The sequence below is a fragment of the Sciurus vulgaris genome (assembly GCF_902686455.1).
Source record: "Sciurus vulgaris genome assembly, chromosome: X".
Lineage (NCBI taxonomy): Eukaryota > Metazoa > Chordata > Mammalia > Rodentia > Sciuridae > Sciurus > Sciurus vulgaris.
Window position 1 is genome coordinate 32706703 of NC_136471.1, and position 72089 is coordinate 32778791.

Here is a 72089-nt window from a genome sequence, read left to right on the forward strand (position 1 = left end):
TGTGTGTGTGTGTGTGTGTGGGTGTGTGTGTGGTGCTGGGGATTGAACCCAGGACCTTGTGCTTGCAAGGCAAGCACTCTACCAACTGAGCTACATCCCCAGCCCCAGCTGTTCACTTTTTATGAGATTTTTGTTTTTGCATCTCAGATACATCAAGTATAACCTCACCTATAACAACACAGATGAATATTGATAGTTAAACACCTCCAGTTAAATGATGTTGAGGATGATTAGGTTGTTTACAGTGTCTCAAAACTTTTAGCACTGTGCTTGACATGTAATTGACCTATAATAAACAGTAATTTCCTTTTGAGTTTTTTGCACTAAGAGACTTCAGTTAAATGACTGTTATCAAATATAAATTAGACTTTACACCTAGATCTAACTTGTAGGCACCTACCATGACTAACACAGTATGTGATATTTGCTTTTCCACTGTCTTCCTTTTCTAATGTTGGTAGGAGAAATGAGGTGTGCATTTTATTTTGGTATTTAATATTTTAACAATGTCAAAGGGAACTAAGCTAAAAATCTTTACAGATTTTACCTCCAAGATTCATGCCAACCTTGGAAAACTAGTTCAGTTAGTAAGTTAGAAAACCCTCTGTTCAATTCTCTGAGTGAGAGAAGCTTTGTAAATTACAAGATGTGAAAACTTGACTTCTCTTTTCACTTTTCTTCTTCCCAGAATGATTTTTTTTTAGAAGAAAAAGGTAGGGAAATGTTACATATAAGTCAAATTTCTTTAGATGAACCTTAACAGATCAGAAGATTAATGCAGTTACAGTTAAGTAATGGGGTCAAATATTTATGAATTTCATGCCTGATTTAGAGAGGCCAGCTTTCCTAACTTTGAGATCAGCTTTGGTGCTGATGCAGAAGTAGAACAAAGTTACTTAATTGCGCTTGAGAATAAAGTAATGTTGAGAAATGGGGTTGGCAGGAATGGGCAGCTGACAAGCTTGCTGTTCCATTTTGTCCCTTTAGTTAGTACCCTTATTTTCTCTTCCTTTGAAATAGCAGTCATTTTTAACCCACTCACCTTGAAATAAAACACGTACAGTACATGAGCAGTTTTATTTTGGATAGCTTAGATATGTTGTACTGAAGAACTAACTAGTTTCGGTTTTATACATTTAGCACTGAGTCTCACATCTACTTTTTTGGGTCCCCCCCACCTCTGACTGCAGAATGAGTGGAAATACCATTCATTTCATTGGGGTTCTTTTTTCAGTAGTATACAATGTATTCACTACCATGAGTAACCCCTGAAGCTCAAAATGAGTCCTAAATGACTCTAATTACAACTTTGGTTCTTCATTATACTTACTTCCCCATATCAGCAGGTGCAGAATGGAAGACAAGTTCAAATCTGACTGCAATTTGATAAGGGACCTCACATGTCTGTCTTAGTTAACCTTGTTATAATATTACATACAGGCAGCCTCTAGTGCTAACAATTGAAAAGAGGAAAAAAGGCAATTAGCATTAATGTTCAAATGAGTAGTAATGATGCCTTTGACCACAGATATGATGTTTTGGGAGGTCAGGTTGTTGGCTCTGTTGTAAGGTTCCAAAAGGATTATTATCTCATGAAAGAGATTGAGAATAGTGTTTCTCTGATGTACAAAATAAATTGTTACCAAATCTGCCCATTCCGTCTCATACTAAATTTTTTCCAGTATGATTAACTGTAGTATTTAAGGTACCCAGCCACAGCAGGCTGCCAAAGTTAATTAAATGTTGAACTGTCCACCAAATAAAAGTCTAATTGGGGGGGGGGAATTAGACATCAGAAATGAACCTGAGGGAAAATATTAAGCACATATAAGGACATTGCTCCTAGATGAACTAGTCCAATTAGTGTGTTCAGTGCAGATGGAACTGCCCCATATTAAGGCTTTAAGTATGCATGTCTTAAGTGATGAATGGGGTACATACATCATAAAGACTTAATTTCATTTACCTCTCTAAGAAGTACTAAGACATGGTATTTTCAGGAAGTCATTGTCTCTTTAAAATGAAATGGGTTGCTCAGACAAGCATTTACGTTAAAACATGACGACAGAGGACACGTAACACAAGTTTGAAAACACCATTTTAAATAACAGTTTGGTACTATTTATTTTTAAGCTAGGGCTTTTTAAGAGGTGGAATGTCAAAATCAACAAGTTAGATCTTAGTCTCTTGAGGACACTAGTAAATGCCCAGGTTTATGTATTCTTTTCCCTTATGACAATTATGTTCCCTTGGTTGGCCATAATATACACTGAAGAAACTTTCTGAATAATTTTCTATTCTATGAAAATGTTTTTAAAAAGCATTAATATGACTGAAAAAAGGTTTTCTCCAATGGTGTCTACTGTCTTTTTCCCACTCCCAGAAATAATATACTGTAATACCATAATATTTATTTTAAAGGGGGAAATGAGTATATATGAGATCCCAAAAGAAATTAATACCAGAAGTTCATACTAAGCTAAAATACACCTCAACAACAAAATTTTAAGATTATTTTTATTTACAACTTTTGAAAAATGTACATTTTTTTACATGGGTTACTTGTGCAACATTAGACTTCAAAGAGCAATAAATTCATAAAAGGTAACAATGAAACATTAGATAAATCACTTATAAGCTTTGTATATCTAAAAGTGTAAATATCCAAAGAAAGATTGTAGACATAGGCTTTCAGGTTCCCGTAACACTGAAAGAGAAGAAACTAAAGCATGCAGCAATAACTCAAGATTTGAGTGGAAAATAGTTTGCCACAGATATATGTGCCCTTGAATTAAAACTAAAAAACAAGATGGAGGATTGTAAGTTTGTTTTTCTAGGGCAATGCTTCTCCTTTAAAAAGATGAAAGGATTTTCAACTTTCCCTAGCTCAAAAACTGTTGATTGTTTCCATTCCTTTGCTCCTACACCTCTAAAAAAAATACCAAAACAAACCTTAGAAGACCAATATTCTGCAACCTAACCTGTCAGTATCTTGCTAGGAGTAGATGTGTCAGTTCCTGCAATTGCTGCACTCCCTTGGCTGAGTCCTTCCAACATTTTCTTTCCTACCAGTAAATACTGTCTTGTAATTCTTATTACAAGATATTAGTATCAAATAATTTGTAGCTTCTGTTCCCCTTTCAAAACTGTTTACATGGATTTGTTTCCCCGTTTTCTACAGGCCATATTCTAAACACATTGACATCTGAGTTCAACACAAGGGAAGGACCAGCCAGTATGAAACACTTTGGCAATCATTCTGTTAAAAATAACATCCTGGCCTTCAAACTATTCATAAGAACCATTTGTATAACAATGCATCTTAAAAGCTTAGTGTAAAGTACAGTAACACAAATAACTGCCCGAAGGCTGGAGATGAGATACAACAACAACAAAAAAAAGAAGCATTAGTAATTTTTGCAAGTAACCCAGGTACAGTACATTTGATTTCATAGAGGGTGTTTTCTGATGTTTTAACAAGAGAGTAGAAGGGGTAGGAAAAGCTTGGCAAGGGAAGATGGAAACAGCAGAACAGCTATTTTGCTTTTATAAAGTAAATGTAATGACATTGAGGAATAAGAAGGTGATAAACACATCAATATATATTTTTCTTATGCCCAGCCTCCTCTTTTACTCCATCTGCAGTCAACAGTCGCGCCAGCTCTGTTCTACTATGGCAGAAACACGCTTTTCATATTCCCGCTTGTTCTCCTGGTACAGCTGAGCAGCCTGGCTGTTTGCAGGACTATTGGGATTCGGTTCATCCAATAGAGACTATGGAGAAAAGAAATTTAAATGTCAGTTCCTTAATGCAAACAGTTATGTGTTCAGGACAAACAGCTATTTTATCAAGTAATAACGCTGGAACTGTCCTAAATTTGCTTTTCTTTTTAACATAACCATACTAACCTAGAGTTAAACATTAATTGTGAATAGTTAAGCAAATACATGAGTAGCTAGGCAAATACATGCATGCGTGTGTGCGCATGGGTGGTTTCTGGTGGTTTGGGGTCTTAAAAAGCCTTTTATGTACAAAATAAACTTTGACCAAATATAAGTAAAAAGGTCTTAAGTTACGACTTTCAAAAAACAACTTGTAGTGTAAACACATCGAAGGTCACAGTCATATTAAGAAAAAAATTCACCTGTATGGATGTTAAAATGGAAGACACATCATAGGTTGGACTCCAGCGGTTCTGAAGTATATCCAGACATATACTGCCATCTGCATAGACTAGGCACAGAAAAAGGAATGGTAAACATAAGACCACTAAAGTTTTAACATTATTATCATGACAAAAATAGTCAAGAATACTTTGCTTTTGAAGCTTAAAAAAGATTTCTAGGTTTCTTCCCAACGAACTGCCTAAAAAGATGGATGGTCAGGGGATGTCAAAAGTGATTGGTACAAAACTGAAAGAAACTTCATGTTTCTTCTTCTGGAGACTGCCCTATTATCCAGGAAATCATACGTATTTTCTAAAAGGGTCCCTATATAGCCAGCCATACAACTGCAGGAAATTCATTCTATTCATTCATTCCTCAAAGGCCTATTTAAGTCAGCTGCCATCTTTAACTTTCCAGTGAGAGTAAACTACATCTCCTGTGTGAATGGTAAAAGATAAGAGTTCACAAGATTTCATCTTGTCTTAAAGATAAAAAACATCTGATACCATGAAAAATATTTTATTAGTCTGAATTAAAAGGCAAGCTATTCTAAACTTACTACTAGGGGAAAAAAGCAAAAGTTGGAATCCTATAGCACTGTAGTACTTTTCCAACAATATTTCAACAATAGGATCTAACATTCAGTAGGTCTGGAGGGGGACTGGAGAATTTGTATTTTTAAAATCCATGGTAAAAAAAAAAATCCATGGTAATTCTGACATGCATCCAAAGTTGAAAATTAATGTTCTACCTGCTAGTAATGATAATTAAAACACATGGTTACCTCAATCTGGCCTAGCATTAAAAGGTAACCTCAATAGCATCCTTATTTTTTTTAATAAGTAAATGACAAAAGAGCATCCAAATCAGGAGGTGCTTAGCCTCTAAACAAGGGAAAGTGCCTTTACTGCTCCAATTCTATGACTACAGGTCAAGATGGCAAGGGACCAAGTTCAAATTTCAGAAAACAGCAAGATGCCTAAGCAAATACCCAAGTACCATAGATAAATAAACAGGAAATGTAGAATACCACCATAATAAACATTGCAGCAATTTAAAACACTATCAAAAGCAATACTTGCCATTTGGATGAAACATCTTAGAGACAAATCTAACAGTAGGTGGTTTATTCGGATACTCTTCAGTGAATTCTATTGTAAGTTTAAATGTTCCTGTAGTTAGAAAAGAAAGGGTTAAGAAAAATGTATCACTTTGTTCAATAGTACTTTATTTAATACTGTGTGAGTTTTTTTAAGTATTAATTGAAATGATGCAAAGATGTAAAGAGGAAGGACAGATCAGGTAGGAAATACATCTCTAGTAATTGCTCTACAGAAGGACAGATATTCTAAAAACCACCACCCAAAGGTGGTTAGTTTTTTGTTTTGCCATTATTCTCTCCCAAACTAAAACACATCCATCATGAATTCAAAATTACTGCCTGCAGGATAATTTTGGTCACCACATTTTGAAAATATGCCTAAATTAAATGATAAAAAAAAAAAAAAACTGGCCCTCAAATTTTGCCTTTTTCCTTTAGAAATTCAGCTGCCATCTTTAATTCTCCAGTGATTTCAAATGTACTTGGAAGAATAAAAGCAGAAAGAGTCAAAAACTAATGCTAGCGATGCAAAACAAGGTGATTTTAAAATTAAAGGGAATAAGTATAAAATGTTCACTGGTCCCCTTTTCATGTAATAGTGACTATATAATGAAACTTTAATTGAATCTAGTCAGAACAGACTTCATAGCCCCTCTCAAAAACTCTTCAGTAAGACTCAAAGTACTTCACTATAAAATCAGCTCAACTATTCACACTAATGTAGGGAATTAATGGAAGAAACCATTTAAAAATCACATTTGCTTTATATCACATTCATAACTTCTACAAACCTATTTTTCTTGTGATGTTTGTTTACTAAATTGAAAATAAATTTCTTTTCTTGAATATGTGTCACCCTAAGGTTCTAAAGCATACTAAGTTATAGACAAACTGGATCTCATTCAAGAATTGTATGATGTTTTGATCTGGGGAGATCATGTCCTTCAAAATGTTAAATTGTGTTTGTTAAATAAATTCAAGAACACAATTGGACAACCCAACTAAAATCTCTTCAAGTATACTTACAAAAAGAATCAAGTTATTATCTGGTATAAGGGAATTCATATTCTACTATGTCACTCTGGTCCATTTAATAAATTATTTATTGTAATACAATGGACCTACTTTAGACAGCATAATTTATTACTAGTTTCTTCAGAGTTAGCAATTTATTTTCTCCTTGCTCCCATTAATAAGTGTTTACTGCTTAAGAAAAAATAAAGAATATTACCATCATTCTACTGCTGTATCTATTACATAACAATCCCAAAAAATTTGTTTTCCATTACTTAGTTCATAAGGAAACAATTTGCTAACAAAGTTACACTTGATATGAACACCTTTCCCAAAATTCAGAATACTTCAAACTGCAACTTAGTGTTGGGGGTGTAGCTCAGTGGAACAGTGCTTGCCTAGCATGTCTGCGCAAGGCCCTGAGTTCCACCCTCAGCACTGCAAATAAAGTAAAATACAATATATAGAGACATGTTATATTCCCCAAACTGTTATCATTTCAAAAAATATTTGAGTTTGGAAGCCAGATCTGAAGACACTATGTACTATAACTAAGGCTAGAAAGTAAAATATTATGAAATGGACAAACATACCATAGTCCATCAGAATATATATACTCCACCTTTATCACCACCTGGTCATAAATCTTCTTCCTTTTGAGGAAGAAAACAATCCTTCCTTTTCAGTGGTATTGAAAATATAACAAGCAGGAAAAAGTGGGAGTGGCAGAGAGTTCAAAACTTTCAGCTTCCTTTTGTACCTCAAGTGTAAACACATCAGGATCAATGCTGAAATCTGATTAAAGTATAGGTAAGTGACTGATCACCATGAAATTGCTCTAAAACTGGACAGACTTCACAGCATACCTTAAATCCAGACCATCATTCAATATAATCTCTAAAGGTGGTAAAATAATACATTAGAAAGTAAAAGCAAAATCAATAGAACAGCACAGTTGGATAAGTGTACAAAATGTGTGGTCAGACAGTCCTGGGCACAAATCCTTGCCTTGTTACTAACTTGCTGTGAAACCTCAGGGAAGGTACTCAACTTGACTAAACCTCAAGTTTCTTGGACTGGGGATGGAACTCAGAGGTAGAGTGCTTGCCTAGCATGTACAAGGCCCTGGGTTCAATCTCCAGTACCACCAAAGTAAATAAGAATAAACTGGAAAAAAAAAAAGAATAAACTGGAAGTTCTTCATATATAAAGTGAGGTTAATAGTAGTACTCACTACTCACCACAGCATTATTGAGGTTTACTTTAAATAAGGCAAATATGCATAGTTCCACAAAATTAAGTGCTCCATAAATATGGGAAATTAGTTTAACTAGAATTCTAAAGTCTTAACATCTCTAGACCTTACTAAAGGAGACAAAAGTAAAAAATGCAAACTTAACTGTCAGTAAGAAATATACAGCTAATGAATTTAGATATCAAATGGTGCTTGCTTTCTGGCAGGTATCAAACACAGTTAAATTCGAGTTGAGTATATATGTTGTTGGCTCACAAATTCCTTGACTTGAGCTTTCTGCCTAACACTTGCCCAGAAGTTCAACAAGATGATTACCTAGCTACCAAAGTTAATCAAACACCTTTTAAAGCAGCTTTTAATATTGAGAAGTAAAGCAACCTGTTTATGTCTACCTGGATATAAATTAAGACCAAACTTTTATTCAGTGTACACATTAAAGGGGGGTATTTCATATTCTTAGTCACATTATTTAATGTCATAACCTTTTTAGTACAACCCTCAATGCAATTCCTAAGATCTAAACAAATGTCATAAAAATTAAGACTCACAGAATTAATAGCATACAATTTGAGACTAGAGCTTACCCTCAGAATATTTAGAAGATTAGGCTTTAAAATAACTGAAAACTTAGCCCTTGCCACTGTTGTACCCAATTTCTACTGGTTTTGTTCATCTCCCTGAGGAAGTCAAAACGTTTTAAGGAAAGTAACAATCCATGTATACATAAAGACCAGGAAAACTGTATAAATGTGCTAAATGACTGGTGTACGGCAATAAGGACTGAGAGGATCGAACTGGAGAATGTATGTTTTGCACAAAGACATACACAAATTCAAATTTTTGAAAATACCATGTTTGGCCAAAGAAAACCCCTCTGCAGGTATTTCCTGCCATTTGGCTAATACTTTGTGACCTCTAAGGAGAAAGTAAAGCACATGTAATTTAAAATTTTTTTGATGACTGAAAATTGTGATTTTCAAGATAATACCCCAAAATCTTTCATTATAAGATTTGTTTAAAGAATACCCTGAGTGGACTCTCCATAAAAAATAAAGATTTATACTTAACTTCTTAAGAACACATCTATTATGAAAGCAAATCCAGTACCTTACCATGTCTATTAACAATTTTTAGATGATATGATGAATATTATATTCTGAGATTTGTATTCATTAATATATACCAAGATGTTTTGACAAGGAAGTATTTCAACTCAATGTTTTGGCTGTATAAGTTCTTCAGAACATATTCATCTTACTTTAATTATGTGAAGTCAAGTCAAATTACCTTTAAGAATTCCTTAAAATTTCCTCTATTTAGGGCCTGGCTGTCCTAGAAACTTCTACCATGAATGATTTACAAGGAAGAAGCAAAAGTAGTTTGAGAGTTCTTAATATGTATAACACATTGGAAATAGTAAAGTCAACTATGTCACTTATCCCTAATCAGTCTTTTCCCTAACTATAAATTCCCCAACTATTAATACAGGTCAAACATTTTTTGTACCAAGTTCTAGGCATCTGTGGAGATCAGACACTTTGACAGAATGAATCTGAGAAGGGTACTGTCATTTAGTCTGAGTAATTCCTTTCAGTAATGCCATAATGGAGATACACAACATCAAAAATAGAGTCAGTAATGTCAAAAGGGGCAGTCCAGGTAGATAATGGATTCCATAAGTACCTTTTCAATTCATACCACTTAAAACAAGAGAAGCACCCTTGAAATTTTAAGTACCCAACATCCAGCAAAGTGATGTACAATTAATAAAGCTGTGCCTATCGTAAAACAGTCTGAATAAAATGAGGAAAAAAGACAATGAAAACACAGCCTACTAGACCTGAAGCAAATACACAGTTAATCTTCACGCAAAGCTTAGGTGTAAAAAATTAGCACCACCCGGGAGTGGTGGTGCATGCCTATAATCCCAATGACTCCAGAGGCTAAGGCAGGAGAATCACAACTTCAAGGCCAGCTTCAGCAACTCAAGTGAGGTTCTAAACCTCACCTGTCTCACCTGCAAGACCCTGTCTCAAAATTTAAAAAAAGCGGGGGATGTAGTTCAGTGATTAAGTGCCCCTGGGTTCAATCCTCAGCACAAAATTGAACAAAACAAGCACTAATCTAGTAAAGAAAAATTAAATCTAGCTAGTTCTTGCACCAATCAGTTCAAATGATTAGCTTCACCAAAGTAATATGTCCTTAGGCTCACCCTCTCCTGTCATATCTTTTTATCATTCTACTTTAGAACAGTGCAATTTACCCTGGGGGTAAGGTAGAACAGAAGCTAAAAGTATTCAGATGACTGTCCACAGTTTCCTAAGGAAATCTCAGTATTTGAGACAAATTATCAAACTGTTGATCTCTACTTACCTCACAGCATTCTGGAGATTGGCAGCATCAAAAAGCAATCCGACTCCACAACATAAGTTTATATTACGTACTGTTTGCAGAAATGTTTTTGTTCCCACTTTCAAAGTGAAGGGTGTGTGTCTGTGTTTGCATGTGCATGCACAATGCTATGTGGCCAAAGGAAGATAAGGCATTGAGGAAAAAATAATAAAAGATTCTTCTCTTTTTAAAAATATGTAAGATATTAAAGAATTGCATGAGCTCAAATATTTTTAATCTTACCCATCTTTTAAATGTATTAAACTTTCAAAAACAACAACACACAAACACACATACACAATTGAGCACAAGTATAATCATCACTATTTCCTGATTGTGATATTGTGTATAGTCATTCAAGATGTTACCAAACAAGTTTGTTTGGGGGGATAAGTGAAGGATATACAGGGTCTGTATGGAATATTTCTTCCAACTGCATATGAATCTATCTCAAAATAGAAAGTTTTAAATTTTTTGCATTGCTGAGGATTGAACCCAGGGTCTCACATATAACAGGCAAGCAATCTACCACTGAGCCACATCCCCAGTCCTCAAAGAGTTTTTAAAGAGCAATTAACATTTGTGTTTTTGAAGATTAAACCTAAACAACTTTAAAAAATATGTACCTATTGGTATATGTAGAACCTTCAAATAGGTTGGACACTGGTCGAAAGGGTACAATTAAGGCTAACCACAATTCTGAAGCTGGCTTGAGTAGTGATCATAAAGTCTTGATGAAAAGAACACACCACAAATTCATTTAAAAATCAAGAGAAAATATTATACTGAAATTAGGCATTTAAGACGATCATAGAGTAGTGAGGTTGACAGGCATTCAATATCAGATTGCAGAGAACAGATTATTATGTGCAAGGGATTTTTGCATCCAGTCAGCATCCAACAAATACATTTTAAGCACCTGCTGAACACAACTCCTGTTCTTGGGATAGAATTCTGAACCAGATGACCTCTGGGGTCTCTGCTGATTGTCAGTAACTGGTTGGTTTCATATTAACTCAGTATTTCTAATGTGAAGGGCTGAATTTGTCAGGATCACGGCCCAAACCTCAAAATTCTTAGTACCAGGGATATGATGCTCCTTTTAACAAGTGATCACCTTACCCAGATTATTCTTAAAAGAAGAAAGCAAGAGAAAAGGTGCAATTCTAGTTAAGCGGACAAGTTCCAGAACAACCTGCCACCCACTGGATTCCACTCAAGCCTTTAGTAGACAGAGGCTAGGCAGAAGCAGGTTCCTAAGTAGGAGGCACTTGCAGGACGATTGGGAACCCCTTCCCCAGCTGATCAGGCTCCTGAAAGGTGGGTAAAGAAACTCTCTCTTACCATCCTCAAATGGGGTCCCTTCAGGCCTGCAACACAGAGAAAACCAGTCAGTTCCCGCTTAAAGGGTTCCCTTCTCCGGTTCATTTTAAGGGGTTGGCCATCCAAGGTCTGCCACCCCTACCTCTGGCCAACCGCCGCTGCCTAGGTTGAAAAACCACTACAAGTACACATTTGGGGCTCAGAAACACAGTACAGGCCGCCGCGCCTAACCACCACCTGCCCACCCCGCCCCCCTAGAACTCCAAACGGTTCCCCCGGCAGCGGGAACCAAACTAATCGAGGCACAGGCTCCGGGGAGGCGCCTAGGCCCGACCAAACCCAAACATTTTCCCTTTCACCCCCGCCTTCTTAAGGGGCCTGACCCAGAGAGCACACTGAGGCGGTCGGTGTCCCCCCATCCCTCGCCAGCGCCGGGAACGCAGACTCACCCAAAAATGACCGCGTTCCAAACCATTATGTTGTTCTCGGACGGAGCCCCACTGACTCCAGCCGGAGGATCCTCCTGCAACCTTTAGAGAGACAGGGCCCCCGAGTCCGGCACTCGCATCCGCCCTCCGCTACCTTCACTCCACCCCACCCGGTCCGCCTCAGGACCCGCCCTGTGCCCCGGCGGGCAGCCCCCGGCCTCCGCTGTCCCTGACGGTTTACCTCTTGAAGTCCCGCATGAGGCGCCGCCGAGCCGGTGTAGACATATCTCTAGCAGGGTCAGGGGTGGGGCATACACCAGAGTCTCGGGTCCCCGCGGACGGTAAGGAGGCCGAGGAGGCTGAAGAAGCCGAAGAAGGCGAAGAGGAAGCACCCAGCGGAACAGCACTGCCTCTCCGAAGTCGAGGGTCGGTCTGGCGCCGGCTAAGCACCACCCCGGAGTAGACGGGGGCTGAACCAACCTGAAAGGAAAGGGGGGGGGACGCCTTACGCCGGACAGGCCATACCAAGACGAGCGGGGGGGGGGAGCGAAAGTTGCTTATGTCATGAAACCCCAGCTAGGAAGCAGGGAGTGGTTCCCGGATGGTCAAGGGTGAGAGGCAAGCTTCGGGGCAAATGAAAGCCTACAGTTCACAAGGATTTAGTGGTGGAACGGGTCTGTCTCCACTGGCCAACTCGAAGACCAACCCTGGGAAGTTTTCAGCTTTTTTCTTTCTCTCTTTTTCTTTTAAGACCATATTATTTATTAAAGTGCACACTATCGCTGGGGTGGGGAAAGGAGGCGAGGGGAGGAGATTACCAAGTCCCAAGCTAGTGGAAGTAGGAGTGGGCGGAGGCAAAACCGGTTCTCAGAAAGCGGGAACTCTAGAGTACAATCCCCGGCGGACACAGAAGACCCGGATGGGGGGTGCGGGGGTGGGGTGGGGGAATTAAGATCGTGGAAAAGCAAAAGAATAAATCAGTCTAGACTATGAAAGGAGGCCCTGGGTCCCTTTTATATAGAATGAATGTGCAGGATTCTGATCCTAACATTTAGGGGTCAGTGATTACCCCAAAGCTGAATAAAATGGTGTTGGGTGTCCTCAGGGAGAAAAAGGGAGCTTAAGGCAAGCACAATATGTTTGTGTTTGTTTGGTTCGTTTGTTTTAGTTCTGGGCACTCACAATTTGGCTCTGGAACCACATTTCCCCCTTGGCAGTTCAACAAGCCAAGCAGCTAGAATATATTCAGAAGAGTCCAAAGTATCCGACTGCAGAGAATTGGAAGGACAGTGGATCTGGAGTAAAAATAACAGTAAGATGTGCGTGGAAAAGCTGCAGGTTTCAGGGAGGAGTCACAGTTAGTACGTGGACCTGCAAAAGCAATAACATTTTTAAAGAAGAATTTTTAAAGGTCAATTCAAAATAATTTAGAAGGTAGGAAAATGCTCACTTAAGAATTATAGAAAATATGAGAAAGGTGGGCTTAAGTCACGGACAGTTTTGAATGTCAAGCTAATGGATTCCTTGGAAGGTGGTTGAGCAGGAAAGTGACATCATTAGAGCTGTGCTAATAAAAGTTTGACCCCAGGAGAGCAGCTAGTCCACTCTTGCAGTATTCTAGGTGAGAGATACTGATCTAGGCAATGCCCATAAAGGAGAGGACGGGATGAATGGAGAGAATTTGACAACAGATTGAATGTGGGTCAAGAGAGTAACAGGAGTCAATAATAGTTGAAGCTCTAAGTCCCAAGGTAAGTGGGGATTTGAAGGTGCCATTATCAGGATTAGCATATAGAGGGGAAGGGTTCAAGTTTGGGAGAGGAAATTTTGAGTGGGATTTATTGAGTTCATGGGACTGATGAGACATCCACATGAAGATGTCCAGGAGGAATCAGATGTGCATGAATTTGTTTTTAACATGGGAGGCAGGACCACTTGACAATGGTAGTGATTCTAGCTGCTGCTTAACAACAGGTACCTTCCTGCTCAAGGATTTGTATCTCCCATTAACTCCAACTTATCAGTTAAGGCAAGTCTCCTTAATAGCATCATATGGCTGTGGTGGGAAGTAGGTGCCAAAATAAATTTAAAAACGCTATCCCTTGCATGTAGGACTAAACATACACACATGGAATCAACAAGAACAAGATGTGCAAAAGCGAATAAACTTATTTTCTATCAGAGTTGTAGGTCAATTCCAGTTTCTTGTGGTTATAGGACTGACGTCCCTATTTCCTTACTATCTCACAAATGGAGACCACTCTCAACTCCTAGAAGCTACCTACAGCCTGGACCACGTGTCCTACTGTTTGGAAGATGGGTGAGCAAGGAAGTGAAATCATTAGAGCTGTGCTAATCTGCCAGCAACAGAGAATTTCTCTTCCATGAAACCCTTCTCACACTTTGAATCTCCTTCTCCAGGGAGAACCTAGTCCACTTTAAGGGCTTATCTGATTAGGCCAGGCCCACCCTGCATAATCTCCCTATCTTAAAATTATCTAATTTGGGACCTTAATTAAATCTTCTAAATAGCTAAGTGGTAAAGCACTTGCCTAGCATGTGCAAGGTCCTGGGTTCCATCCCAGCACTGCCAAACAAACAAACAACTAAATAAAAATCCATTAAATTTTTTCAGAGTAGAAAATATATTAGTGTTTGGTTTAATAACTGGGAGAAGGTGGATGTATACATCAGGACCCAGGAATCTTAGGGGAGGGTAGCATCTTAGAATTCCATCAACCACAGCAATAGCAGGATAGGAGAAGTATGTGAGTCCCCAAATGGTGAGGGATTGTGCAATACAAGAATCATCGATCTGGTGTAGTCAGGACAAGCTTCCTGATATGGATCTATTTCAATTTTGCTTCAAGAGATGAAAATCAGCTTGAGAGAGGAGAACTCAAGCAGTCTATATAAGGGCAGCAGCATGAACCAGGGCATGGAGCTAAACCGTGTTCTAGGGAAGCAGGCAAGTTAGCATGGCTAACGGACAGGTTCTTCACTGGGGAAGGATGAGATCTCAGCCTGGAAAAAGGAGGCTGATGGAAGTTGACTAAATACCCTCAAATGCATGGATGGGTAATTTAGGTTTTAATGGCATTTAGAATTTTTTAAATACCTTTATTTTATTTATTTTTATGTAGTGCTGAGGATTGAACCCAATGCTTCACATGTGCGAGGCAAGCATCCTGCCACTGAGCTACAACCCCAGCCCAGTAGTTTAGGTTTGCTGGGCAGCATTTATAAGAGTTGAGCATGAGATAGATTGAATATATCCTACTGAGAAGCAGCACACATTGTCCTGGATAGTATGAAAGGGACTAGGAAGCTCTGCTACTGAATATAAATGTTTGAAATTCATTGCAAGACATGGATGTATTTAGGGGCTGAGGATGTAGCTCAGTGGTAGAGCACTTGCCTAGCATTTGTGAGGCCCTGGGTGCGATTCCCAGCACTGTGGGAAAAAAATGTATTTACATTTGATGTGGGCTTCTCCTTTTTCTGAAACCCCCTTTCCCTTCCTTCCTTGGAATGTATAATCAAGACAACTAAAGAATGAACCACAGCAGTTTGGAAACCCCATGGCACCTGCCTGAGAATAGCATTTTCTGACTGTAGAATGGAAGCGCATCACAGGAACACTGTGCCCCCACATTCCTCATCAGAAGCAGGGTTGTCATAGCAAGCAGTAACACAGAAGATTGTTTCCCAGCACAGACGATTATCAGGCTAGAACATACTAACTATAGCACCGTTGGCCAAGCATTCCTTCCACCTCCGTCTCACCTTGACATCTTGAAGATATACCCTCTTCAGAGCTAAGCCCCAACCCCACCTCCACTCGAGAAAATGGGCCAAGAAACAAGTCTTTTCAATTTAAAGAGAAGTGTATTGGCGATTAATCTGTGCATTTTCATGGGTATTTCAACCCTAGAGAAGATAAAAGATTCCAAATTATTCACAGGCAAGGATGGAAATTTTTCCTGAAAGGGAGGACTGAATTATGGAACTATATGACTAGGGAAATTGTGGAGTTTCATTCATGAAGATTTCATCATGTAGAATGGATTCTGACTTTCCTGAACTATTTTGGGTCAGGGAAGATATGGAATAACTATCATTTCTTGAATTATAAGACTGAATTTCGATTTCTATTATTTAGTGAAGCCAATTTACTTTTATTTTCCTATGACTGTCACTTTTTTTTTTTTTTTTTTTGTACCAGGGTTTGAACCCGGGGCACTTGAGCCACATCCCCAGCCCTTTTTATTTTTTCTTTTGAAACAGGGTCTCACTAAGTTACTTAGAGCCTTGCTAAATTGCTGAGGCTAGCTTCGAACTTGCTATCCTTTTGCCTCAGCCTCCTGAGTTGCTGGAATTACAGGCATGCACCACTATGCCTAGCTGACTTCCACTTCTAATGATAATATTTGGTATAAATAGCAACTAAGAAACAACTGAGCCTGATATGGTGGCAATGCCTAATCCCAGTAACTCAGGAGGCTGAGGAGAAGGATCACAAGTTCAAGGCCAGCCTCAGGAATTTAGCAAGGCACTGTATCAAAATTTTAAATTTTAAAAAGGACTGAGGATATAGTTCAGTAGAAAGACCCCCTAGTTTCAACCGCCAGTACCAAGAAAAAGAAAGAATGAAGCAATGAAACAGAAAAAATAAAATAAAATCAAAAGTTCTTTCTTGACTCCAGTGATATTACAAGATAAGTCCAGAGAACCACTTATAAAAAGCAACAGTTATCACAGTGTGTCTCTTGGCAAGTAGTAGTTTATATTCTACCTACAGCCCCTAGGGATATCAGAATTTAGAGAACGGGGTAAATTAGGGCTTTGAATGTAGGATTCCCTAACTTCTGAATTACTGAATCAAGAGAACAAAAGTATGGTGTGGTAGTCTGAATAAATTGCCCCCCCCCAATCTCCATGTTTGAATCAATTTCTGGAACCTGTGAAATGTAACCTTATGTGGCAAAAGGGACTTTTCAGATGTGGGTAAATTAAGAATCAGGAAATAGGGAAAATATCCCAGATTAAGTGGGTGGGCCTGATGCAGCAACAGTGGTCCTTGTGAGAGGGATGAAGTAGGAGTCAGAGTTCAGAGAGAAAGCCATGTGATGAAGCAGAGGCTGGAGTGATGCAGTCACCAGCCAAGGACATAATAAATTATGACAGTAGAAGTTGGGAGTGTCAAAATATAAATAAAGAAAAAGAAATTGAAAGAGGCAAAAAATAGATTTTCTTTTGGAGCCTCCAGAATCAATGAGTTTGGTTTTAAACTTCTGAGGTCCCAAACTCCAAGAGAATAAATTCTGTTCTCTTAAACCACTAAGTTTGTGATAATTTGTTACAGCACTGTAACAAATATGAAGCTATATCAACAGAAGCTACAATGTTGTGGGTTGGAATTCAGTCAAACCAGCCACAGACCATAGAACTACAACCAACCAAATTCACCTTTTTACTATGGCCTGCAAGATAAGAAATGGTTGAAAAAAAACAAATGAAGAATAATATTTAATGATATTTCATGACAAATGAAAATTACATAAAATTCAAATCTCAGTGTCCATAAGGAAAGTTTCACTGGGATGCAACCATGTCATTGATTGATATACTGTCTGAGGCTGCTTTTGTGCTATGATAGCAGAGCTGAGTAGTTGTGACAAGAGACCGTGTGTTGCTCAATGCACTACACATTGCAGCATTGCAGCAAAACTTGACATCCTTTTGAGCATTACATTTATTGTCACGTCATTGCATTTTTAAAAATTACAAATGAATGCATAGCCCATTAAAACAAGAAGATTAAGCTAGATGCAGTGGTGCACACTTATAATCCTAGCAACTTGGAAGGCTAAGGCAGGAGGATCTCAAGTTCAAAGCCAGCCTTAGCAATTTAGCCAAACCCTGTCTCAAAATAAAAAGGGATGGGGATGTATCTCAGTGGTAAAGTGTCCCATGTTCAATCCCCAGTGCTGCAAAAAATAATTAATTAATTGATTAAGAAAACAAAAAGATAAAAGTGAACTTTGAATGTCACACTTTTGAGTCACACTGGGATGTAGAATACTTGGTTATGGAATTAGATGTTGAAGCACTGCGTCCAATATACAACGACACTGTAGCATTGCTAAAACCATCACAATGTGCCTTGATAGTACCAGACTACACACTTGTTACAATATTCCCAATTCATAGCAGAGCAATGGTTAGGAAAACTACAAATTAAGAAAAAAGGAAAAGAAAGAAAAGACTAAAAAAATCAGAAATTTAAAAACAATTATCTTATAACTGACTCTGATAGTTGTAGTTCTTGGGTCTGTGGCTGGTTTGATTGAATTCCAACCCACAACACTGTAGCTTCTGTTGATACAGTTTCATATTTGTTACAGTGCTGTAACAAATTATCACAAACTTAGTAGCTTAAGAGAACACAACGTGAGTTCAGTCTCTTGGAGTTTGGACATCAGAAGTTTAAGACCAAACTCATTGACTGGAGTGGTTATTTCTGTAGGCTCAGAGGAAAATTAATTTTTTGCCTCTTCCAACTTCTACTATCATAATCCATTATGTCCTTGGCTGGTGACTGCATCACTCCAGTCTCTGCTTCTGTCATCACATGGCTTTCTCTCTGAACTCTGACTCCTACTTCATCCCTCTTGCGAGGACCACTGTTGCTGCATCAGGCCCACCCACTTAATCTGGGATATTTTCCCTATCTCCTGATTCTTAATTTACCCAAATGTAGAACTTGAAAACTTAAATATTTCTCTCTCTCTCTCTCTCTCTCACTGAGGATTGAGCCCAGAGGCACTTAACCACTGAGTGACACAACACCCTAACCCTTTTATATTTTCTTTTGAGACAGGGTCTTGCTAAGTTGCTTAGGATCTTGGTAAATTGCTGAGGCTGGCTTCGAACTTGTGATCCTCCTGCCTCTGAACTTGTGATCCTCCTGCCTCAACCTCCTGAGTTGCTGGGATTACAGGCATGCGACACCATGCCTGGTTAGAAGTTGAATATTTCTGATTTGCCCTCCCCATAGCAGTTCAGTAGCTTAACAGTGGTAAAGTTTTATTGAGATTTATAGGAACTCAGACCTCAATTAAAATTTTTCAGGATGAGAAGAACCACCCCTGACAACTATTATTGAACAGGGTTTTTTGAAATTAGCTTTTGTTATAGACTTAATGATGTTTCTTAAAGGATTTAACCTAAAATTACAAGGAAAATCAGTGCTTATATGTGACACTTATATTGCAGTAGTCATTCAATGACAACTAACACTGAATCACAAGAAACATCACTTGCTTTAATTGATTCTTGTGCTGTCAAAAGTTAAAAACAACAATCAAGATTTTTTTATTCCTACAGAAATTTGCAGTAAGTATATTTCCTGAGCTCAATTAAATTCCAACAGTGTTTTTCAGGCTTTGTTGCAAGTGCAAAGGAGATTCTATATTTCAAAATCAATTTAACTTCAACTGAGGATCTTCCACCTAAACTTCAATTGTGATTAATCTGAGATATAAGGACAAGTTAAAAGGCAATTATCAAGAGAATACTCTAGAAGAATTCTATAAATGCCTTCTTTGAGATGAATATGCTAAAAAACATAGGCTTGGGAACTGATACCAGTACAAAGCAGTATTTTTCTGTGTGAAAAAAAATTGAAAGATGAAATACAGAAATGTCATTACAAATAAGTTTTAACAGATGAACATTTGCAACTGAGATTAATGATTGAGAACACTCACTTTGAACAGTAAGTGAAATATTATTCCCTTCCATAAAAATATTATATTACCAAACACACACACACATATTAATATTATATTTTGAATTCTGTCAATAAAACACTTTCTCTCTTGTTATACAAGTACCTACACAATGTTCTTGATTTTGCTTTTTGGCCCTCATACCAAGGGTGGGCCCTTTCCGTTACAGGAAAGACTAAACCACATGAGGAGTGAGACCATATGTTATTTATCACTTGCAACCAGTATAAAGCCCAGTACCTGATACATAGTAGATCAATAATATTCAATAACATAATCATAGCGATGAAATGGGGTTAAAACCTAGGGAGAAAACAGTGTGATTCTCTAAGGCTTAAATGGATCTCTCTTATGTTCACTCAAGAGCTTTAAATTTCCATTGGTTTACATCTTCTGTTTTTCTAGTCATAAACTCCTGCTGTCTTCATTGATGTCTTTCTTAAAAATCCACTATTCTGGTGCCATCACTTGGATTATTGAAGTTATCCAACATAGATTGCCCCGATTTACTTATACTGGAATACCCCTAGGTTCCTGTCATCCACAAAGAGAATTCAGGGGGAGTTTCTGGGTTGGAGAAGAAAGGGTGGAAAATGTTCCCTTTTACCTGGGGGCAAATAGGACAATTAAGATTCCTCTACTTTTAAATAATTTACATACTTAGGGTCTAGTATCCAGAATATATAAATAACTCCTACAACTCAATAATAAACTGACAACCCAATTAAAAATGGGCCAAGAGGGCTGGGGATATAGCTCAGTTGGTAGAGTGCTTGCCTCATAAGCACAAGGCCCTGGGTTCAATCCCCAGCACCGCCAAAAAAAAAAAAAAAGGGCCAAAAAGGGCCAAGGATTTTGAATGGATATTCTCCTAAAGAAGATATATAGATGCTTGCTCAATAAGCCCATGAAAAGATGCTCAACATCATTAGCCATCAGGGAAGTGAAAATCAAAAGAAATACCAAGATAGCTGTAATAAAAAAGACAGTAAAAATTATTAGCAAAGATGTGGAGAAATTAGAACTCTCATACCTTGCTAGTAAGAAAGTAAATTGTGCAACTACTTTTAAAAACCCTCTGGTAGTTTCTCAAAAATGTACATGTGGCAGGGCATGGTGGCACATGCCTGTAATCCCAGTGGTTCAGGAGGCTGAGACCAGAGGATTGCAGGTTCAAAGCCAGTCTCAGACACTTAGCAAGGCCCTAAACAACTTAGCAAGACTGTCTCTAAATAAAAATATTTTAAAAGGGGCTAGGGATGTGACTCAGTGTTTAAGTGCCACTGGGTTCAATCCCTGGTACCCCCCAAAAAATTTACATGCAGACTTACCATCTGACCCAGTAATTTCACTCTTATGTATACACCCAAAAGAATGGAAAACAGTAGTCCTCACAAAAATTTGTATATGAATATTCATAGCAGCATTATCTATATTAGCCAAAAATGGAAACAAGGTACATATTCATTGGCTAATGAATATATGAACAAAATATGGTATATCCATGTGATGAAATACTATTCGACCATGAAAAGACATGAAGTCATACAATATGGATGAACCTTGACAACATGCCAAGTGAAAGAAGGCAGACAAATGATGACATATTATTGTATAATTCCATTTATATGAAATGCCAGAATAAGTAATTAAGGGATAGGAAGTAAAGTAGTGGTTGCCAGGGGCTGGGAAGGAGGCAGGCAGTGACTGTTAATAGGTATGGTGTTAGTTTGAGATGATGAAAATGTTCTGGAATTAATTAATTATGATGGTTGAACAACTGTGAATATAAAGAATGAATTTCATGTGCATCGTGTCTAACAGTGACAAGATGCTTCATTGGGTACTCATCCTGAACACTGCCATTAAAGAAAAAATCATGTTTAGAGACACACCTAAAATCTGTATTATGCATATACAATGTGTAATGTATAGACCTTTGTTATATCAGGTTTTATATATACATGCACGTGTATGTACAACTTAAATATTCATGGGCATATAGAAATTTAATAAATAATTTAAATAATATTAAGGATGTCACAACTAAAGTAGTTCCAGCTGACTTTAGCCAAGGCGAAGAAAGTTCTAGGAGTCTCAGGGCGGGCCCCCATGCATCTTAGCCTGATGGGACCGCCCGGAAGTTCTTGAGAATACTCCTGACACGTGACCCAACGTTGCTTGGAGAGAAGAGGTGCGGCGCGCTTGTGACGTCATTTCTGCGCTATTTTCTTCGCTGGCTTTGAGGCATCTAATCGCCACTGGGAACTATGCCTAAAGTAGTGTCCAGGTCGGTTGTCTGCTCTGACACTCGGGACCGCGAGGAATATGATGATGGCGAGAAGCCCCTGCATGTCTACTACTGTTTGTGCGGCCAGATGGTCCTGGTGCTGGGTGAGTAGTCGGGAACTGGAAGGCATCTGCAAGGAGCGAGTCTGTGGGTTCCTTTTGAGCGCAGCCGGTGGGTACTGGGGATCGAACCTATGGGCGCTTACACTGAGTTACATCTCCAGGGCTTTTTATTTTAAGAGATGGTCTCGCCAAGTTGCCGAGGCTGACCTAGAATTTGCGATCCTCCTGCCTCTACCTCCCCAGTCGCTGGGATTACAGGCGGTAGCAACCGCACCCAACTCAGTCTGCGGGTTCTTGAGGGTGAATTTCCTCTGGCTGTGAGTGGGAGCCACCTCTCACTGAAGTTTAGTGGCTTTTCCCTTACCGTCAAAATCCTCCCTACGCATTCCTTCTCCACTCCGGCCGCTTCTTTGTTTCGTTTTCTGCTTAACCTTGTGACAGTTTCTACAGGCCTCCCTCAAAACTAAACTCCTCGTTTAAAACACACACACACACACACACACACGTACATACATACATATATAATACACTGTATCTCCCCACTCAGTTCGCTCCAAATACTTTGTAACTTTTCCGCTGGATACAAAGATAAAATAAAAATAAAGCCCTCCCTTGATTCTCCATTTCCCCCCACCTATAATCCCATCCCTATACTTTTATAGCAAAACTTATCAAAAGAGTTGCCTATATTGGTTGTCTCGACCTACTTCTGGTAGACTTTTCTTCCCACCTCTCACCTTCAAAACGATGTTGGTTAAGGTTACTAACTAAACTCCCGTGATAACTGTTCCAGTGGCTAATTATCTTAGTGTTAATTAATCACCTTTTCAGTAGCATCTGAAAGAGATGATCACGCCATTTGACTTGTGACACGTCCTTCATTTACTTCCAAGATTACGCACGCCTGATTTTTCTGCTACCTCAAAATTTTGTTTTTTCTCAATGTCTAGCTCCTTCTTCCTTCTCAGACTTTTGGACATTTCAAGGCCTTAGAGCTCGGTATTTTCACTTATATTCAGTCTGTACTCACTCCCTTGGTGATCTCAACCAGACCCCAGCTTTAAATATCACCGATTTGCTGATAATTCACACATGTTTATCTTTAACCCGAACCTCTCCTTAAACTCCACTTACCTATTCAATATCTCCGCCTGGATGTCTAATGGACCTCTCAAATATATCATGTTTAGAATTGAATTCATGATCTCCTGCCCGCTGCTCTCCAATTGCTCTGATTATAGTCTTCCCTGTTGCAATGTTGCGGTACTGCAATTCATTCAATATCTGGCTTTGAGGAGTGAACAACCTAATGTGTAAACTGCCTAGTGTTCTCTAACTCCCCTCATTTCTATTAATCTCAAATCACTTTGACACTTGACTTCTTCATCTGTGAACCTTTAGATACTTAATTTGCATTATATCAGTTTTCTATCTGCTTTATTACTGTGTCTGTTTTATTTCATGTGTGTTTTCATTGTTTTCAGACCAAACTCCTCCAACTAGGATGGGTCATTTGCATACCATATATATCACTTTCTCCCTTTCTTAACAGTTACCCACTTTTCCCATTGCCCTCCTCGTAGGCTTTCTAGGATAATAAGTTGTCTCTTCTGACTCTTAATAAATTAGAGCACAAAGCAAATGTACTGTGATTACAGAAATATTCATAGGAACTTGAGTTGCAGTGCTGGAAGGTTTTTTTGAAAGGGTGCTGGGGATTGAATCCAGGGGCACTTAACCACTAAGACACATCCCCAGCACTTTTTATTTTTTTAAATTTTGAGACAAGGTCTCATCAAGTTGCTGAGGCTGGCCTAGAATTTGCAATCCTGCTGCCTCTACCTCCCCAGTCCCTGGGATTATAGGCATGTACCATCACACCTGGTAGGGTTTTTTTTTTGGTCTGTCTCACAGTTTATTTAACAATAGGTAATAAGTCAAATTTAACAGTCTGTGTGGTGATCCAAAGTTCATATTTATAAATCATCAGCTTTAATTGCATGATTTACAACAGTAGAGGGTTTTTGCTTTCTATTTACAAGTTTTACAGAAAGTGTATATGTGTGTGTGGGGAGTGGGGAGCAGGTTAAGGAGGAAGAAAGCAAGCAAAGAAAAAACCCCTTGGACATTTCACATGTTAAAAATCATCCCACTGGAATTGTTTCTTACCCTCTTTTTTAATTGTTTTTCCTTTGTTAGATGTAGAATTAATGAAAAATTCTTTCAAGAAACAGAAACCACAATATATAATACATCGATTTGGCAGCTGCCCCTGTATGTTTTGAAAAAGTCATTTTTCTCTCTACAGGTACAAATTATTTTAATACTTAAGGTATTATGCTCAGACTTATCTTATGGAATAGAAAATTTTCTGGAGCACAAAAGTTGACTTGAGGGGAGGAAAGGGGGATTTTTTAAAGAACATTTTTAAAATAATGAGCATCTTTGCACCCAGAGGGGAAAAAGTTGATGTGTGTGTGTGTATAAATTTTAAAGTAACAACCCCTTTTGTCCTCTGGTTTTAGAAATGTTCTTTTATTTAATTCTTCCATAAAGTAAGGAAAATAAGGAAGAATGTCAACCATCTGCACCAGTAAATAATTATTAATATTACATATTTTCATTAATTAAAAAAATAAAACCTGTTGGAGGTGCAAGGCAGAAAGGTTGGCATCAGACCTCAGCCTCTTCCCAGTGCACTGATCTTTCAAATGAGGAAAAAGTTCCTGAAGTGGGAAGTGATTTGCCAAAGATGACCAGGGTGATAACAGAGCTGGGACCAAAACCATGGTTCTCCTGACACCAAGTCATATTTAGTTGGAAAACTCAAAATCAACTTCCATTAGCAGAGTGATTATAGTAAAGACCATAGTGCTAAGGCTGCCACTGAAAACTTCTGATCGGATCAAGACATTTTTCAGTGACTACTGACCAAATCTTTCTCCATTCCTTCAGATTGTCAGTTAGAGAAATTGCCCATGAGGCCCCGGGACCGATCCCGTGTGATTGATGCTGCCAAACATGCTCACAAATTTTGTAATACAGAAGATGAGGAGACTATGTATCTTCGGAGGTAAGGGGTTGATGTTCTGTTTAGGATTTTGCTGTTGTATCAGGGTCGTCTTCTGAAGAACATAAATATCCATCTAATGTTGAACAGCTCATCCATTTGAGCCCAATTCTATGACATTTGTGGTAGTTCTCTAAATTCTGTTAATGCAGCAAAATCTTATTGTGCTTTGTTGAAATGGTGCTCAGATGTGATTCTATTGCCGTTTGGTAACTGAAATTTGACAGGTTTGGGTGAATTCATTCAACCTGTAATCTTTTGGAGCATACCACATGCCTGGCACTGAGATAGGTACTGGATCTGTGAATGAATAAAGCACCAGCTGTAACATCAAAGAGGTTATGGCTCAGTGAATGGTTTCTTCCTATCGTGATAGGAAGAAATACTTGTGTTGTAAACAAAAGGTTATGGGAAAAACTCCAAAAGAGTGGCATTTGTGATTGGCCTGAACTAGGACATGAGGTAGATGAGGGGGATTAGGAACATTCCAGGTGGAGGGAATCTAGAAGCATTGAAAGTATTAAACATGGTGAACTTGGGAAATCTGAATAGTCCTTTGTGGCCAGAGCAAAGGTTATTTTACAGAAAGGGGTTCATGCATACTGGGGTGAGAACAGAGTGCCATGCTAAAGTTTGTACCCCAAAGCAGAGTAGTGACCTGGTTAGATCCATTTTAGATTTGGGAATTCTGATATATATTGGGAATTAAAACCTGTGAAGGGATAAAGTTGCATGAAAAGAATGTGGAGCAAGAAGAAAGTAATGAAGATTTACACAGAACACAAAAGAATTGGAACTATTCAAGCATAGTGGTGCACACCTGTAAACCCAGTGGCTCAGAAGACTGAGGCAGGAGGATCATGAGTTTAGCAACTTAGCAAGGCTCTAAGCAATTTAGTGAGACCCTGTCTCTAAATAAAAATATAAAAAGGGCTGGGGATGTGACTCAGTGGTTAAGTGCCCCTGGATTCAGTCCCTGGTACTGGGGAAAAAAAAGAAAAGAATTGCAACTACTTAACAAGGAGAACAGTGATGTGGAAAACAAGAAAGGAGAGTTTCAAGAAGCGTGTATATGTGTGCATCAGATGTGGGATGCCCATCTTCAGCAGGTGCCAAATGGCACTGAGAGATCAATCCTAGAGAATTAAGTTCATGCATTTGTTCATCAAGTATTCCTTTTGTTGGGCACCTGTTGTGTGCCACATACTGTCCTAGAAGCCTGGTATATCCCACTGTGTTAGAATGCTAGAGTTACCATAATAAAGTACCACAAACTGGGTGGCTTTAAACAGCAGGTATTACTTGTCTCAAAGTTTTAGAGGCTAGAAGTCCACAAGGTGTCTGTAGGGCTATGTTCTCTCCAAAAATTCTAGGGGAGAATCCTTCCTTGCCCCTTCCTAGCTTCTTGCTTTTGCCAACAATCCCTGATGTTCCTTGGCTTCTAATTGTGTCAACTACAATATCTGCCTTGCATCATCATATGGTATTTGTCCAGTGTCATCTTCTTTATAAGGGTACGAGTCACATTGGATTAAGGGCCCATCCTACTCTAGTCTAACCTCATCTTCTTTGGGGAGGTACTGGGGATTGAACCCAGGCGTTGTCTCCACCAAGCTACATCCCCAGCCTTTTTATTTATTTATTTATTTATTTATTTAATTTATTTTGGTACTGAGGATTGAACCTAGGGGCACTTAACCACCAAGTATTTTATTTAGAGACAGGGTCTCAGTTGCTTAGGGCCTCGCTAAGTTGCTGGGGCTGGCTTTGAATACTCCCAATACTCCTGCTTCAGCCTCCAGAGCCACTGGGATTACAGACATGCCATTCTGTCTGGCAGCCTTATTTTTTATTTCGAGACAGGGTTTCTCTAAGTTGCTTAGGTCCTCACTGAAGTGTTGAGGTTGGCCTTGGACTTGTGATCCTTCTGCCTCAGCCTTCTGAGTTGCTGGGATTACATCTGTGTTCCACTGCACCCAGCTAATCTTGACTTTTTGTTTTGTAGTGCTGGGGGTTGAACACAGGGCCTTGTGCATGCTAGTGAAGAACACTACTGCTGAGTCACATTCCCAGTCCTGTATGTTCTCTTTTAAGAAATGTCTTTTCAGCTGGGTATGGTGGCACATACCTATAATCCTGGCAGCTCCAGAGGTTGAGGCAGGAGGATCAAGTGTTTAAAGCCAGCCTCAGCAACTTAGGCCCTAAGCAATTCAGTGAGACCCTGTTTCTAAATAAAATATAAAAAAGGGCTGGGGACATGGCTCAGTGGTTGAGTGCCCCTGGATTCACTCCCCAGTACAAAAGAAAGGAAGGAAGGGAGGGAGGAAGGGAAAGAAGGAAGGAAGGGAAAGAAAAGAAGAAAAGGAAGGAAGGAAGAAAGAAATATCTATTCAACCAAGCACAGTGGTGCATGCCTGTAATCCCAGCGGCCCAGGAGGCTGAGACAGGAGGGTTGAGAATTCAAAGCCAGCATCAGCACCTGGTAGACTGTGGTAAGGACTTTAGATTTTATTCTAGGTGTCTGGGGAAACCAATTTTGCCTTTATCTAGTAAATAATTTAGAGTGAGATAGCAGAGGAAGCAGATCCTAGAATAAGTGGTTAGATTTTATGTTTATGTTAGATTTGAATTCAAAAAGAGGAAAACCTAAGTATGACATACACTAATGCAAAAAAAAAAAGATTGTTTTGACCACAGAAAAATCTAAACTTTTCATAAGATGAAAAAAAAAAAAAAGACAAATGACAAACTGGGGAGAAATATTTGCAAAGAGCTGAGCATGGTGTCACATGTCTGTAACCCCAGTAGCTCAGGAGGCTGAGGCGAGAAGATCCTCTAGTTCAAAGCCAGCCTCAGCAATTTAGCGAGGACCTAACCAATTTAGCAAGACCCTGTCTCTAAAAAGAGTTGAGGCTGGGCACAGTGGTGCACACCTGTAATCCCAGAGGCTTGGTAGGCTGAGGCAGGAGGATCAAGAGTTCAAAACCAGCCTCAGCAAAAATACAAAATTGGGCTGGGGATATGGCTCAGTGGTCAAGTGCCCGAGTTCAATCCCCAGTACTGCTCCACCCCCCAAAAAGGGTTGGGAATGTGACTCAGTGTTTAAGTGTTCCTGGGTTAATCCTTGGTACCAGAGAGAGAGAGAGAGAAGAAATATTTGCAAGGCCCTTCAACAATAGCAAGTCTCCTTAATACAAAATGAAGAGATAGCTCAGTAGACACAATATGAACTGACAGTTCACAAAAATACAAATGGCTATTAAATTTATGAAAAGATGTGTAACTTCAGTCTTCAAAAATAAATGCAAATTAGGAGATCCCATTTTTTCACCCATGACATTGAAAGGGATGCAGTTTAATAACATAATGTTGGTGAGACTGTAGGGAAACACATCTCTCAATACATTATTGTTAGGGCTATAAATTGGTTCAAGTTTTATAGAGTAATTTGGCAGGTATCTACCAGAATTTAAAAATACACCCTTCTAGGAATTTATCCAACAGAGAGAAGACATTTGGATTCACCATATAAAGAAATACAATGTAGCCTTTTTAAAGAATGAACCAAGCCGGGGACAATGGTGCAGGCCTGTAATCCCAGCAGCTCAGGAGGCTGAGTCAGGAGGATTGCAAGTTCAAGGCCAGCCTCAGCAACTTAGTGAGGCCCTAAGCAACTCAGAGACCCTGTATCTAAATAAAATACAAAAAAGGGCTGGGGATGTGGCTCAGTGGTTGAGTACCCCTGGGTTCAATCCCTGGTACCAAAAAATAAAAAAAATTGAAAAAAGAATGAAGCAGCTCTTTGTTCATATGGAGGATCATATATATGTTATATAGATGTGTGTGTATGTATGTATGTGTGTGTGTGTGTGTGTGTATATATATATATATAGCAAGAAACATTTTTGAATGAGTTAAAAAAAGGTGAAGAACAGTGTAAGGTATGGTACATTTTTTTTTTTTTTTTTTTTTTTTTTTTTTTTGTGGTGCTGGTGCTGGGGTTCGAACCCAGGGCCTTATGCTTAGAAGGCAAGTACTCTACCAACTGAGCTATCTCCCCAGCCCAGGTATGGTACATTCATATAAAAAAGGGAAAAAAGTATTTCCTTGTGTACCAGGGCTGGGGATGTAGCTCAGTGGTAAAATCCTTACCCAGCATGTGCAGGGCTATGGGTTCAATTGTAGCACAGAAAAAAAAAATCTAGAGTGTTTGCCTACTGTGTGTACCTGTCAGTGTTCTTTGCTTGTACATGCATCACCTATCTCTGGAATGAACATAAGAAGCCAGGAGGATTTTGCCTATGAAAAAGGGAACTGGGTGGGTAGAGGACAGGTAGAGTGGATATTTACTTTTCATTTTATTCTCATATGCATACCTTATGCATATGTTGACTATTAAAAAATTGAAACAAGCAAGAGCGGGTGAGTGAGGCAATCAGGAAGATGTTACAGTAGTAAAAGGTATTGATAATGGTGGCAGGAAGGTGGAAAAAAGTAGGCAGTTGAAGATTTTTTTATATTAAATCCATCAGATTTGCCGATGAAGTAAATGTGAGAGATGAGGGAAGGAGGAGAATCAAGGATGAATCCCAGGTTTCTTTTAAGCAATTGGGTGGGTGGAATTGAGTCTTTTAATCAATGTGTTGGTTCTTGAGTTTGATTACCTGGTCTTGAATTCAACCTCCTCTACTTTTTAGCACTATGACTTTGTGCAAATTTTGTAATTTGTGCTTAAGTTCCCTCAGCTGTAAAATGGAAATAATAATATGTTATTGTAAGGATTACTGTAGGGATTATATGAGTTAATACATGTATATATTTTAGAATGGCTCATAGCATATGGTAAAAGCTATATACCATTTCCCCCCGTATCCATGTGAGATTTGTTCCAGGACCTCCTGTGGATACCAAAATCTGCAGATACTCAAATCAGTTATATAAAATTGCATAGCATTTGAATATTTTATATTCTCTCACACACTTTAAACCATCTTTTTACTTATAATACCTGTACAACATAAATGCTATGTAAATAATTGTTATACTGTATTGTTTAGGGAATAAAAAGAAAAAAATGAACATGTTCAGTACTGACACAATTTTTTCCTGAATATTTTTGATCCACAGTTGGTGGAATCCACACATGAGGAACCCATGGATGTGGAGGGCCAACTATTTAAGTGCTTGCTGCTGTGGTTGTTACTGTATCTATAATCATTACCATGAGAGTTACATTGATCCTCTTCCTCTTCTGTTAGGGTAGCCATATTAGGAGCTCAATAAATGCTTGTTGAAGGAAGGAAAGAATGTTGTAACTTTAAAATTGACACATGTTTAACCAGTTGGTCTGTGGAATGAAAAAATTTGAAAGGCCCTTTTAATATGTGAGGAAATAAGATGGTATAGTTAATAGGTTATGAGATTTGCTCCTACCTTCTTATTTTTTAACTTCCATTTTCTATACAGGCCTGAAGGCATCGAACGACAATACAGGAAGAAGTGTGCAAAGTAAGTGTTAACCATGTGGGTTTCTCTAGGAATAGGCAAATTGAGGCATAATGGATTATGAAAATAGTTATTTGGATATAATACTCTGTGGTGTCTCTTTTCTTATAATCTCAACTGCCTTCAGACCAAATACTAATGTTTCCTGAAGAAACAAGTCAGTTACATCTCCAATCAGCTGGTCACAAAAACGAGTTTTTAACATAGTGCAATTTTATAAAAATTGAGATGTAATCAATATATAATAAAACTTGCCCATTTTAAGTGTTTAATCTGACAGGTTTTGACAAAAGAATACAGTCATGTAGTACCACCAGCATCATGATATCAAACATTTCCAGCATTCCATATGCTCTTTGCAGTCCAATCCCCCTGCCCCCATTTGGCACTGCTTTCTGTTACAATGGTTTTGCCTTTCCTAAAATTTAATGTAAATTTTACAGTATGTGTTCTATTATGTACACAGTATGTATCTTTTACACATCTTATTTTATTCCTTCCAGTTACGCTATCAGTCATTTCTTCCTCTTATTACTAAGTAGTAGTCCATGTATCCAAGTTTGTTTGCCCTTTCACCCATTTGAGTTGAAAGGCATTTTAGTTGTTTCCAGTTTGGGCTATTATCAATAAAGCTGCTGTGAATATTCTAGTATAAATTATAGTGTGAACATGTATTTTTCTCTTGGAGTAGAATTGGCTGGGCCATATGGTAAATGAAACTAGTGTAACTTAATCCAGACCTATCTGTAAAGTCTATTATAGGATCATAGACCTAAGAATCTTGAAGAATATTATTTAAAGCAAAAAATGTATGTGTATTCCAGCTTTAGGCTGTTAATACTGACTATTAACCTCCATAAAAGGGGCTGGGGATATAGCTCAGTTGGTAGAGTGCCTGCCTTGCAGGCCCTGGGTCAATCCCCAGCACCGCAAAAAAAAAAAAAAAAAAAAAAAAAAAAAAAAAAAAAAAAAACTCTGTAAAAAAGTTCAGTCTTGGTAAAACTATGGTTACATCTTGGCTAGCAGAAGACTCAGACTAGGAGATAAAAACTGAGGAAAATGGATAAGAAGGCATGTTCATCAGATTGATGAAATTGGTGTTATCATTTCTTGTGGGTCTACTTTGTTTAACTCCATAAACTCCATAAGTATAATAATGGCCAGCCAAAGAAAGTGGTGATAACTACCAGGACTGGTTTGCCAATCACTAGAGTGGAGCCTTTACACTCCTCCCAACACTACAACAACAAAACAGAACAGAAAAAAAAAATCTAGACAGCATGCTCAAGCTAGTTAGGAAGAATGGTGGCAGCTTTGACTGCAGAATGATCAATAACATAAGCCAGGGTTTACCAGACGTGTTGAATATTACAAATCATTTGAAATGCTCAGTAAACTTGCAGATTCATAGGCCTTGCTCCCTACATTTGCTGAATCAGGATCTTTTGGGAGTGACCTAGGAATCTTAACAGCAATTTTAATAAGCACCCTTTGGAAGTCAGTCATTGAGAAGAGATAATCTTTATTTTATGGCACAAAAATATTCCCAGAGTCTACATATGCTTTTCAAATCTCTGTGAGGGGATTCGGAATCAGTTTTTCCAGAGGTTCATTCTGCTGTTTGCAGGTGTGGACTACCACTGTTCTACCAGTCCCAGCCGAAGAATGCCCCTGTGACCTTCATCGTGGATGGAGCAGTAGTGAAATTTGGTCAGGGTTTTGGGAAAACAAATATATATACTCAGAAACAAGAGCCTCCAAAGAAGGTAATTATCATTGAAAGAGACAGACTGCTTTATACAGCTACAGATTTAGTCCCAAATGTTTTTTATTGTGGTGCTGGGGATTGAACCCAGGGATTCATATATGCTAGGCAAGTGCTGTACTACTGAGCTACTCCTCCAGCCCCTGTATTTTAAAATAAGGGTTTAGTACACAGGAAAGTACCCTTTATGGATGTCTTCATTAAAAAAAAATTATTTGCAGATGGACACAATACCTTTATTTTTATTTGGTGCTGGGGATTGAACCTAGTGCTTCAAATGTGCTAGGCAAGCCCTCTACCACTGAGCTATAACCCCAGCCCCTAGATGTATTCATTTTTAAGAGAATGCCATTTTTGTGTATAAGCATATATTACAGAATTGTAACACCTATTCTGATTTTCTACAGTTGCCTCGTGAGTAATCTTAGAAAATGTATAGTTTTTATTCTCATTTATTTCCTTAAAAATTCTTTTTCCATTGTGAATAATTAAACACTAAATGAATTAGGCTAATTAAAAGAATCACTTTAAAAACCCTTGATGCCCAATGTTATGAAAATATAAATGTAAATTAAAACATTGACACCTTTAGATACGCAGCCTGTCCCAAAGAGGCAGTGCCCCCCAACCCTACACACAAGCATGTGTACACTCACACTTACATATGGCTTGTGGATCCTCTTGGGTTGAACTAGTCTAACCCCTCTCCTTGCTCTTTCAGGTGATGATGACCAAACGGACTAAAGACATGGGCAAGTTCAGCTCTGTCACCGTGTCCACCATTGATGAAGAAGAAGAGGAGATTGAGGCTGTAAGTGCTTCTGTTCACCAGGGAATTGGAATTGGGGGTGGGTTAGGAAAGGGAACTCTGGAGCTAGAGCTCCACCTACCAGAACAGAAACATTGCTTTCAGACCCTGCTCTGCCAGTAAGAAACCATGTGACACTGGGTTAATGCTGGTTTCCCAGGACCTCAGGCACAGCTGTAAGATATGAACAAGAGAGTTTGAGCTCTTTCATTCTTTTTATTTTTTTATATTTTTGTAGTTGGATCTTGTAATGGATCTTTTTATTTTATTTTTATTTATTTATATGTGGTGCTGAGTATCGAATCCAGGGCCTCACACATGCCAGGCAAGTGCTCTACCGCTGAGCCACAACTCCAGCCCAGCCCTTTCATTCTTCTATAAATTTAAAGACTACTGGACTAAATGATTTTAGAGCCTTTCCAGTCCAGCTCTGATGGTTTGGGAGTCTGTTCCTAGCAGTCAGCAGTAGCGGCAGCGATTACCTTTCTGGTACTTCAGTAGGATGAAGTTTATGGAGAGATGTGAGCTGTTATTTTTAAAATGATTTTGGTTGAAGCCTGAACGTCCCTGGATTATTGAAAAGAGGAAGAGTTGGAAAGGGAACAGAGGCCTGCCATTTCCCTAATGATTTCATGACTCGAACAGTATAAATTGCTACTATGGTCTTTATTATAATTCCTCAGCGAGAGAACTGATGTAAAGATGTTTCTTTGCTCCTTCAGAGGGAGGTTGCTGACTCATATGCACAGAATGCCAAAGTGATTGAAAAACAGCTGGAGCGCAAAGGCATGAGCAAGAGGCGACTGCAAGAGCTGGTGAGTGCCATGGGATAGGAAGGCTCTGGCTTCATTGTTTGGATTTCTTCCCTGAACAACCGTCCAGCAGGGAAATCTTTTAGGAAATCTCTTGGGGGTGGCTAGTGTAGCTGGCTGCTAGCTTGCTAATCCTAGCTTCTGATTGTTGGTGTAACCTGCTCTGTAGTAGAGGCTGCAGGATCCAGGCCCTAAATTATAACACCTGTTATCTAACCTAGGATGTTATTTTAATCTGGTATTTATGGTCCCAGTAAGGAGTTTAAAGGTGAGAGTTTCTAGATATCTCCCAGGATGTAGTGATGTATGAGAGTACTACTTAGCAGTACCTGGATTGGGGCTGGTTATTGCATCTTAAAGAACTGCTAGTTTCCTGTGTTATTCCACTGATTCATCTCAGAGCATGCACATCTGTATGTGATGGTGCCTACATTTTTGTTTTTTTATAATTGCTTATAATATTTTTTAAAGTTGGACAGTGTTGCATTGATGCTTCATCAAAAGGTATGCCACTTTCTTCTAATGACTGGTATATGTTTAGTTGCTGCTTTACCTTGCACTAGTGGTCTAGAGTAGTCTCAAACTTTCTAAGATGAATGACCAGTGTTTTCTTTTTTTAATTGCCAGTTTTGTAATTTGTAAAAATACAATAGAAATGAATTAACCTCAAGTTGTATTATTAAATTATTTTATTACTCTATCAAATTGCTATAAAAATTTCTAAATATTTACTCTTGATTTTTGCATGTATGTTGCATGACTGATTAACAAACAGTTCATGGACCCCAGAATTTTGGCAGCACTGTTTTGGAATGGCATTCTTTCCTATTCTGCCAAGAATAGGATACAAGTACACCATGATATTGACTCTCTCAGCCCTTGGGAGGTGCTGGGTTCCTGGAATCCTTGTGTTCATTGTCTTGATCCACAGCCTTGTACATTTGCCTGTGTTTTGCCTACAAATACCCCTTTCTGAGTGTACGTAACATCAGAAAGATTGGAAAGCAGTTGCTAGAGACACAAGGATTTTAGAACCACTTCTGGCTTGTACACTAAATGAGCACTAAGATAGAGTGTTTCTCTTTTTTTCCCCATATATTTTTATTTTGTTTTTTTCTTTCTACCTTTTTTATTGGTGCATTATAATTGCACATAATGATGGGATTTATTGTTACATATTCATACATGCACACAAGATGACAGTATAGTTTGGCAGTATCACTAAGGGAAAGTGTTTCTGTGTGTTTTCTTAGAATAAGGAAGAAAAAATAAGACTTTTATATGATATATCAAGGCATACAATTTTTTTTCCTTTCCAGGCTGAACTGGAAGCCAAGAAAGCTAAAATGAAGGGGACCTTGATTGACAACCAGTTCAAATGACCAAGACTTTTCTCTGAGTCCAGACTGGAGGCAAGCATTTAGATCAAGAAGAAAAATAACTTCTGATCACATGGACTGGTTTCTGTTTATTCCCCAGGAAAAGGCTTTACTTTGCTTCCCATTGATTCTCTTGCATTCAGTGAGGGCTTTGAGTCCATTTGATCTGCTTTCTAGGCTATATATTTTTCTAAGACTTTACGTAGGTTTTTTTCCTATTATTTTTTTGTCCATTTGATGTAAACTTCTTCAGCTGTGTAAAAACTTTATGAATAGATCAATACTTGAGTGCCTCTAGTTTCCAAAATGACTTTTTATTCCTTTTTTTAGTTAATAAAATATTGAAATATTTTTGGAAAAAATAGGGCATGTCATAGAGAAAAGTAGCATGAATTATATTTAAAATTACAGCAAGTCATAGCCTTTTAAGTGACTGTCTCTGGTCTTAGAATGGTTCTTAGAATTGGCTATGGTTCCAAACTTTGTGCTGTCAGCAGAGTTCCATTGAAAGCCAAAATCTGCCTAAAGCTCTCTTTACTTCAAATATTAGAGCTATAGGTGAACCATACCATATCAGACATTATACTTAAAGAAGGAGAAGACACAGGGCTGGGGATGTTGCTCAATCAGGGTGCATGCTAGGCATGTGTGAGATCCTGGGTTCCATCCCCAGCACCGCACACACATGTGTATGCACATGCTTGTGTGCACACGCATACACACACACCCCAAGAGGAAAAGCCAGATTGTAGTGAAGGAGTTGGTTAGCTCATATTTGAATTAAAATAGGATCTTATTAAGTAAACCAAGAGAGCTATCATCTAGTGCGACAGCTGGGAGTATTGCTTCTCCATGTGTGTACGTGAGATAAACAAAATTATGTTAGGTATCTTTTCTTTTACATTTGCTATTGGCAGAGGAATGTTGTGCATATAAATATTTTATCTCACACTGCTTCAGTGATATCAGTATCTGTGTATTTGTATCCATATTTTTATCTATTCCCTGTATTACAAAGTGTGGGGTCAGAAAGCATGTTAACCTCTTCATATTACCTACAATGGATTGCAGTTATTAGCAGGCACCCAAGACTTGTTTGTGAGGTGCTGCTGGGAAATGGTGGGACAGTTTTCTTTGTATCTTTCTGATTTCTTTATTGCATGGAAAAGTAGGTTGAAATTGGGGTAGATGTAATTTAGCAAGAGCTGGACAAAAGAGAGGTGGAGTCCTGGGAAGGCCCAAAATGGGCCTGTGTTGCCATCTTCCAGGTTATTCTCCTGCCTCCAATGAGACTTTTGCAACTGAGTCTTCCTCTCCACCTCATTTCCTGTCCTTATTCTGAGAAAGAAGTAACCATCATGTGGATGAACAACTATGACCTCCTCACAATTTCTCAACCTTGACTCCTGACAATGGCCTCTACCTTTACTTCACTTGAGCCACAAACTCCCATGATTACAGCCTGTATATCATCTGCATCACCTCTGAAATCCAATATTTTGTTCTCTGATCACAAACATATTCACTTCCTCTAAAGCTGTTTTGTTTTTAGATTTGAAGGTGATTATTAGTAGTAAATAATGAAAAGCAGTGGTAGTAATAGTAAAAATACCACTTTTTACTGAATACTTACTATGTGTCAGGTGCCAGGGCAAGCACTTTGCAGGTACTATCTAAAAGATGATAATTCTTTTAAGTTTAGATGTTATTGTTCCCATTCTAAAAATGAGTATTCTGATGCTCAGAGATTTTAAATTTCCCAAGATCCCATAGTCAGTACATGGTAAAGACAAAAATTTGATTTTAGAACTAGAACAGGAGAACTGCTGCTCCTGTGGAATTTTTAAATCATATATTATTAAATCAGAATGCAATTTCATTTTGAGAAACCAAATAAAGTGCATTGTAAAGACTCTTGCATAGAGGACTCCCTATAACAAATCTGTGGTTACATTTTTACATATTTTCTGAAATATTTATCTTTAGATACTGGTTCTAAACCATTTCAACATCTGGTTCAAGTTATGCATTTTGCTTCATCTGTATGTTTGTGAAATATTATGTCATTAGCACCAAGCAACATATGCTCTTTATTATCTTTTATTCTTTCATATTGAAATAATTGTTAAAAAAAAGCATAGTTCCTCTGTTCTATTTTATAGCAAATAGTGTTTTCATGTTAGTATAAAGAGATAAAGAGCCATATTGAAATTTTTAGAGAGTTGTATTTCTTTTTTTTTTATTTGCAAAATATCCACTGTGAGAAAATGTTTGTGAAATATTCTCATTGTAGTAATTGGTGACATTTGGAAGCATAACTTCATCGATTAAGAGAAATTGAAAAGCTTTTTTAAAACTGGCTTGCTGTGCTAAGGATAGTGGCACATGCCTATAGTCCCCACACTTAGGAGAATTGCTTGAGTCTTGGAGTTAACTGCTTGGGCAATATACTGAGACCCCATTTCAAAAAAATAAAATGAAATAAAAGGCTAGATTGTTTCAACCATTTTTAAGGCCCTTATTACAGTGGACCATGTCTCCTAGTGTTTTCTTATTTAGAAAGTTTCTCAGTGGTATCTAACAATTTTTTTTTTTTTTTTTTTTTTGGTACCAGAAATTGAACTCAGGGGTGCTTAACCTCTGAGCCACATCCCCAGCCCTTTTTTATATTTTATTTAGAGACAGGATCTCACTAAGTTGCTGAGGGCCTCTCTTAGTTGCTGAGGCTGGCCTTGAACGTGCAATTCTCCTGCCTCAGCCTCCTAAGTCACTGGGATTACAGGCATGTACCACCATGCCCAACTGTATCTAACAATTTTAATTTGAATTTCCCTAATGATGGATGATGATGAACATACTGTTTTTTTATTGTAGTAAAAAAAATCACATAACACAAGCTTAATCATATAACCATTTTATTTTTATTAAATATATTTTCAGCTGTCAGTGGACCTTTATTTTATTTATTTATTTATATGTGGTGTTGAGGATCAAACCCAGGGCCTCACACATGCCAGGAAAGTGCTCTACCACTGAGCCATAACCCCAGCCCCTTAACCATTTTAATTATACAGTTAGTTTTTTTTTTTTTTTTTCAGTTTAGTAGTTTTGAGTACATTCACATTGTTGTGATTTGGATCTTTTGAACTTTTCCATCTGGTAAATCTGAAATTCTACCCATTAAACACAATTCCCACTTTTTCTTTTCTTTTGGTCACTGGTAACTACCATTTTATTTTCTGTTTCTGTGAATTTAACTACTTTAGGTAACTCATAAGTGAATAATACAGAATTTGTCTTTTTGTTTTTGCCTTATTTCACTTAGCATAATGTCTTCAGTGTTCATCCATATCGTAACATGGGGCAAGATCTCCTCCCTTTTTTTCCTCCCTATTTATTTACTTTTAAGTGTTTTTACCAGTATATTATAGTTATACATAATAGTGGGGTTCATTCTAACCTAGTCATACATGCAAGGAATATAATTTGCTCCATTTCAGTTCTCAGTGCTTCCTTTTTCCTTTCCCTCCTCCCTCTCCTTGTTCCCCTTTTATTTTATTTTAGTTTTTGGTACTGGGGATTGAACCTAGGGGCCCTTTACCACTGAGCTACATCTCCAGCCCCTTTTTTATTTTGAGACAAGCTCTCGTTAAGTTGCCTAGGTTCTCACTAAGTTGCTGAGAACTTAATGATCTTCTTGCCTCAGCCTCCACGTCACTGGGATTACAGGTATGTGCCACTACTCCTGGTGTTTTTTTTTTTTTTTAATTTGTTTTTCTTTTTGGTGGTGCTGGGGATTGAACCCAGTACCTTGTGCTTGTGAGGCAAATACTCTACCAACTGAGCTATCTCCCCAGCCCTTGATTTGTTTTTAAATTGATGCTTTATAGATATACATAAAGATGGGTTTCATTGTGGTGTATTCATATATGTACATAGTATAATTTTGTCAATTTCATTCCACTTTCTTCCCTGTTCCTATCCCTGCCCTCTCCCCTTCATTCCCCTTTCTCTACTTCACAGATCTCCCCTCTATTTTTGTGGGATCTGCACCCCCCTGTTTTCCCCTTTGCTCTAGCTTCCACATGTGAAAGATAACTTTTGACCCTTGACTTTCTAAGTCTGGCTTATTTCACTTAGCATCATGTTCTCCAGTTCCATCCATTTATTGGCAAATGTTATTATTCCATTCTTTATGACTGAGGACAACTCCATTGTATATATAGCCCACTTTTTTTATCCATTCATCTATTGACAGGCACCTCAGCTGATTGTATAACTTGGCTATTGTGAATTGTGCTGATATAAACATTGATGTGCCTGTATCACTATAGTGTGCTGATTTTAGTTCTTTTGGGTGTATACCAAGGAGTGGGGTAGCTGGGTCATATGATGGTTCCATTCTTAGACTTTTGAGGAATCTCAATACTGCTTTCCAAAGTGGTTATACTAATTTGCAGTCCCACCAATAATGTATGAATATACCTCTCCCCCTACATCCTTACCAGCATTTAGTGTTATTTGTATTTTTTGTTGTGGTGCTGGGGATTGAACTCAGGGCCCTGTGCTTGAGAGGCAAGCACTCTACCAACCGAGCTATATCCTGAGCCCTATTTGTATTCTTGATTGCCATTCTAAGTGGAGTGAGATGAAATCTCAATGTAGTTTTGATTTGCATTTCCTTGATTACTAAGGATGTTGAACAGTGTTTCACATATTTGTTGGCCATTTGTATTTCTTCTTTTGAGAAGTGTCTATTTAGTTCTTTTGCCCATTTATTTATTGGATTTTTTTCCTGGCATAAAGTTTTTTGAGTTCTTTATATATTCTGGATTATTAATCCCCTATCTGAGGAGCAGGTAGAAAATATTTTCTCCCGTTCTGTAGGCCCTCTCTATACATGCTCTTAATTGTTTTCTTCGTTATGCATAATCTCTTTTAGTTTGATGCCATCCCACTTATTGATTCTTGGTTTGATTTCCTGAGCTTTAGAGGTCTTGTTAAAGAAGTCGGTGCTTATGCCAATATGTTGGAGTGTTGGCCCTATGTTTTCTTCTAGCTGTTGCAAAATTTCTGATATAATTTGTAGGTCTTTGATTCACTTGGATTTGGCTTTTTTAAAAAATATTTTTTGTAGTTGTAGATGGACAGTTTGCCTTTATTTCGTTTGTTTATTTTTATGTGGTGCTAAGGATTGAACCCGGTGTCTCACGTGTGTTAGGCAAGCACTCTACCACTGAGCTACGGCCCCAGCCCTGGATTTGACTTTTGTTCAAAAAGTCATATGGATATCCAGTTTTCCCAGCACCATTTGTTAAAAATGTTATCTTTTCTCCAACATATGTTTTTGTCACCCTTGTTGAGTATCAGATAGCTGTAAGTATGTGTATTTGTCTGTGTCTTCTATTGTCTTCATGCCTGTTTTGATGCCAGTATCATGCTGTTTTATTACTATAGTTCTGTAGTATAATTTGAGGTCCAGTATTGTGATGCCTCCAGCATCACTCTTCTTATTCAGGATTGCTTTGTCTATTCTGGGTCTTTTATTCTTCCAAATAAATTTAAGGACTGTTTTTGTTTTTCTAGTTCTGCTTTTTTGTTGTTGTTTTGTTTGCTTGTTTGTTTTTAGTACTGGGGATTGAATCCAGAGACACTTGACCACAGAGATATATCCCCTGCCTTTATTATTTTGTGATAGAGTGTCAACAAGTTGCCCAGCCTGGCTTCAGACTTGCAGCCCTCCTACCTCAGCCTGCCAAGTCACTAGGATTGCAGGTGTGTGCCACCACACCCAGCCTAATCATGTTTTCATATGCTTATTGTCTAGTTGTATATATCATTTTTAGGGAAATGTCTATTCAAGTCCTTCACCCATTTTTAATTGATTTATTTAATATTTTTGTTATGAGCATATTTTATATGCTAACTTGCCATCTATCTTCTTTGTTCAGATTGTCTACCCATTTCTTTTGAGTTTTAAGAACTCTTTATATAGTCTGAATGTCAGTCCTTTATTAGATATGTGATTTACAGTATCACTCAGTCTACAACTTGGTTTTTCATTCTCTTAATTGTGTGGTGCTTTTCATGACCCAAGATCATGCAGATTTTCTTCTGCAAATTTTATATTTTACATTTATGTCTACAATACATTTTGAGTTTTTTTTTTATAAAATGTGTGACTTGTGTATCCATTCATCTTTTTTTTTGCATACAGATTTCCAGTTGTTCCCAACCCATTTGTTGAAGAATTTTTCTCTACTCATTTGCTTTTAGACCTTTGTCAAAAATCAGTTTACTTAGGCTGGGATTGTGGATCAGTGGTAGAGTGCTCACCTAGCATGTGGGTTCGATCCTCAGCACCACAAATAAATAAAATAAAGGTATTGTGTCCATCTACAACTAAAAAATATATTTAAGAAGTCAGTTTACTTTATTTTTAGATTTTTATTATTTTTCTGATATATAGGGTCTTATGGTTCTGGTGATCAAACCCAGGGCCTCACAAGTCCTAAACATGCACCCTACTGCTGAGATATACCCTGAACCCCCTTTACGTTTTTTTTGACACAGTGTCTTACTCTGTTGCCCAGGCTGTCCTAGAACTCCTAGGCTCAAGAGATCCTCCTGGGCTGGGAATATGGCTCAGTTGGTAGAGTGCTTGCCTTGCAAGCATAAAGCCCTGGGTTCAATCTCCAGCACTGCAAAAAAAAAAAAAGAGATACTCCTGCCTCAGTCTTCCAAGTAGCTGGGATAAAGGCATGGGCCACTGCACCTGGTTGTTATACAGTGTCTTGATTTGATTATGGTAGCTTTATAGTTAAAATTTTGACATCAGGTAGCATGATTCTTCCCATGTTGTTCTTTTCTGGAAGCATTTCTGGCTATTCTAATTTTTTGCCTTCCCATATAAATTTTAGAATCGGCATGTTGGTATATTGTGTTCTTTCTGATTGGTTTTGTGAAGTCTGAAGATCACATTGGGGAGAATTGACACTTTGATAATATTGAATCTTCTGGCCTATGAACATGATGTATCTACTTTTTATTTAGAACTTTGATTTCTTCCATCAGTGTTTTGTAGTTTTTCATGTTCAGATCCTGTACATACTCTTCAAAGTTATACTTGGGTATTTCATTTTTTTCTGGTGCTATTGTAAATTTTACCTCTTTTTAATACTATAGCGATAACATTCATCCTGTAGCCTCTCAATTTAGAATCAGTCCTACAGTGTGTTTTCATTGATTTGTTTTTAAATTTTTTATTTTTTTATTTTTACAGACTGCATTTTAATTTATTGTACACAAATGGGGTACATCTTTTTGTTTCTATGGTTTTGCACAATGTAGATTCATACCATTCATGTAATCATACATGCACATAGGGTAATGCTGTCTGTCTCATTCCACCATCTTTATTGCATTGATTTGTTTTTAACCCAGATATTTGAGTGGCCATGTCTTGTAAATGAGTAGATGTTTGACTCCGTGAATTGATGTTTCCAATTCCAAGATGGATTCTCATCACAGTCGAGCCATTATATTTTGGGTCAGCAACTCTCCCATTACCTCTTTCCTCAAACCTTTCCCTGTAAGCCCTCTCTCTCATCAGATGGCTCCCCTCCCCCAAACACCAAGAACATAGGGGCATACTTGGCTGCACCCATCATTTTGTCCTTTTGGGAAAAGGTGCCCTCTTTTTTGCTCAAGGCCAATCTACTATATTTTAGTCATTCAGCTAAGATATATTGAGTATCTGTTGTGTGGCAGATATTACAATAGGAACTGGTGACCTAGTGGAGAAAAAAGTAGCTCACGTTTTGAGGGTAGGGGTAATCAACAAATGAACTGGAAAAAATATTAGTTAAAACAATGTGATGTCCTGGTCAGATGTGGTGCACATCATAATCCTGGCAACTCTGGAGCCTGAGGCAGGAGTATCACAAGCTCAAGGCCAGCCTGGGCAACTTAACAATACTGTCTCAAAAATTAAAAGGGCTGGAGATGTAGCTTAGTGGTAAAGCACCCCAGGTTCAATCCCCAGTATCCCCCCCCCCCAAAATGCATACACATCTATATACACACACATGCATACACACTGTGATGTATGTGATGGAGAATGATGGGTAATTGGGGATGGGCACTAAAGAGGGGCCATGTAAACTATATAATACCCAAAGTATCTGAGTGAGCCAACCACATAAAGACGAGGGGAAAAGCATTCTAGCAGGTGGCATTAGAAAGTACAGAAACCCGGCTGGGGAGATAGCTCAGTCGGTAGAGTGTTTGCCTTATAAGCACAAGGTCGTGGGTTCGATCCCCCAGCACCAAAAAAAAAAAAGTACAGAAACCCCTACAGAGAGAAAGAATAAGCTTATGAAGAAACAGAAAGAAGGCCAGTGTGACTGACTGTAGTGAGCATGGGAGCAAATAGGCAGCAAGAGGTAAGGTCAGGGGAGTAAGGAGAAACCAGGTCACATAGGATCTTGAAGGCCTGAATAAGGACTTTGGATCTTAAAAGTGGTGGGAAATAATTGGAAGATACTAAGCAGAGAAGTGACATGATTTTTGTTTAAAGTCTTTCTTGTTGCTACAAGTGAATGACTTGTTGGGAGGCAAGAATGGAAGCATAGAGGTCAATAGGAGGTTATCACAGTAATCCAGCTGAGAGGGGAGAGTAGTTGAATCAGGGCAATAAAGGAAGACTTGGAGAAAGGAAAGCAAATGTATTTGAGATGAGTTTTAGAGGTTTTGCTATCAGAACTAACTGATAGATTGGATGTGGGAAATGAGGGGAAGAGGGGAATCAAGGCCAGCTCCTTGATTTGTGACTAGAATAACTGAGGTAATTGAAGTGCCCTTTACTGAGCTAGGGAGGAACAGCTTTTGAGAGAAAGTCAAGTGCTCTGTTTTGGACATATTATATTTGAAATACTTGTTGGCTATTTAAATGGAGGTTTCAGGTAGGCAGGTGAATATGTCATCTGAAACTCAATCTGGAAGATCTAACTAGAGATGTAAATTTGGGAGGTGTCAGTATATAGACGTTATTTAAAGCCATAAGACAGGGTGAGATTGCCAAATGTAAAAGTATAGATAACAAAGAGAATAGGGTGAATAATTGAGGCCTGGGGCACTGCCTCATTTCATGGTCAAGAAATAAGAAGTTAGCAATGAAGACTGAAAATAATGGCTAGTAAGATTGGAGGAAATTGTGTAACTGAATGATAAGAGAAGCAAGTGTTAGCTGGATGTGGTGGTATACTCCTATAGTCCCAGAGACTTGGGAGGCTGAGAAAAGAGGATCATAAATTTGAGACCAGCCTGGGAATTTAGCAAGACCTTGTCTCAAAATAAAAAATAAGAATGACTTGGGATGGGCTGGGATTGTGACTCAATGGTTAAGCACTCCTGGGTTCGATCACTGGTAGAGAGAGAGAAGGAGAATATGAATCAAGTGTTTTATATCAGTCAAGGTATAATTAAGAAATCAAAAACTACACTGAATTTTATTATTTGTTTATTCATTTTTGCAGTGCTAAGGATCAAGCACAAGGCATCTAGCACTGAGCTACATCCCGAATCCTATATTCCAAATTTTAAATAGAAAGAGTTTAACATGAGGAACTAGTTATTCAGGTGAAGGAAGAGCTGAGAAGCTAAGGAGGGTGATGGTGAATTAACCCAGAGATTGGCAACAGCAGGAAGCTTCCTTCCCTTCTAGGGCAAGAGGGATAAAAGTAGAAGGTGGTGTTATTTAAGTCTGGAATCTGGGACCAATCAGAAGAGTCAGGAAGGCTGGCCCAACAGGTGTTTGGTCCATGGAGGGAGCACATATCCAATGGGAGCCACAGATATAGTCGCTGCTGGAGATAATACTCAAAACATGTTGCCTAAAACAGAGGGAAAGGAAGGGAAATACTCTGACTTCCCTCATGCTCTCTAATCTGTCAATGAAGTCCATTGGCCAAACCTGTCAAATCAGTCTAGCCAGGCACAGTGGCGCATGCCTGTAATCCCAACAACTCAGGAGACTGAGGCAGAGGATCACGAGTTGAAGGCCAGCTTCCATAATTTATTCCTGTCTCAAAATAAAATTTAAAAGAAGGGCTAGAAAGATCTGGGGTTGTGACTCAGTGGTTGAGCGCTTGCCTTGCATGCATGAGGCACTGGGTTCATTCCTCAGCACCATGTAAAAATAAATAAAACAAAGGAAAAAAAGAAGGACTAGGAAGGTAGTTCAGGGGAAGAATGCTCCTGGGTTTGATCCCTAGTACTGCAAAAAAAAAAAAAAAAAAAAAAAAAAAAATTAAAAATTAAAAAAATCAGAGTCAAGAAAGGAGCCTGGGAAATGTTATCATCTGCTATACATAGCAGAGCAGAGGAGGAAGGGAATGGGTCTGAGAGCAAATGGGCAAATGACCAGTCCATGTTTAGAGGAAGAGGAAATGATCATCTGCCAAATGCCACAGATAAGAAAAGATGAGGATTTGGAAATGCCCTTTGCATTTAGCAATGAGATGGTTGGTGACCTTGACAAGAGCAGTTTGAATAGAGAGGCAAGAGCAAAAGCTTGACTGGAGTGAGTTCAAGAGAGAGGAATTTGAAGCAGTGAATATAGACACCCCCCCTCTTTTTTTGAGTTTTATTGTGAAAGGGAAGGAGAGAAATGGGGTAGGATGTGGAGGGGGAAGTGAGATTACAGTAGATATTTTCAAGATAGGAGGGAAAAACATTTTTGAATGCTGATAAGGAAAAAGAAAAAGAAATAAAAGTTGATAATGCAGGACAGGATTACTAGAGGGATGGACATGAGTAGAAAGGAGGGGGCGAGATCTGGTACAGAAGTGGTCCAATAATAGGATTTATATAAACTCAGTTGGGGCTGGGAGTGTCCTCAGTGTAAAGCACCTGCCTAGCATGTGTGAGGCCCCAAGTTCTATCCCCATCACTGCAAAAAAGGGAGGGAGGGAGGAAGAAAGAGAGAAAGAGAAAGAAACTTAGTTACAAATTTGGAAAAAGACTGTAAAAGTCATGCACTCTAGCCTTTGCCTGCATGCAGGAATTTCCTGTGCAGCTTCCCAAATATATATCCGTCCAGTCTTTGCTTGAAAATCTCCAGTGATGGTAAACTTAGACTTTCCCAAAGCAGCCATTTCCATTTTAAGACAGATGCAATTATTAGAATTTTTTTCCTTTAAAAATCAAGCAGATGCCTTGTTCTGGATTGGATTATGGTTCGGACAAACCAACTGTCAGGGTCATTTTAGGGTCAATTGGGAAAATGTAAATATGGGGTATTAGATGGGAAGAAAATGTTATTAAAATGGTAGAGATTGTTGCCTGAAAAAAGCATTTTGTAGAACAGTATGTACAGTAATGTTAATATATATGTATATATATACACTTATTTGTGTATATCATACAGAGGGAAAGAGGGAGAGGGAAGTGGGGAGAGAGGTTAGAGGAACATGGTAGAGATTCAAACAGGCATTAAGATGATAAAATCAGTGGTCTCTGGGTAGTGAGTGTGTGGCATTGAGTTCCAGAAGAACTACAATGAACAGATAGTTATTAAACTGTTTCAGAGAATAGAAAAAGATAACTTTCTCCTACATATGAAAATAGAATAACTAGCCAGGTGAGGTGGTGCCAACCTGTAATCAATAGCTGTAAAGTGTCAGACTGAGGTTGAGGCAGGAGGATTGCAAGTTTGAGGCCAACCTCAGCAATTTAGCCAGACCCTAAGGAAGTTAGCAAGATCCTGTCTCAAACAACAGGGACCAGAGATTAAGTTCAGTGGTGGAACACCCCTTGGTTCAACCCCCAGTACCAAAAAATAAAACAACTTGCCTGCTTATATTGAAAATGAGATAAAGATTCCCTTTGCTAACATTGTATAGGGAATCCTAGCCAGTATGATAAGAGAGGAAAAAGAAACAAAAAGTTTAAAGCTTGAAAAGGAAGAAATAATGCTATCATTATTTGTAGAAAACATGATTGTGATAACTCGGTGTTGGGACTAATGACACGTTAACCAACTCAGGCTGACTCCTTACTCCCTGGCGGGTGAGCAAGATCAAGCCCTCAAAGGCGGTTTCAAAAGTTGATGATGATAAATCGGACCACCGTCAGGGATTGGTTAACAACAGTTCCGTGAATGTGATCAACTCGTGCTTGCCATATAGTCCTATGGGACTCTCGCCTGCGTGAACCCCCCCACTTGCCTTGCTGACCTTTAAGCTGATTGGTTCCTGCCTAGCCCCCACCCTACATAAAAGCTGTGTGACTTCCTCAATAAACGAGTTCCTGCTGTGACTGGTCTCCCTGACGCATCTGATTGTCCTCCACCCGGAGGTCTGGGAGCGGGTGGTCAGTTGGCCCTACCTTTCCGGGTCTGGCATTGTTGGGGAGTGCTCCCTTCCCTTGTCACTGGTCGAGAAGAGCAAGGGGACTAAAGACCCCAACAACTCGGGTTTCAAGCAGAGGATATCTGTTTCTTGGTGAGGCAGTTTTTGCTGTTTATCAATCCCCTGCTGTTTACCCCACTTGTCTACCGCGATCACCTGCAGTCTGTCAGCATATTGACACCTTTTTGAGTACAGATTGCTCACTGTCAGGCGCCTATCATCCACCATTTGTCTGCCTCTTGCCTGTCCATCGCCTGCCTTTCACCTACCCATCACCCACCACCCGAGGTTCACCTCCCGATCGTCCGACAGCAGTCAGCAGACTGACCACAGACAGCCAGTGGAGCACCAGCTGCCTGCTGTTGCCTGGAAGTTCACTGTCACAGTACCTGCAGGTTTGGTTACACGTGGCTGCCACCATTTTAAGACAACAGCCAGGACTTGTAGGACCCCTGGCCGAACTGACTGAGCCCTGTCTCCTGGACCCCTCAGCCCGACTGATCACTCCCTGCCTCTGGGGCCCTCACATTGACTGACTGCTCCCTGCCACCAGGACCCCCAGACCGACTGATTGCACCCCCACTCCAGGATCCTGCAATGAAACCAAACACACCCCACCTCCAGGACCCCTGCCTGACCAACCACACCCCGTTTCCAGGACCTCCAGCCGACCATGCCCACACCTTGAGCTGCAGCTCCCCATTTGGCAACACATTTGGAAGCCAGAGTGGCCATCTTGGATAATCCTGGAAGTCATATTTCCCATCTTTAGGTGGGGCAAATCCCATCCTGAGACACCTGCTGGAGACTTGAAGCTCATTGTCAGGTACCTCTCATGCATTAGGCTACTGAAGACTGGGAGGTTTGAATACTATATGACTGTTAGAGTGTAGATTTTCTTTTTCTCCTTATTGAAAAATTTTAAGTTTTTATTTCTTTACTTTTCTCACTCTCTTTTCCATTTGTTTACCTGTTCCCTCAGAGTCTCTTTCTCCCTTTTCCATGCTAACAACTGACTTCTTTTGATTACACTCTCACTCTTTCTATGATCTAGAACTTCTATATGTTCTTTTATTATCCCATTAACAGCTACATCCTACACCCCACCACATCCTCTTTGTCCTCCATTAGAAACTGTAGATCTTATTGCAAACCTATTTGTTATACTGAAGATAATAATTGAACTCATTCTGTTTATTATGACAATATTGTTAATGTCTTCATAAGGGCTATTTGGTTTCAGGTTGCATACTGTCTGAACTGGGCACTGCTAATATTGATCTCCCCCTTATAAAAAGGGTTTTGGAAACCTATAGGGTCACTATAAGCCTATAGGGGGAAACTGCAATACCCCAGATCTGCACTGCTAGAGGGGAAGATACATGAACAACATGAAAAAACAATGATCCAAACAAATCTAGAGTCTATATTAATAGAATCCTGTGACAGTATGGTAGAAGAAATGTCAGAAAAGGACCAGATTGTACATAATTAAAATGATTCGTGAAGCAAAGGATGAGATGAGAGCAATTGCAGGCAATGAATAAGCATACCAAGAAGCAGTTGAAAGAGCAACTGCAGGAAGCAAAAGATCATTTCAACGAAGAGATATAGATCCCCCCCCAAAAAAATAAAAAACAGAAATCCTTGAAATGAAGGAAACAATAAACCAAATAAAAAATTCAATGAAAAGCGTCACCAACAGGCTAGACCACTTGGAAGACAGAATATTAGACAATGAAGACAAAATATTTAATCTTGAAAATAAAGTTGCCCAAACAGAGAAGACGGTAAGAAATCATGAACAGAATCTCCAAGAACTATGGGACATCTTGAAAAGACCAAATTTAAGAATTATTGGGATTGAGGAAGGCACAGAGATACAAACCAAAGGAATGAACAACCTATTTAATAAAATAATATCAGAAAATTTCCCAAATCTGAAGAATGAAATGGAAAATCACATACAAGAGGCTTACAGAACACCAAATGCACAAAGTCACAACAGATCCACACCAAGGCCCATTATAATGAAAATGCCTAACATACAAAATAAAGATAGGATTTTGAAGACTGCGAGAGAAAAGCATCAGATTACATATAGGGGGAAACCAATACGGATATCAGCAGATTTCTCAGCTCAGACTCTAAAAGCTAGAAGGGCCTGGAACAACATATTTCAAGCTCTGAAAGAACATGGTTTCCAACCAAGAATCCTATACCCAGCAAAACTAACCTTCAGATTTGAAGATGAAATAAAATCCTTCCGTGATAAACAAAAGTTAAAAGAATTTACAAATAGAAAGCCTGTGCTACAGAATATCCTCAACAAAACACTCCATGAGGAGGAAATGAAAGACAATAACGTAGGTCAGCAAAGGGAGGAATTACCTTAAAGGATAAACTATTCAAAGGAGAAACCAAGCCAAGTTAAAAACCATAAATAAGCCCAAATGACTGGGAATACAAATCATATCTCAATAATAACCCTGAACATTAATGGCCTAAACTCATCAATCAAAAGACATAGACTGGAAGATTGGATTAAAAAGAAAGACCCAACAATATACTGTCTTCGAGAGACTCATCTCAGAGAAAAAGACATCCACAGACTAAAGGTGAAAGGATGGGAAAAAACCTACCACACACACGGACTCAGTAAAAAAGCAGGGGTTTCCATCCTTTATCAGATAAAGTGGACTTCAAGCCATAGTTAGTCAGAAGGGATAAAGAAGGACATTTCATACTGCTTAAGGGAAGCATAAATCAGGAAGACATAACAATCATAAATATCTATGCCCCAAACAATGGTGCATCCATGTACATCAAACAAATCCTTCTCAATTCCAGGAATCAAATAGACCACAACACAATAATCCTGGGTGACTTTAACCCACCACTGTCACCACTGGATAGATCTTCCAAACAAAAATTTAACAAAGAAACCATAGAACTCAATAACACAATCAATAACTTAGACTTAACAGACATTTATAGAATATTCCATTCATCAACAAGCGAATTCACTTTCTTCTCAGCAGCACATGGACCCTTCTCAAAAATAGACCATATGTTATGCCACAAAGCAGCTCCTAGTAAATTCAAAAAAATAGAGATACTGCCTCATGTTCTATCACATCATAATGGAATGAAATTAGAAATCAATGGCAAAATAAAAATCTGAAATTACTCCAACACCTGGAGAATAAATAATATGCTATTGAATGAAGCATAGATTACAGAAAACATCAGGGAGGAGATAAAAATAATTCTTAGGGGTAAATGAGAATGACAATACAATACATCAAAATCTCTGGGACACTATGAAAGCAGTACTAAGAGGAAAATTCATTGCATAGAGTGCATTCAAGAAAAGAATAAAAAGTCAACAACTAAATGACCTAACATTACAGCTCAAAGCCCTAGAAAAAGAAGAACAAAACAACAGCAAAAGTAGTAGAAGACAGGAAATAATTAAAATCAGAGCTGAAATCAATGAAATAGAAACAAGAGGAACAATTCAAAAAATTGACAAAACAAAAAGTTGGTTCTTTGAAAAAGTAAACAAAGTAGACAAACCCTTAGCCACACTAACAAAGAGAAGGAGAGAGAAAAGTCAAATTACTAAAATTTGTGATGAAAAAGGAAATATCATGACAGACACTACTGAAATACATTACATAATGAGAAGCTACTTTGAAAATCTATACTCCAACAAAATAGAAAATACCGAAGACATTGACAAATTTCTAGAGACATATGCTCCTCCCAAACTGAACCAGGAGGACATACACGATATAAACAGATCAATATCGAGCAATGAAATAGAAGAAGCTGTCAAAAGCCTACCAACCAAGAAAAGCAAAAGAGCAGGATATAAAATCAACACACAAAAATCTAAAGTATTTTTACACACAAGCAATGAAACATCCAAAAGGGAAATGAGGAAAACAACTCCATTCACAATAGCCTAAAAAAAAAAAAAAAAAAAAAAAAACAAAAACTTGGGAATCAATCTAACCAAGGAGATGAAAGATCTCTACAATGAAAACTACAAAACATTGAAGAAAGAAATTGAAGAAGACCTCAGAAGATGGAAAGATCTCCAGTGTTCTTGGATACGCAGAATTAATATTATCAAAATGGCCATACTTCCAAAGGTGCTATACAGATTTAACGCAATTCCAATTAAAATCCCCATGACATTTCTCATAGAAACAGAAAAGGCAATCATGAAATTCATCTGGAAGAACAAAAGACCCAGAATAGCCAAAGCAATCCTGGGCAGGAAGAGTGATGCAGTAGGTATCACTATACCAGACCTTAAACTCTACTATACAGCAATAGTAACAAAAATGGCATGGTACTGTCACTAAATTAGACAGGTAGATCAGTGGTACAGGATAGAAGACACAGAGACATACCCACATAAGTACAGTAACCTCATCGTAAACAAAGGTGCCAAAAACTTACAGTGGAGAAAAGATAGCCTGTTCAACAAATGGTTCTGGGAAAACTGGAAATCCATATGCAGTAAAATGAAATTAAACCCCTATCTCTCACCCTGTACAAAACTCAACTCAAAATGGATCAAGGATCTAGGAATTAGACCTGAGATCCTTCACCAAATAGAAGAAAAAGTAGGTCCATCACATTGCTAGGACCAGACTTCCTTAACAAGACCCCCATAGCGCAAGAAATAAAAGCAAGAATCAATAAATGGGATAGATTCAAACTAAAAACCTTTTTCTCAGCACAGAAAACAATCAGTAATGTGAAAAGAGAGCCTACAGAGTGGGAGAAAATCTTTCCCATACACACTTCAGACAGAGCACTCATCTCCAAAGTTTATAATGAACTTAAAAAACTTTACACCCAAAATACAACGAACCCAATCAATAAATGGGCTAAGGAACTGGGCAGACACTTTACAGAAGAAGATATACAGGTGATCAACAAATATATGAAAAAGTGCTCATCATCCCTAGTAATTAGAGAAATGCAAATTAAAACCACCCTAAGGTTTCATCTAACTCCAATTAGAATGGCTATTATCAAGAACACAAGCAATAATAAGTGTTGGCGTGGATGTGGGGAAAAAGGCACACTCATACATTGCTGGTGGAGTTGCAAATTGGTACAGCCACTCTGGAAAGCAGTATGGAGATTCCTCAGAAAGTTTGGAATGGACCCACCATTTGACCCAGCTATCCCACTCCTTGGTTTATACCCAAAGGACTTCAAATCAGCATACTACAGTGATGCAGCCACATCAATGTTCATAGCAGCTCAACTCACAATAGCTAGATTGTGGAACCAACCTAGATGCCCTTCAATTGATGAATGGATAAAGAAACTGTGGTATATATACACAATGGAATATTACTCAGCCATAAAGAAGAATAAAATTATGGCATTTGCTGGTAAACGGATGAAGCTGGAAAATATCGTGCTAAGTGAAATAGGCCAAGCCCAAAAAACCAAAGGACAAATGTTTTCTCTGATAAGTGCATGACAATATATAACAAAGGGGTGTGATGGGGGGAAGAGACGAATGAAGGAACTTTGGATAGTGTAGAGGAAAAAGGGGTGGGAGGGGGTGGGGATGGAAAAAGAGTAGAATGAAACAGACTGTATTACCCTATATATATATGTATGATTACATGAATGGTGTGAATCTACATTGTGCACAACCATAGAAATGAAAAGTTGTACCCCATTTGTGTACAATGAATCAAAATGTGTCTGTAAAAATAAAATTTATTTTAATTTAAAAACAAGAAAGAAAATATGATTGTGAGGTGGGTGTGGTGGTGCTTGCCTGTGATCCCAGCTACTGGGAGGTTAAGGCAGAAGTATCACAAGTTCGAGACCAGCCTGAGCAACCTAGTGAGACCTTGTCTCAAAAAGAGCTGGAGGTGAGGCCGGGAGACAACTGGGATGTAGCTCAGAGATAGAATGCTTGCTTAACATGTGCAAGGCCCTGTGTTCAAACCCTAGTACCAAAACAAAACAAGACTGGGATGTAGCTCAATTGGTAGAGTGCTTGCCTTGCATGCAGAAGACCCTAGGTTCAATCCCCAGCCCCCCACCCCCCAAAAAGAAAACTTTCCAAAACAAAACACCCATGATTATGCATATAGAATATCTAAAATAATTGGAGAATAAACACATAAACTGATAAATGAACATGGAAAGGTTGCTGGACATGTGGTCAGTATAGAAAATCAGTTCTATTTCTGTCTATAAGCAATAAGCAGTTGGAAATTTAAATTTAAAAATATATTGGGCTGAGGGTGTAGCTCAGTGGTAGAGGGCTTGCCTAGCATGCATGAGGCCCTGAGTTTCGTCCCCAGAACTGTAAAAATAAATAAAAATCAATAATAATAATATTGTAAATCATTACAATAGCATAAAACATACCTAGAGATAAATCTAGGGAAGATGTATGGTACCTTTACATAGTAAATTATAAAGCAGTATAGAGAAAACTTAGAACAAAAATAAGCTAAATGATAAACTGTAGTCATGGATTAGAAGACTCAATAACTTTAAAGTGTCAGCTCTCCATAAACTGCTATATAGATCCAATGAGATCCCAATCAAAATTCCAACAGTTGTGTGTGCAGAGGGGGTACTGGGTTGCAGAGGAACAGGGGACTTCCCAAAATGATTTAAATTTGTACAGAAATGAAAAGCCAAGACACTCAAAGAACAAAATGAGAGGACTTGTTCTACTAGATATTTTCTTATTACATATTGAAAGTAATTTTAACAGTGGTATTGACCCAGTGATAGAAAAATAGACCAATGAAACAGAAGAGAATCCAGATATCCCATTTTTTTTGTGGTTGTACATGATGTGGAGTTACACTGATTGTGTAATCAAATATGAACACAGGAAGGTTCTGTCCAATTCATTCCACTGTCTTTCCTATTCCCTTCCCTTCATCCCTCTTTGTCTAATCCAATGAACTTCTATTCTTCCCCTCATCCCCTTATTGTGGGTTAGCATCTGCATAGCAGAAAGAATATTTGGCCTTTGGTTTTTGGGGATTGACTTATTTCACTTACATGTATGCAATGTGTAATGAACAGATCAGTGTAATTGGCATATCTGTCACCTCCAAGATTTACCATTTCTTTGTATTGGGAACCTTCAGAATCCTCTCACTACCCGTTTAAACAGAGGCTCTTGGGACTGGGATTGTGGCTGAGTGGTAGAATGCTCACCTAGCACACATGTGGCACTGGGTTTGGTCCTCAGCACCACATAAAAATAAAATAAAGATACTGTGGAAAACCCCCCAGAGCCTCTTAAGCTCTGCTCCACAGGTTTCAGGGGTAAACTTCAGGGAGTTCCTGAACCCCTTGAAATTAAATGTGTCTAGTATGAATGTGAGCAGATAGAACATTTTTCTGGGGAGAAGATTCATTGATCACTTGATTTTGGTGGGGCATGAGGAAAGAATGGTTAGGAATCATTGGTCAAGTCCTCAAAATGTGAGAGGCAGCATAGTGTTCTGGGAAATTTACACCTTTACCAGCAGATTGCCTTAGTTTAGGTCCTGCCTCTGTCACCCACTGGCTATGATTTTAGGCACAACCCTTTACATCTTTGTACATCAATGTCCTCATCTATAAAATGGGGATCATAGAAGTACCTCCTTTATAGGACTCTCGAGAGATAAAAATGAGGTAGTAAGCACATGACCCTGAGTAGATTGCATGGAACATGATAAAATAGGTATTATCTTTGAAGATCCAGAAGATCGCTGGTACTTCTGTGTGTGTATTTCTGAAATTGGGGGTGGGAAATAGTAGTTGGAACTTCTGGATTGAGGCCTAGAGGTCTGGCAGGGTTAGTGGGAAAGAGCTGTAAAATGATAACTTCCTGGGAGTAATTCACTCATGGAGGCTGCAGGTATCCCCATCTCTCCTCCAAAATTGGGCCAGAAGCAGGACTGAACCCCCTTGTATCTAGAGTGATCTTAGGGTGCAATGAGGTAATGACTCCTGAATAGCTCCCCTATAAATCTACCATCTTCTGCATCCTAAAATTTCTTCAATTAGAGTCTCTAATACCTTGAGCAACAAAGCATTTGTTGGCCTGTATGCCCAGGGACAAATCTGTGCAGGGAAGTGGGGTGAGGCCCCTTCACAAATGTTGACTTTGTCCTGAGTTAGATATTTCATTGTTTTCCCCCTAAGAGTCATATTGCTACTGCCGGCTGAGAAAGTTCTTAGTGCTTGTTTCTTGTTACTCATGGATGACAAGCTGTTTTCTTGAGCAAGGCACAGTTCGGTACTTGGCCCACACTTCAGGCCCAGAGAGTTCTCATTATATGTTTGCCCTCAGGTGGGGACCCTTTCTTCTCAGAACAGTGAGGCATTTTGAATGATTATCCATATAATTCTTGGATGGATTTTAAAAGCCTAGTTAATTGGGCAGTGTACTTGGCTATTGTCACTCTAGTACGCGATGAGCCACCTGTCCTATATTTCATCATTATAGCAGCGTTTTTTCCTTTGTAGCTTCATAATTAGTTTTCCTTTGAAATTTTCTACATTCTGTATTTGCCTACTAATTAGGTTTAATCCCGACTCCTGTAATTTTTATTCATCTGCTTATAGACAAGTGTTTATTTCCTTCATTGTCAAGTCTGAAATGGTTTTCTAATTGGTTTATAATATTTTAATATCCACACAGTTTTGTTTGCCATCAGCAAGACTGTTGTCATTAGCATTGGTAACTTTCGTCATAACAAAAAATAGTCAGTATAGACTGATGTCCTTGAATTTGTCTTGTTCAGGAAATAATTTAGATTTTAAAAATTGGGGAATTTAGGAACATAGTCTCATAAGATGTTGCTCTCTGAGTAATATAAACATATCCTGGTACGAAGTAATTAACTCTGAGGGAGAGAGGACAGATCTAAGTGACTAAGGACAAGGGGATCTTGAAATGTGAACAGTTTGGGTTTGCTAAAATGATTTGTTCTCTAGTTCCAACTGAGACCCCAACACCACTTGGCAATCCTATTGTATGTCCCTGGTCAAGCGCCTCTCCAATATCCCAAATCAGCCATCCCACTCTTTGGCCCCCAACCTGAGCTAGCCCTCTTTTCAGCAGAAAGATCCACTTTCATTTTCGCAGAGCAGAATTCAGTCCAATAGGGTGAACTCAGCCTCAGGCCCTCTGGCATTGGATTCACCTCAAATGCAACAGCGCCCTCTTCCTCTCTGTCATGGACACTGTGATGTGCTTTCCAGAGCCAGCTTCTGGATAAGGACTCTGCCTACAGCAGGCAGCTCTTGCTGTCAGACAGACCCCCTTGCAGACTGCCTCAGCTGAAGAGAGCTCTTCGTCCAGGGGCATGCTCGGTCCCCAGGGAAGCCAGCATCCAACGAGTGACTGATGCAGGGGAATAAAGGCCCGGCCCCCATGTTCCAAATCCTAGTTTCAGAGCTTGCCATAGGCTGGCAGCCCAATGGCTCCCTGCTCCTTTCTTGCTTCCATATATTCCCTTCCACTCTGGTCCCCAAAGCTCTCCTGAACAAGTCTTCTACTTGCCAATCTCATCCTTGAGTCTGCCGGTCCTCCCCTCCCCTCTCCCAACTCCCCCCCCTGCCCGAGGCTGATTTCCACCTCCCTCACCTGCTCAGGCCTAGGTTCCCTCACCGCTCCTTGGAATTGATCACTTATCTCCTGTCTTTCCTGCAGCTTCAGCTTTTCCATCCCTTTTCCTCCGCATGTAAACTTTTCCTCTGCATGTTTTCCTTTGACACAGAGCCCCTTTCTGCTGTTTCCTGCCCTTTTCCAGTTAAGCTTCTTGTACCAGCTCTCTATAGTCTGGCTTCTGTCTGCACCACTGCTGAAATATCTTTTTGTTTCAGCCCTGTCTTGTTGTTTTTCAACTTATGGTTTTCTTGGTGCATTATAGTTTTACATAATTGTGACATTCATTTGGACACATTCATAAATACATAGAACATAATTTGCTCCATTTCATTCCCCAGTATCAACCCTGTCTTCTCTTGCCTCTGTGGTACCTGGCTCAGGTGGCCACTCCCTCACCTCTAGGATGCTTGGCTCTCTGCCACTTTCTTTAAATTCCTTAAATGTGATCTCCAGGGCTCCATTCTTAGCCCTCTTCTCTTTTTGTTCATTATCTCATTCATGACCTTGACTTCAGGGACCCACTATGTATTAAAGACACCCAAATTTGTATCTCCTGGCCAGACCTCTTTTACTGATTGGAACACTTGTACATCCAAGTGACTATTAGACATCCCTACATCAATGTCCTTTGGGTATCTCAAACCCAGCATATCCACAGTGGCTCTCATTGTCATCCCTTGACTCAACCTGGGTCTTCTCTGTGCTCCCAGTTTCAGTGAAGGCCACTGAATGAGGATAGAATGGAATGCGTAGTGGAATGACTAGGCAGTCAGGATGGTGGGCCTCATTCCGCCATACCAGGAAGCTAACCAGTAAAGGGAACAGTGGGCACCATTAAGCCCCCCCCTTTTTTTTTTTTTTTTTTTTTTTTTTTTTTTGCGGTGCTGGGGATTGAACCCAGGGCCCTGTGCTTGCAAGGCCAGCACTCTACCAACTGAGCTATCTCCCCAGCCCTAAGCCCGTCTTCAGACGTAAAAACCAGGAAGCTCACCTGTGGGAACAACTGGGAAAGTGGGGGTGAACCCAATTAAAACTCAAAGGTGCTGGGGATATAGCTCAGTTGGTAGAGTGCTTGCCTTGAAAGCACAAGGTCCTGGGTTCAATCCCCAACACCACAAAAAAAAAAAAAAAAAAAAAAAAAAAAAAAAAAAAAAAACCCTCAAAGGTGATAACCTTGGTGCTTTTTCTTTTTTTTCTTTTTTCATTTTAGCAGTTTTAATGCAAGTTGTAAATATGGGCACTTTATTCCTGCAGCTTCTCAATTGTTTCTTCTTTATATTTGCCCTTTTCCTGTCCTACTTGGCGAGACTTGGCCTTCCGTTCCAGGATCTTTTTTGCAGTCTTTGTCCAGTTTTAGTCTGGTGATAACCACCTTGCTGGGGTGAATGCCCACATGGACAGTTGTGCCATTAGCCTTTTCCCGCTGTACCCGTTCAATATAGATGACATATTTCTTCCTGTAAACCTGGACCATTTTGCCAATATGCTGAACTTAGTAGTGACCTCGCACAACCTGAACTTCGTCATCCTTTCGGATGGGCATAGATCAAACATTGTACTTCTGTCTCAGCTCTTTGGAAAGAGGGGAGGACATAATCTTCCTGTGTGACGGTGCACTGAAATGCCTTTTGTGGTTCTTGCTTCGGTCAGAAGTCACAAAAGCATTGAACTTCATTTTAGCCGACGCCACTTCAGCGATGGCCGCAAGAGGGAAGAGAGCCTTGGTGTTTTTTCAATGCCTGTTTCACATAGATTTTGATGGATACTCATCCAAAACCTATATAAAGCCCTAAGCTAGCACACCAAAGTGATATCCTGCTTCCAGGTCCCCTCCACATTGTGGGGATTTTATCTTTTCTCTTCTCATTTAAATACCTCCTACTCCCTTTGTTCTTCCCTTCCATGATTGTGGACTTCATTCTTCAAATTTGTGAGACAAAAGCCCAGAAGAAAATTGGCATGTAGTTACTGGGGTTTGCTGCAACACGCCACTCAAGAGTAGTGGAAAAATCCAGCTTTACCAGGGGCAAGCCTCAGGGCTGACACGGGTAGCTAGCTCCTGTGGGGCACAGCTGCTAACACTGAAGTGGGCTATTGCAGCTTCAGAGATCTGCTGCTAGCACAAAGCCATCCCCAAGAGAAGCACAGAATTCGGCCTCATCTCAAAACTCCAGTTTTACCACCATTATATATCCAGTCACTCCAGCCAGAAAAAAGATTGTTCCTGGCATGATCCCTGTCCCTTATCATCTGCTTCCCAGTAACTCCCAGGTCCCTGTTGATCCTGCTTATTTAAGGCTTCTCAGCACCACCCCTCCCACACCCCCAATGTCCTAGTTTGGCTTTGAACTCATATAACCCAAACATCTGCAATAGCCTCTTCCTCAATCTCCCTACCTCAATGCTCTGTCAACACTGCCAGAGCAGTGTTTCTATTTTTTCCCTTTTATGGCACTGGGAATTGAACCCAGGCGTCTGAGCTACACCCCCAGCCCTTTTTATTTTTTATTTTGAGATAGAGTCTTGCTAAGTTGCAACACTGGCCTTGAACTTGTGGTTCTCCTGCCTCAGCCTCCTGAGTAGCTAGGATTACAGGCATGTGCATGGTTAGAGAGCAGTGTTTCTTAGAAATAATTTGGATCATCATGCTCCATTTCAAAATGTCCCAGTGACTTCCTGTTGCCTTCAGAATGAAGTGAAACCTCCTTTCATTGGCACCTCTCTCACCTGGCTCCAGGCTGCCTGGCTTCATTACCTACCCTCCATCTAGCAGTTGGTAGTCTAGCACAACTGAACTTCGTGAAAAGGATTGAACTTGCCTCAGTCTCCCATGTTTCAGGGCCTCCTTCGTACATGTCCCTCCCTTTGGAAAGCTACCTTGTTACTCCCCGGTAACTTTCCCCTCCCCCACCCATCAGTGGGGCTTCAAGTGTCTTTGCCAAGTTTCCTGGCTCTTTCAGGCTGACGTAGGCCCTTGCGTTTTGCCTCCTTTTTACAGACATCCATTGGATCTACCGCAACCTCCCCAGCATCCCTCTTTCCATGCCTTTCTACCAGGCTGCTTTCCTTGAAGCCAACAGTTCCATCCTGCCATCTAAGGACTTGGCACAGGGATTGGCATGTGGTTGCCACTCAGTCAGTGCATGTCGGATGAATGAGTCAATGAGGTGTGAGTGGGTAGCAGCAGGAGAAAGGGAATGAGAGGCGTGAATGGAGACAGAAGGCAGATTCCCCTGTCTAGCAATTTCACTCTGGCTAGACACCCTGTCTTTTAGTTCTGACAGACTCAGATTATCTCAGCACAATCAGCTTTTGCCTAGAGATCTGGGGGTGTCTCTGATCTCTTCTCCTTTGTGTGTGTATGTGGTGCTGTGGATAGAACCCAAGGGCCTTGCACATGCTATGCAAGCACCCTACCACTGACCTACAGCCCCAGCCTGTGACTGTGATCTCTTAAATTCTCTGCATTAGAGAATGGCCATGGACCAGAGCCTGGGAGCCCTGCCTTGTTGCCAGGGCCAGACATATAAGACCCTTGCCCAACTGCTCTGTAACCATTCCCACTGGTGTCTACGGACACTATGGGTCTCTAAAAACAGGGCCACCCACCTAAACCCTCTGCTGATTGACTTACATAGAAAGCAGGGAAAGATGATCCTGACAATGCTCACTACTGCTTCTGCAACTGCTTTTGTAATGAAACAGCAGCATTTGGTACCTTGGCTGCTGTACAAAGAGTTCAGGAATCCTGCAGCATTAATGCCCTCATCCTTTGGACTGGCTGGGCTGTCTGGGGCAGCTCTGGTCACAAGAAGACACTTTTTTCTTGTTTTGTTTTTTGTTTTGGTTCTGGGGACTGAACCCAGGGCCTGGCACATGCTATGCAAGCACTTTACCATTGAGCCTCAACCCCAGCCCCAGGAGTCTTTCTTTATCATTGTTGAACAGGTGAGGCAACCAAGGTACAGTGAGCTCAAGAGACTGATCCACTCAGGACGGTCAGACAAATCAAACTGAGTAGGGAGGGATAGCTGGCTTCTAACACAAAAGAGTAGCTGGTCGAGGTCTGTGCCCACTAAGGCTGACCAGCAGCAGTGCATTTACACTCTGCCCACAAGAGGTCAGTAAGCTCCACAGGAGCAGAGGGGTCCAAGGTAGAGCTGGCCTTCTGCCACAGAAGCTCTGGGTCCTGGTTGCGCAGTAGCTCTCTAAAAGGACACCCTTCTACCACCAGGACTTCTGGGAAGTGTTCCTCCAGTGACATATCAAAGGTTGTGGGTGGCTAAGGATGTGCTTAGCCCAGGAAGGCCGTGAAGTCCCTAGGGGCAGCCACCTTATTGTGTTGCAACCCTCAGGATATAATGAGCCATTTGTAGAGGGTTGCCGCCATATCCACAGGAGCAACCAGAACCAGAAATATATATCTGCTAGGTCAGAACTGTCCTGGATGAGGGAGGTTGTGGGAGAGACTTGAAGAACCTTGTATAAAGCAAGGCTAGGGTTTAGAATCAGGTTGACCTGGGTTTGGATCCTGCTATTCTCTCTTTCTCTCTCTCTTTCTCTTTCTCTCTCTCAGTACCAGGGATTGAACCCAGAGTCACTTAACCACTGAGTCACATCCCTAGCTCTTTTTGCCCTTTTTTATTTTGAAACAGATTCTTGCTACATTGCTTAGGGTGTCCCTAAGTTGCTGAGGCTGACCTCAAACTTGTGATCCTCCTGCTTCAGCCTCTGGAGCTGCTGGGATTACAGGTGTGCACCAATGTGCCCAGGCCAATTCTTTCTCTTATTAACTGTGATCTTAGGCAAGTTACTTAACTACCCTATGCCTTAGTCTCTGTTGTGGTTTGAATATGAGGTATCCCCCAAAAGGTCTTATTAATTCAAGAATATTCAGAGGTAAAATGATTAGATTATAAGAGCCAAAACCTAACCAGTCTGTCCTATTTGAGTAGAGTGGGTGGTAACTATAGGCAGGTAGGGTATGGCTGGAGGAGGTGGGTCAATGGGGATAACCCTAGAAGTGTGTATCTTCCCTGTAGCCCCTCACCCAACTTCCCCACCCTGCCATGAACTGAGCAGTCTTTTCCACTGGGCCCTTCCACCATGATGTGCTGTCTCCTCTTGGGTCCACAGAAATGGAATCCGCCATCTATGGACTGAGACCTCTGAAACTATGAGCCACAAATGAACTTTTCCTTCTCTAAGTAGTTACGTGTTTTGGTCATAATGATAACAAAGATGACCAAAATAGTCTCCTAATTGTTAGAACAAGGAATAATAATACCTGATTTTTGGGTCGTTTCAAAGATGTATTAATTCATTCCTTTGACAAATATTGGTGTGCCTATCCTCGACAGACTCAATGCTAGGTTCAAGGGATGCAGTGATTAGATTTAATGCGTGTCACATAGTAAGTGCTGAATTAATGGTAACTTCTCTTTGGAAGCCAGGCCTTGAATTTGGACTCAATAGCAGGCAGGTGGAAGCATTCTGAACAGAGGAGTAGGAGGAAGAAAACACTTAGGAGAGGCTCTGCCCCTTTTTGCAGAACCAGGATTGAAAAATGCCAGTCTTGTCATTTTCATAGGGCTCTTCAGCACATCATAAAATACAACACAGGTTGCCTAGTGGTAGAGCAAGTGCTTAGCATGCCCAAGGCCCTGGGTTCAATCCCCAGCATGACAGAAAGGGAAAGGAGGCAGAAGAGGCCAAGGATTAACAACTTGTCAGGAATTGAGCCTACATTGCAGTTGGCAAAATCGCAAGCCTTATAGTCTCCCTCTCTCCTGGGAAGTGGCGAGGAATGAGGGGGCTGAGAAGAAGCCTCTGCCTGCTCTCTGGAAACTGAGGGACCATTTTTTGGCCTATTGCCTTGCCTGTCTTTGGGCAGTGGCTTTAGGATACCGAAAGAAGGTGTGGACATGCATATTTGGCAGGAAGACCTTAAGCCAGGACATTTGAAGGACACAAGGACACAAGAACATAAAAATACCACACTGCAGCTGAGCCCTGAATGGGATGCAAAGACCCAAACATCCTGGCATCCTTTAATAAGCTATCAGCAACCTATTCATCCGTGGCTTTTGGAAGCTGCACTATTCCTTTTCAGCCTGTCTCACCCATTGGAATATCTCACATTTTTGCTTCCTCTAAAAGAGAAATTCTGTTATTAAAAACACTGCTTCCAAGCTTCCTCTGGTATATCACAATTCTCTCTCGCTCCTCTTGGATTTCAGGTTAGCAGTCATCCCCAACACCAGCAAAGCCAAGGATATCTTCTAGGTAGGCCCCTTGCATCATTTTCAACATAAGCAGACTGAGGATTAGGGAGGTAAAGTGAGTTGGCCAAGGTCTCCGGCTACTAAGTGGTAGACAGAACTAGACATTCCCATACGTTTCTGGTCAAGGAGGCCAGTTTGTGCTTTTTTTCCCCTCAAGCCAAATAGCTTCCCATTTTGGCTATACTTTTCTAGACTTCCCCATTTCCTGACTCTCCCTGCCCCCGCCTCCTGATTTCTTTTAAATCTGTCCGTAAAAGTCCAGATGAGTGCTAGAAAAAAAGGGTTTGTCAGATGCAGGAGCAGGAGTTGGAGGTATCAAGCGAGCTAGGTGCCTCTCCTTTGGGAGAGTCAGCCAGATTTATTCGATACCAACATCAGGGAAGTCCAGCAATGAACTTGCCTGTCAGGACCAGTGAGACCTGCTGGAGCTGGAGTCCTTTCAGAGTCAGACTGAGGGGGAAGCAGGGAGCCTGTGCACCCACAGGCCTGGCTTTCCAGTCAGGGCCATCACCTGGGTGATATTGTGAAGAAGTGAGACCAAAGTTAGTTAACTAGAAAAGCCACTACATTTCATTTAAACAAATTTGAGCACCTCTTATGGGTCAGGTGCCAAGTAGGTGCTCAAGGATGCCACCATGAGAGAGGCAGCCTCTACCTTCCTAGAATTTATAACGTAGTAAGATCAAAACAAAGTTTTATTGGTTTGCTTTTTGAAAAGAACAAATGTTTTCTACTCACGCATCTGTCCTCTATCAGGTTTAGTCAGGGTTGGAGTTCCTCTGGGACCTTTGAACCTCGTGTTTCTGGTGCCAAAGTAGTTCTGAACCTTGGGCTTAACCAGTATTTTGTTGGTAAATGTTTAACAACTGACTTTCTCAAGCGAAATGTGTGTGTGTGTATATACATAAGTTAATTATAAATTTTACTGACAGAAAGGATGTATAGTACACAAATTACACATAATAACACATAAAATTATTTATTTCAAATTCCATGTAGCCAACTGATTCTCAGAGAATGCTTTCATTGATTTTTTGGGGGGGTACTGGGGATTGAACTCAGGGGCCCTCAACTACTGAGCCACATCCCGTCTTTTTTTGTATTTTATTTAGAGACAGGGTCTCACTGAGTTGCATAGGACCTCACTTTTGCTGAGGCTGACTTTGAACCCGAGATCCTCCTGCCTCAGCCTCCTGAGCCACTAGGATTACAGGTTTATGCCACCACACCTGGTGCTTTCATTGATTTTAATGTAAATTTTATGATTTTTATTTATTTATTTGTATGTGTGGTACTGGGGATTAAACCCGGGGGTACTCTCTCATCGAGCTACACCCCAGTCCTTTTCATTTTTTTTCCAAAAATTATTTTCCCTCATATTTTTATTGGTGCATTATAGTTGTACATATTGATGGGATTACTGTTCCATAATCATGCAAGGTCTTGCTAAGTTGCCTAGGCTGGTCTTGAATTTGTGATCCTCCTGTCTTGGTCTCCAAAATTGCTGGGATTAGCAGGTACACACGACCATGCCCAGCTCTTTCATTGATTTGTGCCCAACTCTTTCTGTGGTTGCAACTGATGAACAAATGTAGTTCTGACATGAATGTTGGTTGATATTTTCAATTATGTGTGAAACAATGAAGTTAGAAGAACCTTATTTATTTGTCAGTGACATGAGTGATTTCTTTGCTAAATAGGAAGTCTGTTTCCTCATATTTTGGCATTATTCACAGTGTAACATCTATGGATACACCACACCTTTGGGTTTAATGTGTATTATTAACATTTTCCCCTATCACTTTTTCAGGTCTAGATAGTCAGCAAAACAATAAATTAGGCTCCAATTAGTAGCACGTGTTGGTTTCTGAATTGTAAATAATCCTAACATGGCTGATTACAAGTTGCCAACTTCAGCATGATATTGTAGAGCTACAATTGCACCCTATTTTATACAGCATTTCAACAGATATTGTAAATGAAAATAATCTTAAGAGCACAGGTAATAATAAGATATAGTAAAATGATTAGAAAGTGATGAGTTTGGAAACATCCATTATCTTAGGTTTTAATATAATTTACTTAATTATACTTTTAGGCATTTGTTTTTGTGGTGCTAAGGATGAAACCCAGGACCTTGCCCATGCTAGGCAAGTGTTCTTACCACTGAGCCAAATCCCCAGTAATTGTGTATTTTTTAGCAAGATTTTAAATTTTATTTTGGGCTTGAAACTACCCACCAAAAATTAAGTCTAGGCAATGACCTGAATATAATTGTATATTTTAAAATAATAGCTGTACCAACTAGGCACAATGGCACATGCCAATAATCCCATCAACTAGGGAGGCTGAGGCAGGAGGATGGCAAGTCCAAGGCCAGCCTGGACAACTTAGTCAGACCCTGCTTCAAAATAAAAAAAGGGATAGAGATGTAGCTCATTGGTAGAATACCCCTGGGTTTAATTCCGAGCACCACAATAAATAAATGAATAATAACTGTGTTTAACAATTGGCTCACAAACTTTCTGAAAATGTAGTATCTGGTTGGGGTCTGTGGCACATGCCTGTAATCCCAGCAGCTCAGGAGGCTGAGGCAGGAGAATCTTGAGTTCAAAGCCAACCTCAGCAAAAGTGAGGCACTAAGCGACTCAGTGAGACCCTGTCTCTAAATAAAATACAAAATAGGGCTGGGGACGTGGCTCGGTTAGGTGCCCTTGGGTTCAATCCCTGGTACAAAAAAAAAACAAAAAACCAAAAACAAAAGTAGCATCTGATTCTTGAGGATGTGAAGGAGAAAGCTCAGCACACCCATGGATCCAGCCATATTTCCAGGTGTGAACAGCCCTCATCCCTACTCCCACTCCCCTCTGTCCTTCATTCTGGGTACCCCCAGTCCACCACCTTAGATGGGAGCACCTGGATTCTATAGCTAACCCTAGCTGGCACCAAAGCCTGACTGCTACCTTGAATGATGACCCTGGGAATCTACAACAGTGACTTTTCCATGGATGGGTGGCCTGGGCAGGGTGGAAGAGAGCCAGGGATGCTTGCAGTGATTCTGGAAGGCACATCTGGCAAGCGCTCAGGCCTAAAGAGAAGATGGAAAATCAAGGAGGAAGTGCAGGAGAACTCTGGCTCAGCACTCTCTCCACGTGGCTGGGCTGAAATTAATTGTTCAGGGCTTTTCTGAAAGGCTGGTGACACTGGAGACTATAGGTCATGGGGTGGGGTGGGGGAATCAAACCCTTCTTTTCTGCCTCTGGGATGGTACCCAGAGCACTTGAAGCTACTCACAAGGGCAATCAGAGTTTGCCCATGGAGTCTGCATTGGGGTTCTGTTTTCTTCTTCCACAGGAGCGGGTGGCAGTGGGACTTTAATTCTGTGGTTGAGCCTCTGACTGATCCAGGAAAGGCTCAACCTTTCCTGGTGGAAAGCCAGCACAGCGTTCTGGCAGTCCTCTGCGCACAAGCCACGTGGGTACTCTTGTCTCCTTCCGGGCCACGTGCACTTGTCTCTTCTCCTCAGGTAACCCCTAGGTGACTTATCAGGCATGACTCCTCTGATGCAGTTGTGGCCATGTTGCCATGTACTGCTCTGATGTCATTACACAAGTGAAGGTTCCATGTTGGCACCTAGGCTGGCAGCTCTCCAAGGGCACAGTCGTCAGCCCCGCCCCACCCAGCATGCTACAAAAACCAGCCCTCAATGACTGAATGAATCAGTGAATACAAGCCTGGCTGACAGTCAAGATTTCTCATGGTGAAGCAGAAGCACAGTGGAGTCCTGTGGGGGAGCCCTCATCTTGTAATCTTGGGCAAGGAGTGTTATTTATTATTGCTGACATTTGGGAAAGGGGAATCTCACCCCCCACACACATGTGCGTCAGTTTTTACAAGCCAGAACTTCTGTAACCAAGAAGTATGGATGCCAGTTTTTTCCTCCCAGCCTCTTTCCCCTACCCCCATGCACAGTGCTATGCCCCGTGCCTGCCGAGGCTTGTGGAAGTGCTGACTGGGAGTAATTTGCTCTTGGCATCATTCTGAGAACATCCCGTGCAACCCAGAGGGCAGTGCTGCCCTCTCTGTAACACATAGGATGGGAATTGACCAGAGTGAGGACATGGACATTAAGGGTTCAATATGCTCTGAAAGGGGAGGGCTCAGACCTCAACAGAACCTTGCTACCAAGCCCTTCCCCTGTGTGACACACATACCCCAACAGTCACAAGTGTCCATACATGCCTTCTGACAGCACTTTCACTGGAATTTGGAAGAGTGGAAACTTGCTATGGTGTGTGCAGAGAGGTATGACTCTGGAGTTTCAATATGTGAAAGTCTCCAGGCCCATGGTTTCTCTTGTCATCTGTCAACAGGTCCTGGGGCTGAATGACCTGTGAGGATACCCAACTTGGAAGTTCTGGTATTTGCATGCACGTGTGCAAATGAGCATATGCACACACACATGTTAGAATCTTAATACTCTATTTCTACACCAGATATTGTTCCTGAGCTTCAGACCCACCTCTCAATCCAAGTGCCTCCTAGACAGCCCCACCTGGATGTCCCCCAGGCAACTCAAATTTAATATACCCCACAAAATGTACCCTCCTTTCCTTTCCCCTTGAGCCCAGAGTTTGTCCAGCTCGACGATCCCTTTTTCAACAGATGGCACTGTCACTCATCCGCTTGGCCAAGCAGGAAACCCGGACACACCCTTATCTCATCTGCAGATGTCTACTCTCCAGGTCAGGGCTGTTCTGTGCTTCACGTATTCACTTCATGAGCCTAGCCCTGCGTTCAGCCTCACACACTTTAGGCCAGGCCGCCATCTTAAAGCACAGCAAGACCCACTTAATGAGCCTTCTTGCCTCCAGTTTCCCCATCCTCCCTAGCCCAACCCCCAATCCACTCTCAACCCTTTTGACAAACTATCCTAAATGATGTACCTAAGATAGCAGGAAGAGTGCCTGCCTGACAAACAGTTCCCCTATTTTGGTCAATTCTGGCCAAATATATGCTGCCATATCAACTAACTAACAGTCTAGCTTATCCGATTCACCCAACTGGCACCAGATTTTCTTGACTGAAAGGAAGGAATGTGAAAAGAAGTGTTGACACGAATGAGTAAGTCAGGGAAAGACCCAGAATAGGGTAATGTGCATGTCCAAGGTCAAAGGAGAATCTCAGGATTCAGGGGAATGGCTTCCAGAAAAGGGGTGGGCTGAGTGGCTCCTGAATGGAACATCCAAGAGAAAGCACGGTGACCAGGAAAGCTGCTCCTACAGTGACTGTGCCTCCCTCTCAGAAGCTGTCTGCGAGTGAAGTCTAGCACTAGTTCTCAGAGGAGTGTTAAGAGCTCCTACCCAAGACCTGCATCCTGAAGAGTTAACCAAGCCCACTTTCCTTCTCTGGCTGGGTAAGTCCTGATCCTTCCCAGAGTCTGAAGGAGGCGTTCCCCTTACTTGGTAAGGCCTTTCAAAGCTCATTTCCTGACCCCCATCCTCTAGGCCATCTGGAGAGTTTTTTGAAGCTACAGCACTCACCAGCCCCTCCATGACCCTGCAAGGTGAGGTTGACGCCCTAGCCCTTTTACGGCTGCCCACGACATGTCCAGGACACTATCCCAAATAGCCCTCTAGGATGCTGACAGCACTGGACTTCTCATGCCTCAGTCACCTTTGCATCTCTAGTGTGAAGTGTCCCCCCAACACAGACAACCCCTATGTCCAGCTGGCATTGTACCCATCTTTGCTTCATCCTTGCACTTCCTCAGGGGCCAACCATTTTCCCTGAACTCTTGAGGATCCATGTAAAGTCCAAATTCTGACAATAATGGGCAGTCTCTTCGAAATCTGACTGCTGCTTTCATTTCTCACTACTCCTCTCATGACCCCATCCTTTGTAGCCTATGTCTGGTCATGTTTGAGAAACTTCATTTAGAAATAAATTTATAAAACATTGCAAGAAATTTTAAAGTACAAGGAACACTTGCATAATCTTTCCCAGTTTCATGTATTGTTTTCATTTTATTGCATTTCCTTTATTATTTAAGTGTGCACACTCTGGGCACACTTTAGAGAGATATAGGGATAGAAATATAAAAAGATACACACAAATACACACTTATATACATGTTTATATATGTATGTACATTTATCTATTTATACTACATACACATATATATGCACATTATATATACATTATATATACACACACTTATATATTCTATACCTATATATTTATTATGTATATTTAAGATACACTTTTTTTCTGAACCAATTGAGAGTAAGTCATATGAATCATGGACCTTTCCCCTTACACTTCAGTGTGTATTTCCTAAGAATAAAGATATCATCATCCATAGCTAGAGTTATGTAAGTCATCAATTTCATAATCTAAAACTTAAAATAATCTGTCCCTATTGCAATTTCATCAGTCATGTCCTTTAGAACATTTTTCTCCTCCAGTACCAGAGCTACTCTAGGGTCAGATTTTATATTTAGTTGCTCTTTTGAAGTAGCTTTCTTTAATTGGAACATTTCAGTAGCATGCATTTTTGTGTCTTTTATGAACTTGATATTTTTGAAGAACACAGTTCCCCCTCCTGCTAACATTCTTTGGCAGAAATTGCCTCCTCTTATGTTTGCCTGATGCTTCCTCCTGATTAGATTGGGGATATGCATCTCTGCTGGCACACAGTGTAGGTAATATGGTGCCTTATCTGCAGGCTCCCAATGTACATCTGTCTCTCCTCAGTGATGTCAGCTTTGATCACCAGTTAAAGGTAGTGCCCAACTCCTCTACTGTTTAGCTACTTTTTACCTTCAATTGGCATATGGTTTGTGGAAGCTATTTCAGAATCATTGCAAATATCCTGTTCCTCATTACAATTCCCCTTAGTTAGCACCCTTTGATATAGTTTTTGTCTGATCCAGTCTTCACAAGTTACTTTGCAAAATGAAGTTTCCAACTCCCACGCTGTCTTCATTCACATTTACCAGTTGGACTACTTTTGCTTCTCCACACCTGTTAAGTCCTCTTGGCTAACTCCTGTTCATCCTCCAGCCTGGGCGGCCACCAATGGTGGTGCACAACTACAGGGGGTGCCATTCACATTGTAGCTATGCCCTGTGGCAGTCATGGATTAGGTTTATTTATTTAGATGTTTGTTTGGTTGGTTTTCATACTGGGATTGAACCCAGGGGTGCTTAATCACTGAGCCACATCCCCAGCCCTTTTTATTTTTTATTTTGAGGCAGGGTCTCACTAAGTTGCTTAGGGCCTTGCAAAGTTGCTGAGGCTGGCTTTGAACTTGTGATCCTCCTGCCTCAGCCTCTCAAAGTTGCTGGGATTACATGTGTGTACCACCATGCCCAGCTATGGATTATGTTTAGAAGAATTTCCCCTGGAAAGTTTTCCCAGGGTCCCCCAAATGTCAATCAGGCATTCCTCCTCCTTTCTCCCAAAGTATTGTCTGTTAATCCCTATTGTCACTCTTGTTGCACTATATGTAATTGTCCTCCTACATCTCTGCCCTCTTCATTTGGAATATAAGATCTACAAGGGTCAAGGTTTTTTTTTTTTTTTCTTTTTCTCTTCTGCTCTTTATCCCCAGAACCTAGCACAGTGCCCAGCCCAGAGTGCGTGCTCAGAAAACATCAGATCAATTAGTGAGTTTGTTCTCTTACCTAGTGTATATGTATATGTCTGTCTGACTTCTCTGGTAGAGAACAGAGTACTTAAGGGCAAGGAATATACTTAACTTGTCTTCACGTCTTCTTCCCCTCCCCTCACTACTTGGCACAGGGCCCTGTTCATTACAGGCACTTAGCAAATGTTTGCTGAGTGAGTCCATATGTTTACTGGTTGTTAAGGACACACTTTATTTTCCTTTCTATAGAACTGCACTAAACCATGTGTGGGCAAGACCTGAGCACTTGGGAGAGGTGCCCTCTGAACCCCTGTTGTTCTGGCACACCTGGGCCCAGGTATAAGCATGACGGAAAAGGAATACAATTGTATGTGAACAGGGTCATTAGGGTTCCCTTAATTGAGGGATTTGAAAACCTGAGTGAATCTCTGAGGATGATCTAGGGCTGTCCCGGCTGACCCATCCTGTTCTCAAGTCTTCCTGGCTTGTCCCATGGAGCCTCCTCCAGCATCCCCTAGCAAAGCTAGACAACTGAGCTAGGTGAGCTGACTTTGCAAGTCTTTTTGGTGCTCTGTCACTTGGAAGGCATGCTATTTGTGTTGCTATAATGCAAAAAGGAGAGGTCTAGAGAGGAGGCCTAGGAGGGGCCAAACTGACAATCCAGCCCTTTGGAGAACACAGCAGCACCTCTGTGGTCCAGGGCACAGCATGCCAGTCTGGCCAAAGGAGCTCTGATGATGGAGTCCGGGTTGCTGGGCAGTGCTATAAGGCCCAGGCCCGTTGCCATAGCAGCACACATATCTTTGGGGAGACTGAGATTTTGCCCTGCCCCACAGCCAGAGCAAATCTTCTCAGAAGGTATTGCAAGGGAAACTCTCCACGGACTCTTCTGAGCCCT

At 40.1% G+C, this 72089-nt stretch overlaps 2 protein-coding genes and 1 pseudogene across 3 annotated transcripts; 1 reads left to right on the forward strand and 2 right to left on the reverse strand.

Annotated features, from left to right (window-relative positions):
- Nucleotides 1-2500: 2500 nt before the first annotated feature.
- Nucleotides 2501-12163, reverse strand: UBE2A (ubiquitin conjugating enzyme E2 A). The gene is made up of 6 exons (XM_079123456.1): nucleotides 11922-12163; nucleotides 11702-11782; nucleotides 11274-11299; nucleotides 5250-5339; nucleotides 4146-4234; nucleotides 2501-3774 (listed from the first exon to the last, which is right to left on the reverse strand). Exons 1-6 carry the CDS (start codon nucleotides 11963-11965, stop codon nucleotides 3646-3648), a joined length of 459 nt encoding a protein of 152 aa, XP_078979582.1. The 5' UTR covers nucleotides 11966-12163; the 3' UTR covers nucleotides 2501-3645.
- A 9517-nt stretch (nucleotides 12164-21680) lies between these two features.
- STEEP1 (STING1 ER exit protein 1) lies at nucleotides 21681-38110 on the forward strand. The gene is made up of 7 exons (XM_079123438.1): nucleotides 21681-21867; nucleotides 24781-24898; nucleotides 30362-30403; nucleotides 32028-32166; nucleotides 32887-32976; nucleotides 33696-33788; nucleotides 35105-38110. The coding sequence occupies exons 1-7, from the start codon at nucleotides 21744-21746 to the stop codon at nucleotides 35165-35167; spliced, it is 669 nt and encodes a 222-aa protein (XP_078979564.1). The 5' UTR covers nucleotides 21681-21743; the 3' UTR covers nucleotides 35168-38110.
- A 20365-nt stretch (nucleotides 38111-58475) lies between these two features.
- LOC306651811 (large ribosomal subunit protein uL24-like) lies at nucleotides 58476-58967 on the reverse strand (annotated as a pseudogene). The gene has a single exon. The product of its transcript is annotated as a large ribosomal subunit protein uL24-like (transcript).
- Nucleotides 58968-72089: the final 13122 nt, after the last annotated feature.

Coding starts and splice junctions, on each gene's coding strand:
- STEEP1 (XM_079123438.1), top strand. CDS start 21,744: ATGCCTAAAGTAGTGTCCAGGTCGGTTGTCTGCTCTGACACTCGGGAC. Junction 32,167..32,886: donor AACAAGAGCCTCCAAAGAAG/GTAATTATCATT, acceptor TTGCTCTTTCAG/GTGATGATGACCAAACGGAC. Junction 32,977..33,695: donor AAGAAGAGGAGATTGAGGCT/GTAAGTGCTTCT, acceptor TTGCTCCTTCAG/AGGGAGGTTGCTGACTCATA.
- UBE2A (XM_079123456.1), bottom strand. CDS start 11,965: ATGTCTACACCGGCTCGGCGGCGCCTCATGCGGGACTTCAAGAG. Junction 11,783..11,921: donor CTCATGCGGGACTTCAAGAG/GTAAACCGTCAG, acceptor GTCTCTCTAAAG/GTTGCAGGAGGATCCTCCGG. Junction 5,340..11,273: donor AGGGACCCCATTTGAGGATG/GTAAGAGAGAGT, acceptor TTCTAACTACAG/GAACATTTAAACTTACAATA.